Source organism: Pogoniulus pusillus, chromosome 42, assembly GCF_015220805.1.
Source record: "Pogoniulus pusillus isolate bPogPus1 chromosome 42, bPogPus1.pri, whole genome shotgun sequence".
NCBI lineage: Eukaryota > Metazoa > Chordata > Aves > Piciformes > Lybiidae > Pogoniulus > Pogoniulus pusillus.
The window spans coordinates 3,647,510-3,708,457 of NC_087305.1; the positions used below are offsets into that span (position 1 = coordinate 3,647,510).

The window sequence follows — 60,948 nt, forward strand, 5'->3', positions numbered from 1 at the left end:
TAGCCGTGAAAATTTCTGCTTTCAAGCCCATCTCACCTCGCAGCACTGCTGGCAACGCTGGGCTGGGCTGGGGCTGCATCTTCCCAGCGAAGTTTAGAGCCACTAAAACCGAGGAGAGTTTTGTTTGCAACAAACCCAGCCCGGGGCAAAGGAGCTGCCGTGGGGAGCAGGATGTTTGCTGGCTCCTTGGGTACGTGCTCAGTGTGGTCACAGCACAGATTGATCAACCTCTGGTGCAGCATTTCCAGGGCTCAGCAGGACCTTTGATTGCAGCTTTTAAGTAAACAGAGGAAATCTGAAGGCTAAAAGCAAGCAGCAGGGCTGCAATAAAGGAAATTATAAGAGAGGAATGGATTTCTGTCACACAGAGCAAAGCTTCCTGGAAAGGGAGTGGGTTTTCCCCTGGCTCCAAACATGGCATTTTCTGTGGTCACTCAAGACAGGCCCAGCAGAGACAAGACTCTGTGGTTCACTGTAAAAGGGCAGCTGCAGCAGCATTCATTCCACCTCGTGGTGTGGTATGGATCAAGAACTGGCTGGAGAGGTGGGCCCAGAGAGTGGTGGGGAATGGTGGCATCCCTGGAGGTGCTCAAGCTGAGCCTGGATAGGGCACTTAGTGCCATGGTTTGGTTGATTGGCCAGGGCTGGGTGCTAGGTTGGGCTGGCTGAGCTTGGAGGTCTCTTTACTGAGTGTGTGGTCAGGCACTGCCCAGGGAGGTGGTGGAGTTGCCATCCCTGGAGGTGTTGAAAACAGGAGTGGGTAGCTTAAGGCTGTGGTCTGGTGATGAAGGCTGCTGGGATGCAGGTTGGACTGGATGGTCCTGGTGGTCCTCTGCAACCACAGCAATTCCTAGTGCTGAGATGCTGTGCTGAGGGCCTTGGGTTAGTCAAGGACTTGTCAGTGTGGAACTAATGATTGGACTGGAGGAGCTTGAAGGACTTCTCCAAACTAAGACATTCTGTGACTCTGCTTCTGTGCTTCTGCTCTTCCAACCTGGCTGATTCTGTGCTTCTGTGGTCAGCATCACTGCGCTCTGCAGCAGCTGCTCCCTGCTGCATCCACAGCAGCTTCATGGTGAGGGGATGCTGACAGCAGCTTCATGGTGAGGGGATGCTGGCAGCAGCTCCAGAGCTTCCCCAGCCAGAGTCCTTCAGCTCCGTGCTGCTGAGGCTCTCCAGGCTGTGAGCCCTGGCTGGTGTTGAAAAGATAGGTGTGAAGTTAAGTGAGCAGGTTTAAATACAGGGTGGTCTCTGAAATCAAGTACAGTAGCTAACTAGCAACAGCAGCTAAACAACAGCCCAGCCTGCCACAGCTCCCAGCCTTATGGTGGCTTTGCTGTAGCAACTCCTTATCTCTTTGCAGATTAGAGCATTTTAGATCAGTTGTTGTGAGATTGGGTGGAATCCATTTCCTGAGCTGTCACCACTGGCTAATCAGCCAACCTCCAAATGCAAGGCTTTGGGAGAGTGGGAAAGCAGAACCTGTTGTCCTGCAGCCCTGGGTCTGCTCTGGTTGCTGTTCTCCTTACCAGCTTCTAGATAGATGCCAAGCTCAGGACTCTGACACAGCCTGAAACACAGCAGCTGAGCCATGAGCAGAGCAAGCCTCTCACTGGAGGAAAAATGAGCTGTGCACCCCTGCTACTAGCACTGAACCACAGAATCAGGCAGGGGTGGAAGGGACCACAAGGAGCAGCCAGTGCCAATCCCCTGCCATGGGCATGGACACCCTACCCTAGAGCAGGCTGCATACAGCCTCAGCCAGCCTGGCCTGAAACACCTCCTTAAGGAGAAGCCTCAAGCTGGTAGCTGACAAAACCCTTCACCAGCTACTACTTAGTGTGCTTGGTCTTCACAGGCTCACAGGATGCCAAGGGCTGGAAGGGACCCAAGGAGATCATCCAGTCCAAGCCCCCTGCCACAGCAGGACCACACAATCCAGCTCAGGGCACTCAGGAACACATCCAGACAGGCCTGGAAAGGCTCCACACAAGGAAACTCCACAGCCCCTCTGGGCAGCCTGTGCCAGGCTCTGGGAACTAGATCATCTTCAAGGTCCCTTCCAACCCAAACCATTCCCTAAGTCTGTGATTAGCAGAGGTTGGGGTTCAGCACTCCCAGGTCTGTGTCTGGCTCTGCTTCATATGTGCTCTGCAGACATTTGCAAAGGCTTTGCTGCTCCTGTGTTGACTTTTGGAAAGCAAAACCATGTGTGGCCTCTCTGGCTGGCCTTGCAGCAGGTCAGCAGCAAGCTTAGTTTGGCTGGGGTGGTGAGTGCCAAGCAAACTCCTTTGCCAGGCCTGGCCAAGGCACCACAAGGCTTGCACTGGTGCAGGCTCCCCTCTGTGGGCAGTAGGCTCCTTGCTGGCTGCTGTTGAAGCTGAGAGAGGATGGGGATGAGGAGGCAAAACATGCTCACAGGTCAAGCAAAGATCACTCTCCCCATCTGAGCTCTCCATCACTGTCCTGGATGCAGGTAAAACATGCTCACAGGTCAAGCAAGGATCACTCTCCCCATCTGAGCCCCCCAGCAGTGTCCTGGATGCAGGTAAAACATGCTCACAGGTCAAGCAAGGATCACTCTCCCCATCTGAGCTCTCCAGCAGTGTCCTGGATGCAGGTAAAACATGCTCACAGGTCAAGCAAAGATCACTCTCCTCATCTGAGCCCCCCAGCAGTGTCCTGGATGCAGGTAAAACATGCTCACAGGTCAAGCAAGGATCACTCTCCCCATCTGAGCTCTCCAGCAGTGTCCTGGATGCAGGTAAAACATGCTCACAGGTCAAGCAAAGATCACTCTCCCCATCTGAGCCCTCCAGCAGTGTCCTGGTAAGCCACTGTGGATGCCAACCACATTAAAGCTCCATGCCCCCATTGTGGTGGGGCCCTGGAGTGCTTTGCTGGGGCTCCTGCATCTCCTAACAGCCTCACAAAGTGGAAGGGAGGCTCTGCCAGCCTTTTATTTTTAAAAGCTGCCCTGCCTGCCATTATCAGGCAGCATTTGCTGGGGTGAGCAGCAGCAGAGTGGCTGACAGCAATTTAATCTGCTGATGCTCCTCCCTGGCTTCTTTTGTGCTATCCTTGACCCTAAGCCAGCTGGGGGAAAGAGCCAGCCTGAGCTAATGAGCTTCTAAACATGCACCCCTGCTCCCCTGCAGCTGAGAATGGGATTGATCTCCCTTGCAGGCTTCTTTACACGGGACAGGAGGGAGGTAGTGATGGAGCAGGACGTTCCCTCTCCCCCAGTGGAACATCCCCTCCCAGGGTGTGACAGCACCCAGCTCCCAGTGCCTGTTTGACCTCTCATTGGGCTGTTTCCAGTGGGCATTTGACCTTGGTGCTGCCTGTAGTTGTGCTGGGAACAACTGTCCTTGGGCTGACCTCCTGACTCCTTTTGGACTGGCATCTCCATCAGGTTCAGTGCTTGAAAGCAGCATTGGGTTTTTAGTGGCATCAGGAATGTGGAGAAGGCCTGGAACCAGGAAAACCATGGAATGGGTTAGGTTGGAAGGGAGCTCAAAGCTCAGCCAGTTCCAGCCCCCCAGCAAGGTCAGGGACACCTCCCACTAGAACAGATTGCTCAAGGACTCATCCAACCTGGTCCTGAACACCTCCAGGGAGGTTGTGGAGTATAGAAGCACAGAATGGGATCAAAGATCAAAGATCCCATTCTGTGCTTCTGTGCTCCACAAACTCCCTGGGAAACCTGTGCCAGGGTCTCACCACCCTCAACCTGTGCCAGTCTCTCATCACTCTCCCTGCAAAGAACTTCTTCCTAACATCTAGTTTCAGTCTCTCCTCTGCCACTTCAAACCCAATCCTCCTCCTCCTGTCATTCCCAGACCTTGTCAATAGTCTCTTCCCAGCCCTCCTGGAGCCCCCTTCAGATCCTGCAAGGCCACTCCAAGGTCCCCTCAAAGCCTTCTCCTTTCCAGGCTGGAGAGCTCCAACTCTCTCAGCCTGTGCTCAGAGCAGAGCTGCTGCAGCCCTCTGAGCATCTTGGTGGCCTCTTCTGCACTGCCTCCAACACTTCCATGTCCTGCTTGTGCTGGGGGCTCCAGGACTGCAGGTGGTGTCTGAGGAGAGCAGAGCCAAGGGGCAGAATCCCCTCCCTTGCCCTGTGCCCACACTGTTCTGGCTGCAGCCCAGCACAGGGTTGTGTCTGGGCTGCACTCACACTGCAGGCTCCTGTGGAGCTTTTCACCACCCCAGACCCCCAGGTCCTGCTCCTCAGGGCTGCTCTCAGCCATTCCCCACCCAGCCTGGAGCTGTGCTTGGGATTCCATCCTCTGGGCCTCAGGAAGAGAAAAGATGACACTGAAAAGATTCAGAGCCTGGGGAATCGAGTGAGAATCATAGGATCATAGAATCAAGCAGGTTGGCAGAGAGCTCAAGCTCAGCCAGCCCAACCTAGCACCCAGCCCTGCCCAACCAACCAGACTATGGCACTCAGTGCCCCAGCCAGGCTTGGCTGCAACACCTCCAGGGATGGCAACTCCACCACCTCCCTGGGCAGCCCATTCCAGTGCCAATCACTCTCTCAGGGATCTCCTCCAGAGCCTGCAGAGCACATTGATAGCCTCTCCAGCTGGGTGGCAGCCTGTGCTGGTCCTTGTCAGGGGCTGAGGAGAGAAACAAGGCAGAGGAACATTTGCCTCTCCCATGGGCAGAGAGCAGGTACCAAGCTCCTCGTCCCTTTGCCAGGTGGTCAAATCCTGGTCCCTGCCTCCTTGACTGTTTTCAAAGCTGGTTTGTAAATAGCTCCCTGGGTGCAGCAGGCAGCATTTTGGCCAGCTGATGAGTGGGGAGGGAGGTGCCCCTGTGCCCAGCACCTCTTATCAGGACACTGTGTCAAGAGAGAGCAAATCTCCCAGCCTGGTTTTACGCCTGATAAAGCAAATCCTCACAGCGCAGCAGCGGCTGCTGGCAGTGCTGGGAGCATCCTGCCCTCTGCTGCCAGGGCTCACCCGGGCAGGCTGGGCATGACAGAGCTTTGGGACAGGGAGAGGGCTGAAAAGTGAAGGGCTTCTTGTGGAGCTTCCTCCCACAGTAGGCTCAAGGAGTGAACAGGAGGTTTCCTTCACACTGAGCTCTCTGCTTGGTGAATCCAAGCTCGGTGGGGTTGGAAGAGACCATCTGGAGATCATCCAGGCCAAGCTCCCTGCTCCAGAGCAACCACAGCACAGTGCCCAGGGGGGGTTGGCAGCTCTGCACACAAGGAGGCTCCACAGCCTCTCTGGGCAGCCTGCTCCACGCCTCAGCACCCTCACAACAAACAACTTTCTCCTCCTCTTCAGATGCAACCTCCTGGGGTCCACTCTGTGCCCATTGCCCCTTGTCCTGGCACTGGGCACCACTGAGCAGAGCCTGGCCCCAGCCTCTTGTCCTCCAGACATGAGCTCCTGCTGAGCATTGCTCTGACCCCCTCTGGGGCTGCTCTTCTCCAGTTTATTCTTCTCTTCAGCAGTTCCCTGCCTCTCTTGAACTGGACCCAGGACTCCAAATGTGACCTCACCAGGACAGAGTAGAAGGGGAAGAAGGACCCTTGCCCTGCTGGCCACACCCTCCTTATAGAACCATAGAATGGGTTAGGTTGGAAGGAACCTCAAAGCTGAGCCAGTTCCAACCCCCCAGCATAGGCAGGGACACCTCCCAGTAGAACAGGTCACTCAAAGCCTCATCCAACCTGGTCCTGAACATCTCCAGGGAGGTCGTGGAGCACAGAAGCACAGAATGTGATCAAAGATCACATTCTGTGCTTCTGTGCTCCACGACCTCCCTGGGCAATCTGTGCCAGGGTCTCACCACCCTCAACCTGTGCCACTCTCTCACCACCCTCACTGCAAACAACTTCCTAACATCCAGTTTCAGTCTCCCCTCTGCCACTTCAAACCCACTCCTCCTCTTCCTGACATCCTTCATGCCCCCCCCCCCCCAGGGTACCATTGGAGCCTTCTTGTCTCAGAGGGCACATTGCTGGCTCATGGGCACCTTCTTGCCCCCACCCAGCACTCCCAGGCCCTTCCCAGCAGGTCCTCCCTCACCTGTGCATGAGGGTTGTTGCTCCCAAGGTGCAGGAGCCAACACCTGCCCTTGTTGAACTTCCTGAGGCTCCTCTCCACCATAAGGAAGTTCAGCAAGGACAAAAGTGTTGACTCTCTGATGCTTGCTAAGGGCTGAGCCACAGCCAGTGGCAGCACCACTAAGGTCTGGGCTCAGCCCCACAGCCTTACAGTGGTGAAAATCCCACCCCAAGCTCCTCTCCCTCACCTGCCTGCTGCCTTCAGCTGAGGCTCTAAGCTTTATTTCTCAAGTCATCAAGTCCCCAGTTAAGTGCAGAGCACTTCCATGCCTGGGAGTTACCTACTGAGAGCACTTCTGTGGAGAGCAACAGCTGGAGCTGGGTTTGGTGGAGACCAGGATGTGGTGAGCTGCTGGAAACAGGAATTATCCATGTGCAGCACTCTCTAGGGAGTCACTCAGGGCAGTTACCTGCTGCAGTAACTCAGAATCCCCAAGCTTGCAGCCTTTTGTGCTCCAACAGATGAGCATTTTCTCCACAGCATTGCTTCTCCAGACAGCTCCTGCTGCTGCTCCCCCCTGCCCTCATGCTGGTCCCCATTTGCTCAGGATGCTTCGTTTTAACCAGTTTCTTTTCCCTCTAGATCAGTCTGATGCTCTGGCTTGGTAACATCCCTGCGCTGCAGCAAGGTGGCAGGAAAGCACAAGGAAAGCAGGACGCTGGCACCGTCCAGGGAGGCTTAGGCTGCAAACCTGGCACCGTCCAGGGAGGCTTAGGCTGCAAGCTTGAGACCTTCCAGGGAGGCTTAGGCTGTAAGCTTGGGACCTTACAGGAAGGCTGAGGCTGCAAGCCTGGCACCTTCCAGAGAGGCTTAGGCTGCAAGCCTGGCACCTTCCAGGGGGGCTTAGGCTACAAGCTTGGCACCTTCAAGGGAGGCTGAAGCTGCAAACCTGGCACCTTCCAGGGAGGCTGAAGCTGCAAACCTGGCACCTTCCAGGGAGGCTGAAGCTGCAAGTCTGGCACCTTCCAGGGAGGCTGAAGCTGCAAACCTGGCACCTTCCAGGGAGGCTGAAGCTGCAAGCCTGGCACCTTCCAGGGAGGCTGAAGCTGCAAACCTGGCACTTTCCAGGGAGGCTGAAGCTGCAAACCTGGCACCTTCCAGGGAGGCTGAAGCTGCAAACCTGGCACTTTCCAGGGAGGCTGAAGCTGCAAGCCTGGGGCCTCTTTTCTTTCCCCACCTTGGTGCCCAACCCCTCAGGCACAAAGCTTCCATCTGGCAGCCTTTTCTTCTTCAAAGCTGCCTGCTCCAGGAGGCATCTCCCAGCTCCCACGTAGAGGAAGGCTGGGCTGCATCTGGGGAGCAGCTGCATTCCTGGGGAGGACAGCATGTCCCTGCTGCTCCTCTGCTCTGTGTGGAGCCATCCCACAGAGGGGCTGGACACTTCTCCTGCACGTCCACCTCGCCTCCCTCCACAACTTGCTGCTTGCTGCAGCGGCCAGGCTAAAAAAGGAAAGTTCCTATCGTGCCAGAAGTGCAACTTTGATAAAGCAGGAGGGGGTAAGTCAGCAGGAGTGTGACTGCCTTGGGATCCAAAGGCAATAAAACAGGAAGGACAATTTGGCTTTCTTGCCTCTCACAGCCACCAAACGCTTGGAGAGGGTGAAGTGAACTCCTACTGGCTGCAGGGAATGGCTAAGGATGGCTAAGGGGAACAAACCAAAGTGGGTTTCTCTGATGCAAAGAGGGCCAGGCAGCAAGAGCAGGGCTGAAACCGTGTCCCAGGAGGTGTCCTGTTGTCACCCTGCGATGCCTTGGTCAGTGCTTTTGGATGCAGTCAGAGCTGAGGGCTCCATTGCTCTAACTTGGAGGACACCTGAGGAGAATCCTCAGTGTGCTCTGGGACTCCTCCTCACTCCCAGAGCTGCTCATGCCCTCTGGCTGTGCAGTCTGACAACTAACAGGGCTCACAACCTGCCTTTGGGGCAGCTCCCAAACCTGCAGAGTCCCTCAGTGTGCTCTGGGACTTCTCCTCACTCCCAGAGCTGCTCATGCCCTCTGGCTGTGCACTCTGAGGGCTAACAGGGCTCACAACCTGCCTTTGGGGCAGCTCCCAAACCTGCAGAGCCCAGAACAGGGTTAAAAAGGCTCTTTCTGGAGGCTTTCTTCTCTGCTCCCTGTGGCAGGCAGGCTGCTGTGCAGCTGTATGGTATGGCCCCAGGGTCCCCATGAGCTGCCCACTGGACTCAGCTCCCAGGGGAAGCAGAGGAGTCCTCTACACTGGGGGCTCAGCTGGGCAGGGTGCTGGGCCAGGCTCTGTTTAACTCCACCACCACCTGGCAGTGCTGGGTCAAGGGTTGGACTTGGTGCTCTTAAAGGTCTTCTCCAGCCTGGGCAATTCCCTGACTCTCTTTGCAGAGGTCTGGCTGGGCACAGCTGTGTGCTTGTCTCTGGAAAAGAAGCTCACTTCTAAAGGCAGGAGAAACCCCTCCCTGTGCCACAGCAGCCAGCAGCAAGCCCCTCTCCTGCCAACTGTCATTCCCCTGAGGCTCTTGGGCACTTCCAGCCCATCTGACCTCTATTGGCAGGTCTCTCTTTCACACACGACCCAGTGTTCACGGGTGGAAGAGCTCCAAAGCCACGAGCCTGGTGTGCAGCAGCAGTGATGGCCTGGCAGAGGCTGCTGTGCAGTGGAAGGGGAGGGATGCAGAGTTTGTCCTGGGGTAATGTCCACTTGTCCTCATCACAGCCACCCCTGAACCTCAGCCAAAGCCTTCCCACGTCACTGCAGTCTGCTGGGAGCTCTGGAGGAGTTATTTGCCTCTTCACACTTCTGATCTTCCCAGGAAGGAGGAGAATGGCATTCACAGCCCAGATGTTCACAAGCTTTCTCTTAGACCCAACTGGAGAAGTTTCTCCTGAAAGGACTCCTGAGCCTCACGCTCAGATTAACAGTGAGTGCCCTGGAAAGGTGAAGAGCTCCAAACACAGGCAGCTGGCTTTGAAAGTCTGCAGAGAAGGAGACTCCACAACCTCTCTGGGCAGCCTGCTCCAGGGCTCTGGCACCATCACAATAAAGAAGTTTCTCCTGGGCTCCATTTCGTGTCCATTGTTCATTGTCCTGCTACCAGGTGCCACTGAGCACAGCCTGGCCCCTTCCTCTCAGCACCCACCCCTCAGATACTTACAGCCATTGATCAGGTCCCCTCTCAGCCTTCTCTCCTCCAGACTAAGCAGCCCCAGGGCTCTCAGTCCTTCTCCACAGCAGAGATGTTCCAGTCCTTTCATCATCCCTGAGTGTAGCCAGGTGGGGTTGGGTTCTTCTCCCAGGCACCCAGGGGTAGAACAAGAGGACACAGCCTCAAGCTGTGCCAGGGCAGGTTCAGGCTGGATGTTAGGAGGGAGTTGTTGTCAGAGAGAGTGATTGGCATTGGAATGGGCTGCCCAGGGAGGTGGTGGAGTGCCCATCCCTGGAGGTGTTTAGGAAGAGGCTGCATGAGGCACTTAGTGCCATGAGTTAGTTCAGCAGAAGGGTTAGGTGCTAGGTTGGACTCCATGATCCTGGAGGTCTTTTCCCACCTGCTTCGTTCTGTGATTCATCCTCACAGCCTCCCCTGGACTCTCTCCAGCAGGTCTCTGTCTCTCTTCAACTGGGGAGCCCCACACTGGACACAGGATCGCAGCTGTGGTCTCAGCTGGGCAGAGTAGAAGGGGACGAGAAGATCCCTAGCCCTGGTGGCCACATGTTACCGAGGTAGCCCAGGACGCCATTGGCTCTCTTGGCCACCAGGGCACATCCCTGTGCCACGCAGAACTTGTTGTCCGCCAGGAGAAGGCAGAAGCCTCATTTCTGTGCTGGGCAGAGCTGCTGACAGGCTGCACAAAGTGGGGATGTGTGAAGGTGGTCTCCAAAGCTTCTCCAGCAGCTGGAAGGAGCAGTGACTCCAGATGCCTGAGCAGCCACTGCACTGCAGGGGGGGTTGGGGTAGTGTCATTTTGTACCTTGGTATCCACGAGTCAGGCACAGCACAGCCTGGGCTGCTGTAGCTGACCCCTTCTCAGCACACCTGGCAGGCTGTGTGGGCTTCTCTGGCTCTCTAAGAGCAGCGACCACCTGGATGTGCCAAGGCGAACACCTCTGCCGCGGTGCCAGGCAGCGTTTGCCACCCACCAGCCAGGCACACAGCACGATGCCAGCCCAGACCTTGGGGCTCTTCTGTCTCCCCAGATCCAGAAGGTTTTGTTCCACTCAGAAGCAGTGTTGGTGTCTCCAGCAGGCTGGCAGGAGTTTTGCAGAGGCATAAGACCTCCTTAACCTGCCCTGCTGAGGGCAAGGGGCTCTGACTGAGCAGCAACAATTGGTGGCCTGTGCCACAGGCACTCTGAGCAGCTAAAAGAAGAGATGGGGAAAAAACAGAGACAAAATACCCCAAAAAAGAGCCAAATAATAGTTGTGACTGTTCCAGTCTCAGAGCACAAACCAGCCCCAAGCTTCTGGGCTTCTTCCTTCAAGCCAGCCTGCAGTCAGCAGCAGAAGGCTGCACAGCTCAAGCCTCTGAACCTGCTTGGCAGTTCCTTTGGATGCCTGCAGCTGCATTTTCTCTCTGGGGAGAGCTGGCTGCCTTCTCCTAGTTGCTTTTGGCATCAGCTTTGCTCATGGGTTTAGAGAGTTTTTGAACCTCCTCCTCAAGCCTCTTGTTTGTCCTCTCCATGTCCTCCCGTGAGCGCTCCAGGTCCAGTAACCTCAGCTCCAGCTCCTCAGACTTCTTCTTCTCCTTCTCTAGCTCCTGATTCAGTTTCACCACTTTGGCCCAAACTTCATAGTTCTCCTTCTCGAGACTGCAAAGAGAAACAGAAGGTGAAAGGATTGGACCAGAGGAGTGCCAGGAAGTCACCACTTGGCTTTTGAGGAGCCAACTGCATCCTCTGTGCTGTAAGGCAACAATAGAAGCTGGAGCTGCTGTCTGATGCCCTGACCTTCGATGGGCACCTCCAGGGATGGGGACTCCACCACCTCCCTGGGCAGCCTGTGCCAATCCCTGACCACTCTTGCAGCAAAGAAATTGTTCCTCAGCTCTCAACCTGAGCCTCCCTTGGCACAATCTCAGGACATTTCCTTTCCTTCTCTCACCTGATGCTAGAGAGAAGAGGCCAACCCTCACCTTTCTCAAAGCAAAGCCCATGGCAGGGGGCTTGGAATTAGATGATCTTCAATCTTCCACCTGCCCTCATCCAGCCTGGCCTTGAACACCTCCCTGAGCAACCTGTGCCAGTGTCTCCCCACCCTCAACCTGTGCCAGTCTCTCCCCACCCTCACTGCAAAGAATTTCTCCCTGATCTCCAGTCTCAATCTGCCCTCCCTGAGCTCCAACTCCTTTCCCCTCATCCCAGCACTACAAGCCCTTGTCAAAAGTCCCTTCCCAGGCAGTTCCCCTCCAGCAAGCTGCACCCTGCTGTGTTGTACCTTTTCATTTGCTCCTCGTAGTCATTTTTCTGTGCCTCCATTTCTTTTTCCAGCTTCTTGATGATGCTTTGCAGGAACTCTTTGCTCTCCTGGTCAGTGGGGCTGCTGGTGGGACTGGGCATTTCCTTTGGCTGATGTGTGGGGCTGGGGCAGGGGAGAAATTCCTTGTCAAAGCTGGAAGGGCTGGGGCTGGAGCTGCTGCCCTCTGCGCTCTCTGCCTGGGGGCTACTGTCGTGGCTTGAAGTCCTGTGAAGGTCCAGCAGCTTGAAAAGATCATGAGACAAAGTTCTCTTGTGCCCCTCAGGCACCACAGAGTGCACACTGCTCCCGGGACAGCTTTTCCAGCTGTCACTCTTGGCACTGCTGCCCTGCTCCCCTGCAGGAGCAGCTGCCAGGAGAGTTCTCCTGTTAGGCAAAGTCTGAGTTCTTTTCCTGGGCTGCATTTTCCACAGTCCCAGGGTGTCTTTGGACCTGTTCTCTTCTCCAGGTGCATTTGAGCTCACAGCTGGTCCTGGGACACTTCTGGAGCTTGGGTCACCTCTCTGGAAAGCAAAGCCATGGCATTAGGACAGCTCAGGGCTGCTTTGTGAGCAGAGGCAGATTGCAGAGGCTGCTGTGGCAGTGCCATCCACGACCAGCAGGTTCTGATGTGCCCACGGCAAAGGCCACACAATTCCCAGCAAACATTTGGCTTCTGCTCTGATCTGCGTTGGAAAGAGCTTGTTGCAGAGAGCAGAGACTCACAGACTGGCTTGAGTTTGGAAAGGACCTTAAAGGCCATCCAGGTCCAATCCCCTGCCATGGGCAGGGACACCTCCCACCAGCCCAGGTTGCTCAAAGCCTCATCCAGCCTGGGCTTCCAGGGGTGAGATGTCCACAACCTCTCTGTGCAACCCATCCCAGTGTCTCCCCACCCTCACAGCAAAAAATTTCTTCCTAATCTAATCTTCCTGCACCCTGCTCCAGTTTAAAGCCATTGCCCTCACCCTGGCACTGCTTGCCTTTGGCACAAGTCCCTCCCCAGCTCTCCTCACCGTTTGCCTCTGGATGGAGCTCTCTGCCCTGGGCACCGCAGGGTCCTCTGCCGCGCCCCAGCCCACGGAGCTGCGTGGCACAGGAGCTCTCTTGTCATGCTGGGGGGCAGGTGGGGAGAGTGGCACATCTTTGGATGGGGGAAAGAGCTCTGCATGGTCACTTATCATCACAGTCATCACTTTCTGGATCCGTGGCGTGCCTGGGAGGGAGCAGAGAGCTGTCAGCAGTGAGCCCAACGCAAGGAGCTTCCTCCCACCCACACCTGCATGCTCGGGTTGGGTTCCTGCTGTCCCCCATGAGATGCATGCAGAGATGAGGGTGAAGGGCAAGGAGCAGGATCATAAACCAAGCACTCTGCCCTGGTGAGACCTCATCTTGTGTACCGCCCTCAGTTTGGGGCTCCCCAGTTTGGGAGGGACAGGGATGGAGGGACAGATGCTGGAGAGAGTCCAAGGGAGGGCTGTGAGGATGAGGAGGGGAGTGGAGCACTACTTGGTGAGGAGAGGCTGAGGGCCCTGGGGCTGCTTAGTCTGCAGAAGAGAAGACTGAGAGGGGATTGAATCAATGTCTGGAACTCTCTGAGGGCTGGGGGTCAGGAGGGGGGGACAGGCTCTGCTCACTGCTCCCTGGGACAGGAGCAGCAGCAGTGGATGGAAGATGCAGCACAGGAGGTTGCAGGTCAGCACAAGGGCAACTTCTTGGCTGGAAGGGTCCCAGAGCCCTGGCACAGGCTGCCCAGAGAGGTTGTGGAGTCTCCTTGTGTGGAGCCTTCCCAGGCCTGTCTGGATGTGTTCTGTGTGCCCTGAGCTGCATTGTGTGGCCCTGCAGTGGCAGGGGGCTTGGACTCAATGATCCCTCTGGGTCCCTTCCAACCCCTGACACCTGAGAGCCTGTGAGCCCCTGACACCTGGGTGTGTTTTAAGGGCAGGACTTCTACATCACCTCAGAAGAGCAGGAGGGAACAGCCAAGGCAGGAAGGAGTCTGCTCAGCTGCACCAAGCCCTGGATTGTGTCTTTGGCTTGACCAGCAAACTGCAGGGCTCAGTTACCACATGGCCAAGGCCATGGCCACTTGCTTGTGGTGTTTGTAGAGCAAAGCAGCCTTTGGCCTTCAGCTCCTTCTTCTGTTAGCCCTGCTCTGGCCTTGCCCAGGGGCTTGCAGCCTGGATCAACTAAACAGCCTTTTCCTGGAGTTTTCCTTTGTTTCTCCAAGACTTTGACACCTTCCTGCTCCAAGCAAAGAGAGATGACTGCACCTAATTCCTGATCTGATTGAAATCTATGGAGAGAACACACAGGGCAAGCCCTTGGGGCTTTCTCTTTGCCACCCTAAACACACTTCCAGCCAGACCAACACCTGGCTGTACTCTGCTGTGCTTCCTCTGCCCATGCCTGGCTTAGCCTCATGGGTTGGAATGCCAAGCTTGTGGATGCAGCTGAACATTTCAAGTGCTCCTATGCCAATTAGTCCAGGAGTCCCTTTTACCTCTCATGATAATTGCAGGATCCTCTATCTGGGGTCTGATGAGGTTCACTCCAATCACTGTTGCCAGGTTATCCACACTCATCTTGTTGACACTGGAGTTCAACTGTATTTCATGTAGAAACCTGCCAGGACCCAAGGGCAAAGACTTCAAGTTAGAGAAGGGAAGCAGAACAAATCCTCACACAGCCTCTAGCAGCAATTCCTGGTTAATCCTTCCAGCTTTTCCTCCAGCAGCTGAGGATAGAAACATGGAATTGCCTTGTAAGGGTGAGCTGGGTCTCAGTGCTATGAGTAGCAAAGCTCCCATGTGCTGAGCTGCTCACCCAGTGAAAAAGGAAGGGGAAAATCCCAATCCAAGCTCTCAGCACAGGAAAAAACAGCAGGATTGGGAGAGTGGGATAATGGTTGGGTTCAAGGGCAATGGCTTGGAGTTGGGAGAAGGGAGATTGAGACTGGAGATGAGGAAGGGTTGCCCAGGGAGGTTGTGGAGCACAGAAGCACCCAATGTGATCTTTGATCACATTGGGTGCTTCTGTGCTCCACAACCTCCCTGGAGGTGTTCAGGACCAGGCTGAATGAGACCCTGAGCACCCTGTGCTGATGGGAGGTATCCCTGCCCATAGCAGAGAGGTTGGCACTGCATGAGCTTTAAGATCCTTTCCAACCTAAACCCTTCATGAAATCTCAAAGGTCTTTTCCACTCAAAGCCTTTCTGGTTTCTTCTGTTCTAAACCTGCCAAGTTTGCTGCACAAAGGTTTGTCCAGGAGGAAAAAAAAACTACACAGGATTTTAATCCTCAGAGATTTGCTCCTGGATTTTAGGTTTGTTTTTAATGCCCAGGAGCTGTCAAGATGTTTATCCTAGTGTGTGAAGTTCTCCTGTTGTGAAAGCTGGGATCTGATGTCTTCAGGGGAACCAAAACACAGCATTAAGAGATCAGCATTGGCCTTCAGGTGGATATTTTTCCTCCCCAGCACCAAATCTCAGCTGTTTGTACCTTGTGCAGAGGACTGACCTGCAGATGTAGCTGAGGAGGTTGTAGTTGTCTCTGGGAAGGAGAGAGAGTTGCTTGAGGAGCTCCTGATGGCCCTGAGTGCAAGTAAGTAGAAGAAGTAGCTCTGTGAAGATTCACAGATATATATATGCATGCAAGAATGGTTCTTGGGCACTGTGCATCCATGCATGCATCCTTCCAACCACTTATCCACCCAATCACACATCCATGCATGCATCCATCCACCCACCCATCCACCCACCTATCAATCACACATCCACCCACCCATCAATCACCCATCAATCACCCATCCACCCACCCATCAATCACTTATCCATCCATCCATCCACCCACCCATCAATCACCCATCAATCACCCATCCACCCACCCATCAATCACCCATCAATCACCCATCCACCCACCCATCAATCACCCATCAATCACACATCCATCCACCCATCAATCACCCATCAATCACCCATACACCTACCCATCAATCACCTATCCATCCATCCACCCATCCAATCACCCACCTACCTATCCAATCACCCATCCAGCATCCATCTACCCACCTATCCAATCACCCATCCATCTATTCAATCACCTATGCATCCATCCATCCACCCACTCACCCACCCATCCACCCATCTAATCACCCATCCACCCACCCACCCATCCACTCATCCATCCATCCATCCATCCACCCATCCACCCAAACACCCATCCACCCAAACACCCATCCAATCACCCATCCATCCATCCACCCATCCACTCATCCATCCATCCATCCATCCATCCACCCATCCACCCATCTAATCACCCATCCACCCATCCACTCATCCATCTATCCATCCATCCATCCACCCATCCACCCAAACACCCATCCAATCACCCATCCATCCATCCACCCACCCACCCATCCACTCATCCATCCATCCATCCATCCATCCATCCATCCACCCATCCACCCAAACACCCATCCAATCACCCATCCATCCATCCACCCACCCACCCATCCACTCATCCAATCACCCAATCACCCATCCAAGATCTCAACTCTTAGTCTGGAAATTGTTTTTCTTCAGAAGACCAAACATAGACATGGAGAAGTTTTTGGGCAGTGCTCAGCAAGAGGAGAGGCCAATTGCTCAGCACCTCTCTTGTTGAGTGCCAGCAGCAGAGGAATGAACTCATCTGTACCTTGCTCTCGTCTGCATCCAGCGCCTGCCCGCACAGCAGGAACTCCTCATACTGCAGCCAGGGCACCACGGGCTCGGGCAGCTCCCGCAGGTAGAGCTTGAGCAGAGAGGCCACAGTGTGCACGTCTGTGTCCCTGCAGGGGGCAGGCAGCAGCAGGTGAGCCAGTGGGCAGCAAGCAGCTGCTGCAAGGGCAGGCAGGGCACGGGCAGGATGTACCACCTGGACAGGGCAGCTGAGAGGGGAAGCAGCTCCAAGGAGAAGGACTTGAGAGTGCTGGGGGACAAAGTGCTCATGAGCCAGCAGTGTGCCCTCAGAGACAAGAAAGCTCTTGGGGGGCAGCAGGGCATGAGAGGTTCTCCTCCTACTCTGCTCTGCCCTGGTGAGGCCACAGCTGGAGTCCTGGGACCAGTTCTGGGCTCCCAGCTCAGGAAGGGCAGGGAGCTGCTGGAGAGAGTCCAGTGAGGGCTATGGAGACACTAAGAGGCCTGGAGCAGCTCTGTGAGGAAAGTCCTGGGGCTGAGAGCCTGCAGGAGAGCAGCCCCAGAGGGCATCTGAGCTAAAGGAGCTGTGGGGGGCAAGAGCCTGGGGCCAGACCCTGCTCAGTGGTGCCCAGTGCCAGGCCAAGGGGCAGTGGGCACAGACTGGACCCCAGGAGGTTGCATGTGAAGAGGAGGAGAAAGTTGTTTGTTGTGAGGGTGCTGAGGCCTGGAGCAGGCTGCCCAGAGAGGCTGTGGAGCCTCCTTGTGTGCAGAGCTGCCAACCCCCCCTGGGCACTGTGCTGCTGGGCAAGCTGCTGGGGGTGCCCTGCTGGGGCAGGGGGGGCTTGGCCTGGCTGCTCTGCAGAGCTCCCTTCCCACCCCCTCCAGGCTGGGCTTCTGTTAAGCCCTGCTCCTGGCAGCATGAGTTGTGCTTTAGCTGTGCATAGATGCAGGAGATGGAGAGATAGAAGTGGGGAGGACAAAGCAAGCCGGGGGCGGGGGGGGAGGATTTACAGCGCCCCCCAAGGCAGTGTCTGGTGGGCACAGGACGGCAGGACCTGGGTGCTCACAGCAGGGCTGAGCCTTCCCAGCCTGCGTTTGGCTCCTGAGGCTCCTGGGGCAGCTCCTTCTGCTGCTCACATGTTTGGCAGCACTCCCCAGGCTGGAAGCTGCTGGGGGCTGTGCAGAGGCAGAGCAATTCCTGGGGCTGCTCTGCTGGGACAGCTGCCTGCAGCTTTGCCCCCCAGCTACTTTACATGATGTCAGGAGGACACAGTCAAGACCCTGAGCCTCTGCTCTGACCTACCTTGAAGTGGCTAAACTGTTATGAACTTGGAGCAGATCCTTCCCCAGGGCAGCTATTTTTAGGCTTTTGGGGTTGGCTGTTAGCAAATGCACACAACCAGGGAGGGGTTTTGTCAGAGCTGTGCTTTTGTAGGGCCTACCAATACTCAAGAGGTGCCTCAAGGAGAAGGCTTTGGGGTGTCAGTTGGTGACAAACCCCCCAGTAGCCAGCACTGGTCCCTGCAGCCCAGTGGCAGCTGTGTGCTGGCTGCAGCCAGAGCAGGGAGGGCAGCAGCACAGGGAGGGGATTCTGCCCCTCTGCTGAGACCCCACCTGCAGCACTGCCTCCAGTTCTGGTGACCTCAGCACAAGAAGGACCTGGAGCTGCTGGAGAGGCTCCACAAAGATGATCAGAGGGCAGCCTGTAGGGACAGGCTGGGAGGTTTGGGGCTGCTCAGCCTGGGGAAGAGAAGGCTCCAGGGAGCCCTTAGAATAGTTTACAGGAAAGCCAGGAAGGGACTTTTGACAAGGGCTTGATGTGGCAGGATGAGAGGGAATGGATTGAAGTCTGAGGGAGACTGAGTGGAGATGAGGAAGAAATTCTTGAGAGGTAGGGTGGAGAGACACTGGCACAGGTTGCCCAGAGAGGCTGTGGAGCACAGAAGCACAGAATGGGATCTTTGATCTGTGCTCCACAACCTCCCTGGAGGTGTTCAAGACCAGGCTGGATCAGGCCTCAAGCAACTTGGGCTGGTGGAAGATTGAAGATCATCTAGTTCCAAGACCCCTGCCGTGGGCTTTGCCTTCCAACCCAACTAGATGATCTTCAGGGTCCCTTCCAACCCAACTAAATGATCTTCAGGATCCCTTCCAACCCAACTAGATGATCTTCAGGGTCCCTTCCAACCCAACTAAATGATCTTCAAGGTCCCTTCCAACCCAACTAGATGATCTTCAGGGTCCCTTCCAACCCAACTAGATGATCTTCAGGGTCCCTTCCAACCCAACTAGATGATCTTCAAGGTCCCTTCCAACCCAACTAGATGATCTTCAGGGTCCCTTCCAACCCAACTAGATGATCTTCAAGGTCCCTTCCAACCCAACTAGATGATCTTCAGGGTCCCTTCCAACCCAACTAGATGATCTTCAGGGTCCCTTCCAACCCAACTAGATGATCTTCAGGGTCCCTTTCAACCCAATTAAATGATCTTCAGGGTCCCTTCCAACCCAACTAGATGATCTTCAGGGTCCCTTCCAACCCAACTAAATGATCTTCAGGGTCCCTTCCAACCCAACTAAATGATCTTCAGGGTCCCTTTCAACCCAATTAAATGATCTTCAAGGTCCCTTCCAACCCAACTAGATGATCTTCAAGGTCCCTTCCAACCCAACTAGATGATCTTCAGGGTCTCTTCCAACCCAATTAAATGATCTTCAAGGTCCCTTCCAACCCAACTAGATGATCTTCAAGGTCCCTTCCAACCCAACTAGATGATCTTCAGGGTCCCTTCCAACCCAACTCATTCTATGAGTGCCTTGAGCAACCTGCTCTAGTGGGAGACATCCCCTCCCATGGCAGGGGGTTTGGAACTGGATGACCTTTGTGGTCCCTTCCATCCCATGCCATGCCACGCCATGCCAGGGGTGTGTGGCTGAGCTGGGCAGGGCAGGGGGAGCAGCAGTACCTGTCAAAGGAAGGCCTTTGGCCGGCGTCGAAGGCGTCCCTCAGCTGCTTCACCAGGGTGTCCTGCCCGGGCAGGCGGAAGATGCCCTCCTCCCCCAGCCCATGCTCCAGGATGAACTCAGCACACTTCTGCACCAGGATGGGCACCACCTGCTGCTGCCCAAACTTCTGCTCCTGTGCCATGGTCTCTGCCAAGTGCTGCCCGAACACCGCTAGGGAAAGGACAGGGAGGTCAGAGGAGCCCTTGCTGAAGGCACTTCACCTGCCAGAGGGCAGCAGGTGCCAAGCTCCAGCACTGCCTGCTTCTGACAGCACAGGAGAGAAGAGCAATCTGCAGGCTAGGGGAAAGCACAACTTCGTAGGGTCACAGAGCAGCTCAGGGTGGAAGGCACCTCAGAGATCATCTCCAATCTCCCCACCATGCCCAGGGGCAGCTCTCAACTATCCTCAGCTCATCCAGGCCTCATCCAACCTGGCCTTCAACATCCCCAGGGAGGAGGCAGCCACAGCCTCCCTGTGCAGCCTGTTCCAGACTCTCACCATAGAATCGTAGAACCAAATCATAGAATCAAGCAGGCTGGAAGAGAGCTCCAAGCTCAGCCAGCCCAACCTAGCACCCAGCCCTGCCCAACCAACCACACCATGGCACTCAGTGCCCCAGCCAGGCTTGGCTCCAACACCTCCAGCCACAGCCACTCCACCACCTCCCTGGGCAGCCCATTCCAATGCCAATCACTCTCTCTGACAACAACTTCCTAACAACATCCAGCCTAGACCTGCCCTGCCACAGCTTCAGCCTGTGTCCCCTTGTTCTGTTGCTGGCTGCCTGGCAGCAGAGCCCAACCCCACCTGGCTACAGCCTCCCTGCAGGCAGCTGCAGGCAGCAATCAGCTCTGCCCTGAGCCTCCTCTGCTGCAGGCTGCACCCCCCCAGCTCCCTCAGCCTCTCCTCACAGGGCTGTGCTCCAGGCCCCTCCCCAGCCTTGCTGCCCTTCTCTCAACACCTTCCAGCACCTCAACATCTGGGCAGGACATGGCAGGGCAGGGGGTGCAGCAGTACCTGCCAAACGAAGATGCCAGAAGCCACAGCCACAACACAGCTCTGCTTGCCAGTTTGAAGGACTGCTGAGCCCAGCTTAGAAACCCTCCCACCCGGGTACAGCAGAGCAGGAGGCAGTGAGGAATCACCTCCCTGAGAGCTGCCCCCTGCTGCCCTTTACCTCCCGAGGAGGAGCCCAGCGCTCTCCGGATGGATTTAACCCATTCCTCCATCTCCGCCTGGGTGTTCGCCATCAGCACGCAGCTGTCCTGCCCTGCCCAGCTGTGCTCCCCAGAGGCTCCTGCAAAGAAACCATTCTGGAGTCAGCCGTGGAGAGGACTGCAGGGAGGGAAAGCCACAACCTTCTTGTTTTCTCTGTTAAATGCCCTTGGCTCCACAGGTGCCCCTTCCTGGCTGGCTGAGAAGCAGAGCAACACTCACACAGTTCACCCCCGCAGACCTCTGAAGGGGGCTGCAAGAAAGGAGCAGCAGCTGCTGAATGTTGGCACCGTGGCAAAGCTTCTCCAGGTGGGATGTGGAATGTGGAATGCTGAGAGCAGGACATTCATTTGCTGCAGGGACCTTGACAAGAAGTGGGAGCAAAAGGACATCCCACCCCCACCCCAAAAATGTCTTTGCCTAAATGATTTGGGGTGCAGAGTCCAGCCCAAAAGCGTGCAACAAGGGAGCCTCACCTGGGATGATCTCGAAGATGAATTTCCCTCCTTCCTCAGGGCTGCTGACCACCTCCTTGATGGTGCTTCCCTGGAGAGACAGGCAGCCCTAGGAGGAAGCAGAGCAGGAGCTGCACTCACCCATGTGCCACTGCTGTGAAGCCAACACTGCCATGAGGAGCAAAGGACATGTAGGTGTGCTAAAAATGCCTCTCCAGAGAGTGAGGGACACCTCTTCAGGGCCACTTTTCCAGGGGAGGTGAATCTGTAGCTTTGCTCTTCCCTTCTTATCCTCCCTTCTCATGTTTTGTTAACTCCTAGTGGGAGTGGGAGAAGAAAGCACAAAGCAGAAGGGGCTTGGCAGGAAAAGTTTAACACAGCATCACTCACACCCAGAAACCAACCCCAGAGTTGGCAGGAGAGGAGCAGAGGAAAAGGGGAGGGAAACAAAAAAGCCAAGTGGGAAACAGCCATTTCCCTTTGGACCTTCCTTTGCCTTCTGGTGAGGTGAACACAGGCAGCTGGGGCCCTGCTGGCAGGAGCCAGGGGAGCTGAGCAGGCAGGGAGAGCTGGGCAGGCAGGGGGGAGCTGAGCAGGCAGGGGGGGAGCTGAGCAGGCAGGGGCAGCTGAGCAGGCAGGGGGGGAGCTGAGCAGGCAGGGGCAGCTGAGCAGGCAGGGGGAGCTGAGCAGGCAGGGGGGAGCTGAGCAGGCAGGGGGGGAGCTGAGCAGGCAGGGGGAGCTGAGCAGGCAGGGGGGAGCTGAGCAGGCAGGGGGGCAGCTGAGCAGGCAGGGGGGCAGCTGAGCAGGCAGGGGGAGTTGAGCAGGCAGGGGGGGAGCTGAGCAGGCAGGGGGAGCTGAGCAGGCAGGGGGGAGCTGAGCAGGCAGGGGGGAGCTGAGCAGGCAGTGGTGAATCAGCACCGAGGGCCTCTGGGGGCAGGAAATGAGGAAATGCCACCAAGCCCTGGCCCTCAGCACCACATCTCCACAGCCTCAAAAGCTCTCCAGGGCTGGGGCAGAAATTGTTTCTCATGTCCAACCCAAAACTCCCCTGGGGCAACTTAAGGCCATCTCTCATCCTATTGCTTATTCCTGAGAGGAGGAGACCAACCTCCACCTCAGGTGCCCAGAGGCAGAAAACTTCTGATGCCCTACTCCAGACCCATCCCAACCATCCCAACCCATCGCTCAGCCAAGCAAGGTGCAAGGAGGGGAGGCTGAGGACCAGCAGAGCCCAGCGGCCTCATCCTACCTGCGGTTTGACCTCGTCCTCATCCTTGTAATAGTACAGCTGCTGGCCCCTGAGCACGAAGTACCTCTGCTGCCAGTTCTTGACGATGGAGCGCTGCTTCTTCAGCCAGCCCAGCTTCAGCGCCCGCTCCGGCGGGCCGGGGGACGCCGCCCGCGCCCCGGCAGCCTCGGCGCTCATCACGCTCCGGGAGCGAGCTGCGGGCACGGACAGGGCACGGGAGGGTGAGAGCCTGGCCCCGGGGGCTGGCTTAGGCTGTGCTGCTCCCTGCCCCTCTGCTGCCCTGCTCCCTGCCCCTCTGCCCCTCTGCTGCCAGGCTCCTTGCTCCTCTGCTGCCCTGCCCCTCTGCTGCCCTGCCCCTCTGCTGCCCTGCTTCCTTCCCCTCTGCTGCCCTGCTCCCTGCCCCTCTGCTGCCAGGCTCCTTGCTCATCTACTGCCCTGCCCCTCTGCTGCCCTGCTCCCTGCCCCTCTGCTGCCAGGCTCCTTGCTCCTCCGCTGCCCTGCCCCTCTGCTTCCCTGCCCCTCTGCTGCCAGGCTCCTTGCTCCTCTGCTGCCCTGCCCCTCTGCTTCCCTACTCCTCTGCCCCTCTGCTGCCAGGCTCCCTGTCCCTCTGCTGCCCTGCCCCTCTGCTTCCCTGCCCCTCTGCTGCCAGGCTCCCTGCCCCTCTGCCCCTCTGCTGCCCTGCTCCCTGCCTCTCTGCTGCACCGGGCAGAGCGGCGAAAGCCTGGCGGGGAAGTGGCCGCAGTATCTGTCACTGTGTGCTTCCTTTTTCCTGCGTGGGAGTCGTTGCCTTGCAAGTGAGAAGAAAACCATCAGCTCGGTGTGGTTGGTTTTTCATGCAGGCTGTGTTTTCAGGCCCAGCCCAAGCAGCCTGCAGCAGAGATAGCAGCGACCCAGGCTGCCTTGGAAAACAGAGTTGGCAATGGGAGGGCTGCCCCGGCAGGGCGTTCTCTGGTGCTTCCAGCGGAGCAGCTCTCACACAATGGGGCTGGAAAGTCTCCAAGGGGAAGGAACAGTGCCAGTGTGGACTGAGCAGCTGGGCAGTGCAGTGTCCCCTGTCCCCTCTTTGCATCAGAGAAGTGTTTGGGTTGGAAAAGCTCTCTGAGGTCCTCCAGTCCCACAGCACCACCATGGCCATCAAACCGTGGCCCCAAGTGCCATGGCCACACCTTTCTTGCACACCTCAGGGAACGAGGACTCCACCACCTCCCTGGGCAGCCTGTGCTGATTCCTGACTGCTCTTGCAGCAAAGAAATTTCTCTTAACATCCATGACTTTCCAGAGGGATTCACCAGCCAGCTGCAAGATGCTGCCACTGGGGATTACCCTGCTGGGAAGACCAAAGTGGAGTTTCCAAGCTCAGGCTCTGGGCAGCTGCTCTGCCCTTTGCCAAAGCTTCTGCATCCCTCAGCTCTCACTGAGCCTCAGCAGAGTGCTGCCCAGCAGCGCTTTGGGTCTTGTTCCTTCACATCTGCTGGCTGCTGCCAGTTCCTCGGGGGGGAGAGTCCCTGGAGAATGAGCTGCAGGAGTGAAGCAGCCCCCAGGAGCATGCAGGGTGCTGAGGCAGGGTGCTGGGGCAGGGTGCTGAGTGTGGGATGCTGAGTGCAGGATGCTGAGTGAGGGGTGCTGAGTGCAGGGTGCTGAGTGAGGGGTGCTGAGTGCAGGGTGCTGAGTGCAGGGTGCTGAGTGAGGGATGCTGAGTGCAGGGTGCTGAGTGTGGGGTGCTGAGTGAGGGGTGCTGAGTGAGGGGTGCTGAGTGCAGGGTGCTGAGTGAGGGGTGCTGAGTGTGGGGTGCTGAGTGAGGGGTGCTGAGTGAGGGGTGCTGAGTGCAGGGTGCTGAGTGAGGGGTGCTGAGTGCAGGGTGCTGCCTACCTACCGTGCACTGCTACCTTGAGGGAGCCGCAGAGAGCAATGAGGTCTCCTCTCAGCCTCCTCTCTCCAGCCTGAACACCCCCAGCTGCTCCAGGCCCTTCAGGAGTCTCAGTGCCCTTCTCTGGACAGGCTCCAGCCCCTCAGTGTCCCCTCTGCAGGGTCCTCCCTCACCACCTGAGCACTCCCCAGCCCCTGTCCCCACGGCAGGGCTCTTGTGGGGGCGTGGGGAGGGAGCTGTGTGGGCAGTTTGGCTTTGCAGGCAGCTGAGCTATTTTTGCCCCGTGGAAAGCTCTCTGCCCTCACACACCCAAAGCCACCAAGGCTGTGGCTCCTCCTTACCACTCTTCCAAGCTTCCACCTTCAGCGGCCAGTGGCAGGTCCAGCTCCTGTGCAGTGACCAACTGAACATTTTAGGTGAGGTGAGAGTGAAGCTTTGTCTTTGACTCTCCCCAGGGTGGTCCAGGCCCTTGCAACCACCTCCTTCACCAACACATCCCTGCCACGCTCAGCCTGCTCCTCCTTGCTGCCCTCAGAGGGCAGGAAAGAGCCACTGAGAGCAGCTGCGGTGCCCTCCGAAGCGTTTCCTGCAGCAACTGCCTCTGAAGCTGCTTCCTCCAAAACATCCTCACTCTTCCCCCGGCCCTGGGGACCACACCAGGGTACCTGAGTCCTGCTGCCTGCCCCCCCCCCCCCCAGGAGGAGCCCTGGCAAGAAGTGACCTGCAGGAGGGGTTGTGTTGGGTTCCACTGTGGTGCCCACATCCACACAGGCTCCTGCCCCAAATCTTTGTCCTAAGCAAGAGCCCTCCCTGGCAGCCCCCATGTCTGGGGCTGCACCCAGAGCAGGAGAGCAGCAGCACAGGGAAGGGATTCTGCCCTGCCCTGCTCTGCTGAGACCACACCTGCAGCACTGCCTCCAGTTCTGGTGCCCCCAGCACAAGGACCTGAAGCTGCTGGAGAAGGTCCAGAGGAGTCCAATCCCTGACTCCTTCCCAGAGCTGTTCTCAAGCACTTTCCATGCTGGAGATGGATCCTGTGGCAGAGGAGAGCTGGGCAGAGGCAGGAGCTAAGCCAGGAAACCAGAGAGCAAACCCAGAGCCCGGCAGGGGTGCCAGGAGGCTCTTCAGCACTGGTGGGAGGAAGCCAATGACGTTGGGGTGGGTGAAGAAACCTGAGTGAGATTGCTTCCTCCAGCCTGCACTGCCTGCTCCGTCCAGCTCTTGGCCTGCACTCCACCTCCTGCAAGGCTGGCCCCAGCAGAACGAACCCCTGGGGCCTTAAACCCTCCCCCCAGAGCTGCATTTGGGGTGAGCAGCAGCCCCAGACCCCCCATTCCCCACGCCAGGGATGCAGCTGCAGCTCCTGCTCCCGCAGCATCCCCGGGCAGCCTCTCAGCCCTGCTCCTAAAAGTCGTCTGCAAAGCATCTGACGGCTGACAGCGGAACGTGAGCTGCCCCCGGGTGCCCCCAGCCAGGCCAGGAGCGGGTTTGGGGCTGTAGCTGAAATCAGAGCTGGGCTCTGGCATGCCCAGCAGAGCCAGGGGGCGGCTGCCAGGCTGCAGCCGGGGCAGAGGGGCGCAGGGGAGGGGCGCAGGGGAGGGGCGCAGGGGAGGGGCGCAGGGGAGGGGCGCAGGGGAGGGGCGCAGGGGAGGGGCGCAGGGGAGGGGCGCAGGGGAGGGGCGCAGGGGAGGGGCGCAGGGGAGGGTCGCAGTACCTATTTTCGCAGCATCCATTCTCAGGTTGAAATCCCAGTTCCGGGGCAGCTTGAGGGACATTTTGGATCAGGAAGGCCTTGGCTGCTTTCTTTCCAAGCTCACTCAGAGCTGGCAAGAAGCTCTGATGGTGCCGTGGGGCTCCCACGCCTGGGGCTCGATCCCCCCAGCCAAGAGTGACAGCTTGGTGAGGGTTGAGTTGCCAACGTACTTCCTCCTCCTCCTCCTCCTCCTCTGAGAGCAGCTGTGAGCAACCCCATAAAAGTACTTTCCTGCTCTGCCTTGCTGCAAAGCTCTCCTCTTGCTGTCCCCCACCGCAGCGAGGTGATGCTGCCTGCTTTGGCCCCTCTTGGCTGCCCTCCGTGGGGGGTGAGCAGCTGCAGCAGCCTGGCCCCAGCCTGCAGCCGTGCCAGGGCTGCTGCCTGCACTGCTGGGTGCTTTGAGGAAGTGGGTGCCTGGCCCTGGGGCCCCTGGGTGCTGGGAAATCACTGACTGAGGGACACAGCCCAGCACTTGCTTGCAGGAAATGTTTTGCTCAGCAGCAGAGCTCTGGTGGCCCAAGGGCTCCAGGGGTGTCTGTGCATCTGCCAATGCAGAGCCCTGGTGGCCCCAAGGGCTGCAGGAGGTGTCTGTGGGTCTGCCAGTGCAGAGCTGTGGTGGCCCCAAGGGCTGCAGGAGGTGTCTGTGGGTCTGCCAGTGCAGAGCTCTGGTGGCCCCAAGGGCTGCAGGAGGTGTCTGTGGGTCTGCCAGTGCAGAGCTCTGGTGGCCCCAAGGGCTCCAGGAGGTGTCTGTGGGTCTGCCAGTGCAGAGCTCTGGTGGCCCCAAGGGCTCCAGGGGTGTCTGTGGGTCTGCCAGTGCAGAGCTCTGGTGGCCCCAAGGGCTCCAGGAGGTGTCTGTGCATCTGCCAGTGCAGACATGGGGACATGAGGGTGGTTACTGAAGCTGCTAAATGGTCCCCAGGGCTGCTGGAAGGTTTATACACCCACCTTGTAACAGCAAGGAAGTGGGGATGGAATGAGGCTGCTCTTAGAGGAAAGGGAGACAGGGAAGTGCTGGGCAGATGCTGAGGGGCCTGGAGCAGCTCTGGGGCTGAGAGCCTGCAGGAGAGCAGCCCCAGAGGGCATCTGAGCAGTGCTGAGCAAGAGCTGAAGGAGCTGTGGGGGGCAAGAGCCTGGGGCCAGGCTCTGCTCAGTGGTGCCCAGTGCCAGGCCAAGGGGCAAAGGACACAGAGTGGACCCCAGGAGGTTGCATGTGAAGAGGAGGAGAAAGTTGTTTGTTGTGAGTGTGCTGAGGCCTGGAGCAGGCTGCCCAGAGAGGCTGTGGAGCCTCCTTGTGTGCAGAGCTGCCAACCCCCCCTGGGCACTGTGCTGCTGGGCAAGCTGCTGGGGGTGCCCTGCTGGGGCAGGAAGCTTGGCCTGGCTGCCCTCCAGAGCTCCCTTCCCACCCTCACCATGCTGGGATTCAGGAATTTTCTGATTCAGGCAGTCTGGATTTGGAGCTGGGCACTGGAGCTGGGCACTGGAGCTGCTCTCTCACTGCTGGGTAGGTGCTGGGCTGCCCTGTGGCCATACCTCTGCTTTCCATCCCTGTCACATTCTCTGGGCTCAGAGTGGTGGAATTTGTGAGCTGAGGATGTCTGAGCTGGCTCCAGTCACTGCCTGAAGTGACAAACCCATTTCTCAGCTGTGATTAACCCCTGCCAGCCTGCCAGTGTCTGCCCTGGCAGCCAGCACAGGCTCCAGCTCCTTTGCCCAGAGGCACATCCTCAGCTGAGGATGGCACCAAAAAGCTTTAGCAAGCAGCTTGGTGCATCCTGGGCTGAAACAATGGAACGAGTTGGAAAGGACCTCAAAGAGCATCCAGTTCCACCCCCCTGCCTCAGCAGGGACACCTCCCACCAACACAGGTTGCTAAAGGCCTCATCCAACCTGGCCTGGGACACCTCCAGGGAGGTTGTGGAGCACAGAAGAGGGAGGTTGTGGAGCACAGAAGCACAGAATGTGATCAAAGATCACATTCTGTGCTTCTGTGCTCCACAACCTCCCTGGGCAACCTGTGCCAGTGTCTCCTCATCCTCACTCTCAACAATTTCTTCCTCCTCTCCACTCTCCATCTCCCCTCTCCCAGCTCAAAGCCACTGTCCCTTGTCCTGTCACTCCCATCCCTTGCCAAAAGTCCCTCCCAGCTCTCCTGCAGCCCACTTCGGGCACTGGAAGGCTGCTCTAAGGTCTCCCTGGAGGCTTCTCTTCTCCAGGCTGAGCATCCCCAGATCAATGGTTTCAAATACCCCACAGGGTGGGGGCCAAGAGGCAGGGGCCAGGCTCTGCTCAGCAGTGTCCTATGGTAGGGCAAGGAGTGATGCACACAAACTGCAACCCAGGAGGTTCCACCTCAAGGTAAGGAGAAACTTGTGTGGTGTGAGGGTGCAGGAGGCCTGGAGCAGGCTGCCCAGAGAGGTTGTGGAGTCTCCTTGTGTGGAGTCCTTCCAAACCCACCTGGATGTGTTCCTGTGTGCCCTGCCCTGGGTGACCCTGCAGAGGTCCCCTCCAACCCCTCACCATTCTGATCAGAGTTTTAACCAGCCTGAGCTGCTCCACAGAGCAGGGAAAAGTTTCCAGCACCTCCCCCACTTGCCAACAGTGCACACCAAAACTCCAGCAGGGCTAATGGAACTTATATTTATTTACCAGTAACATGTAGTATATAAATAGGGTAGATACCTTAAAATATACAATATATCACAGTCAGACACTCAGTCAAAGAGAGGCAGCTCTACCTGGGCAGCTAAAACATGAACCAACAGAAGAGTGCACAGAGAAAGAAGCAGATGGCAGGAACACATCAGGTCTGGAGAAGAGGAGCAGACCAAGAGTGCAAGAGGACAAACTGCAACCCCAGGGTGCTACAGAAGGCAGGAACCACAGCAGCTCTCACCTGATGCTTTCTGGCACAAACATCTGCCCCCAGGAGGCTCTGGGTGGGCTCCAGGGATGCTTTCCATACAGCTGTGCCCTCCTCTGACCACACAGAGGTGGTCAGAGGAGGCAGGGGAAGAGAGAGGGCAGGATCTCAGCGCAGCCGTGCTTGGGGGGACCTGCTGCATGCATCAGAAGCAGGAGACAACTCTTAGAGTGGAAGGTGCCAGCCTGCTGCCAGCCTGCTGCCAGGCATGAGCTGGTACTACAGGACTTCCAGCTTCAGGAGCCACAGGGTGCCCAGGCAATGGCTGCCCCTTCAGACCAGCCCCATCCCTTCTGGAGTCTCTCCATGACAGGAGCTGATCAGCACAGGACATTGTCCTCTCTACAGAGCAGCTTCTGATGTCTCACTGAGCACTGCAGGCCTAAGCCTGAAACCTGCTCCGGGCTACAACCAGACCTGGAGAAGCAAATCCCTCTTGAGTCATCCCAGGTGCTCACCTACACAGCCCTAGCCCAGCCAAGCCTGCCCAGGCTGTGCCCAGAGCACCTCATCACCCACCAGCAGAGCTCCTGCAGCTTCCCTGGCACCTCACAGGGACAGCTTCTCCCCCAGGCAGCTGTCCAGCCACATGCCACTGCCCTGCTCATGACACACACATCCCTCCCTGGCTGCTCCCAGGGCAAAAGCAGAGAGCACTCCTCAGGAGCTGGATCCCACAGCAGCCTGTCCCCTGCCAGGCTGCAGCAGCACTCCCTCAGGCTTCACCCTGGCTGCTTTTCTCTTCCTTCCATGCCAAGCACACGCAGCAGCTGACACAGTTCCTCACCCTTGCTGCTCTGATCTGTTCTTTCCCTCTTGCTGGGCAAAAGCTGGAGGAACTTCTCCAGTCATGGAGCCCACTGCAAACAAAAGCCATTGTGCAATGCTGAGCTCCAGCTCTGCAGCTGGAGAAGCTTCCTGCGAGCATCCCCTCATGGCCTTACCTTGACATCTCTGCTGCCCTCCACCAAACCTGAATCCTTGCTGAATTTGAGGGCTGCAGCACACCAAGGTCCTGTGAGGCTTCAAGCTATGAAAGGAGCTGCAGTGTGTCCTGCTACATGTCCCTTGGCATCACTGACAACTCCTTTAAGCACAGCCAAAGCCACTAATAACAGCTTTTCAGTTTCTCTTACCTTTCTAAGTCTAACTTAACATATCTACAGCAAAGAAAAGCCACTCAGAGGCTGAGCTGATGGAGCAGACCCACGAAATGCTCCCAGACAGCAGCCACTGTGACCAAGAGCTGAGCTGTCACAGTCCTTCAGCCCAGAACAGCAGAAGTGAGTTTGTCACCCACAGCCCAAGAGAGGAAGTGCCACAGTGCTCACCAGCCTCAGCTCTCCAGCTCACAACCAACCTTCACATCCCTCATCTCCCTCCCTTCCTCCTCCCTCTCTCAGCTGGAAGCTCTCTTCCCATCCAGTCTGCAGGATGCTGAACTTTCTCTACGTAGCTTTACCCTTCAGGATCAAACCCGGTGTGGAAGTCCACCCTTTAACTGCTCTGCTGGGAGGGAGGGAAGAGTACAGCTGCGAGCAGCTCGGCAAAGCACCACCCACAGGAGCTGCTGCGATGCTGCTGCTGCTGCGATGCTGCTGCTGCGATGCTGCTGCTGCGATGCTGCTGCTGCGATGCTGCTGCTGCTCTGAGCCAGCCCCAGGCGGCCGCGAAGCGCTGCTGCTGCCCCCCAGTGTCCAAACCCAGCACTGCACCTCCCAAAGGGCCCCAATGCACCTCCAAAGCCTGCAGCAAAGCTTCCAGCTGGGTTTTATGCCATTCCAACTACAACTCAAGAGGTACAAAAGGCATAAAGCAGAAGGCTCAAGGGCCACACGTGAAAAATGTTTCACTACAGAGCGCAGGACGCTTGTGTGAAGCTCCTCAGCTGCTCCTGCTGACTGCCTCAGGACCCAGCAATGCACTGCAAGGGACTTGGGCATCAGCTGTTGGAAATGGGCAGAGAGAATCCATCAGAGCACCAGCTGGTCTGACCCCACAGGGCAAACTATTCTTCAGGGGCTACCCAAACCGCTGGCACTTCCACACCCATGGAACACAGACTAAACATTTTCCAAGCAAGACAGAAGCAGCTTCCTTCTCCCCTTCAGCTTTCAAATTAGGGGCTTGGACAAATATCCTCTAAAGCAGCAGAAAACAAATCCCTTCTCAATCTAACTTGGAGGGTAGCAGCCCCCACAGCTAGCCCAGGAAAGCCTCCACCTACACCACAGGCATGAACTCACTGCAATCCTCTGCTGTGGCATCCCAGCTCCTGCCAGCTGCCAGCCACTTCACCAGCTGAGAACACATGGTGGAAAGGGAACCTTCTTCTCCACAACCTCTGCAATTTGCATCAGCAGCTCCATACTTCAGCCCTGTGGTTCCTGTTTGGGGGGGAGGTGAAGCAGAACTTACTGCAGAGAGTCCTGCAGACACAGGGGAGAGAGGCTAAGGACTGCCAAGGGAGGCTTGCTTGGGGTGAACGAAGCAGTGGCAGGGGCAGAACCTGGAGCATGGCTTTCAGGTGGTCTATTCTCCATCAATGCTTAGCCTGCAGCATGTCCCCACGTGGGGGGGTGCCTGTGTGCAAGGTTAATGCCAGCAAGTGGTTGGAAACAGCAAAGCATTGCTGTAATTCTGTGGTACCTTTTCCCTGTCACTTGTTCCCCAGGTTAAAATGAAGCTTTTCTCTCTCTCTCTCTCTCATGCACAAACTATGGAAAGAAGCAAACTCAGAGTCAATTTTGTGTTGGGGAACATGGGAACTTCTTCACTACCTGATCACAAAAAGAAGAGAGGAAAAGCTTTACAATCTTGAGGGCTCTCATCCTTAAATAATACAAAAGTAAGACAAAATAAAGGGAAAGACTCAGAAGGGGGGGGGGGGAAATTGCAACTCTTAAGTACAAACTATTCCTGACAAGATTGAGTAAGCAGAGCAGGACAGAAGCCTGCAGGTAAATGAAGCCAGAGTGAAATGCAACACAGACCATGACAAACTCAGCAGCACAACATCTGGAACTCAAGTAACAAACAAGGTGACAGATGTGATCCCTGAAAGAAAACCAAAACACCCAGCTGGGGGGTGGGGGGTTGGAAGGGGCTGGAGCCCCAACCAGCAACCTTCAGAAAAGAAACCAAGTTGGAAACTGCTTTCTGCAAGGGTGGGGGGAGGGGAAGAAAAGGAGCCAGGTTACTTCAAGGGTTGTTCTTACTCAAGGAACCTTCCACGTCCTCTAAAACCGCTTCGCTTGATTCGGTCCTGAAGCAATCTGAACCTCTCACATCCTCACCACTTCCCTCAACTCCTTGTCCCCAAACCTGTTTCTGGTTTCATTGGTTGATCAAGATCTTATTTGCCAAAACATCAGCTGCAAAGGGTGGGGAATGTGAGAGGCACTGCAAGAGCCAGCGAGTGACTGTGGCTGCACCGGGACCAGATCCTCTTCCAAACAGAGCCTCTGCAAGCAGGCTGCACACAGGCACCAGTGTGGCTGCCTGGCAGCAGGAGCAGCTCATTCACAGCTACCAGGGCAGAAAATGATGGTCCCCAGAGTTGCCCTGGTGCACACAGCCTGGCACCATGGCCAGGGCAGCTGCACAGCTGGCTCCCAGGCAAAGGTGGTGGCACCGCTGGTACCCTGCACACCTCCTGCATCCAGGCACCACCAAGGAACCTTCAGCTCTGCCCATGTGCACCCAAGCTTAAGAACAGCCCAGGAGGACACTTGCAGCCTCCTACTTCACCCAAGAAGCCTTCCAAACCTCACCTCCTTGCCAGCTGCAAAGCTCAGATCTGCTCATTTGAACCAAAGCTCTATAAATAGATTACTTAAAAAAAACAACACAAATGCAAACATTTACCAAGAGTGGAAGAAAGGTTACAGTGAAATGAGGCCTTGTTATTGTCTTAAACCAGGCAAGCCTGGAGGTTGCCCCAGGAGGCTTGTCTGGCTGCAGTCCTGCTCCATCCCCCAGCTCTCTATGCCTCCTCCAGGCTGCCCAACATGCCCTTGTCCACCAGGTGTGCTTTGAGCGTGTTGAAGATGTGCAGCTGCTGGTCTGGCCGCAGGGTGAGGAACTGCTGGATCAGCTTGCTTGGGTTAGGACCTCTGGAAGACAAAAATCATCATGATCAGAGGGGCTGGAGAAGCTTCACAGGCTCACAGGATGTCAGGGGTTGGAAGGGATCCAAAGAGCTCACCCAGTCCAAGCCCCCTGCCATAGCAGGACCATCCAATCTAGCTCAGGGCACACAGAACACATCCAGACAGGCCTGGAGAGGCTCCACACAAGGAGACTCCACAACCTCTCTGGGCAGCCTGTGCCAGGCTCTGGGACCCTTCCAGACAAGAAGTTGCCCTTGTGCTGAGCTGCAACCTCCTGTGCTGCAGCTTCCATCCACTGCTGCTGCTCCTGTCCCAGGCAGCAGTGAGCAGAGCCTGTCCCCCCCTCCTGACCCCCAGCCCTCAGAGAGTTCCAAACATTGATTCAATCCCCTCTCAGTCTTCTCTTCTGCAGACTAAGCAGCCCCAGGGCCCTCAGCCTCTCCTCCCCAGGCACTGCTCCACTCCCCTCCTCATCCTCACAGCCCTCCCTTGGACTCTCTCCAGCAGTTCCTGTCCCTCTTCACCTGGGGAGCCCCAAACTGAAGGCAGCTCTCAAGATGAGGTCTCCTCAGGGCAGAGTAGGAGGGCAGGAGAACCTCCACTGATCTGCTGGACACACTCTGCTTAATGCCCCCCAGGACTCCATTGTCCCTCCTGGCCACAAGGGAACATTGCTGTGCCTTGGATGTTCTCCCCCAGTACTCTCAGGTGGGACATGGAGGAGTTTCAGAGGGGCTGGAATGAAGGAGGACTGGGAATGGAGGGCAGCTGTGCTTCCAGCTCTGCAGGACCCTGCTCAAAGATGCTTCACTTCCCCCAGGCACTGATGGAGGCCACACCTCAAATCCTGGGGTCAGTTTTGGGTCCCTCACTCCAGAAAAGACATTGAAGAGATGGAGCAGGTGCAGAGAAGGGCAACAAAGCTGGGGAAGGGTCTGGAGAACAGAGCTGAGGAGCAGCAGCTGAGGGAGCTGGGGGTGTGTAGCCTGGAGCAGAGGAGGCTGAGGGGAGACCTCATTGCTCTCTACAGCTCCCTGAAAGGAGGCTGAAGGAAGGTGGGGGTTGGGCTGTGCTCCCTAGGATCAAGTGATAGAAGGAGAGGAAAAGGCCTGAAATTGTGCTAGGAGAGGTTTAGGTTTGAGATGAGGGAAAAATCGTTTGCTGCAAGAGTGGTCAGGGATTGGCACAGGCTGCCCAGGGAGGTGGTGGAGTCCCCAGCCCTGGAGGTGTTCAAGAACCCTGTGGCACTTGGGGACAGGGTTTAGTGTCCCTGGTGAGGCTGGGTTGATGTTGGCCTGGAGGATCTTAGATGCTCTTAGAGAGCTTTTCCAACCCAAACAACTCTGATTCTTCAAGCTTCCATCTCCAGTCCCTTGGTATTTCCAGAGATCACTCTGAGGGGTTAACAACTGCTCCTTGTTGCAGCCTGCACAGCCCTGGAGTCTGGCAGAGCCCCCCCAGCTGCCCCCAGCAGCAGTACCTGATGAAGCTTGCAATGTAGACGTTCACAAAGGTGGCCATCAGGTACTGGCAGTCGAAGCGGTCCATGATGCCTCCATGCCCTGGGATGGTGTTGGCAAAGTCCTGTGCAGAGCAGAAGGAGCTGCACTGAGCAGGTTCAAACATCCACTACCTGCTCCTGCTCCTGCCCCTCTGTGCTCAGTACTCACAGCCTTGCTCTAACTTTTGCCAGCAGGCAAACATCAAGGCTAAGGAGACACTGACTCTACCTGGGCTCACCTTCAGAAGGCTACCAGTGCCTGAGGGACATCAGTTCAGGCACTGGCTCTGATGTCTGCACTCAGATCTGTCACTCAAGGGTCACTCAAAGCTAATGCTGATCTCCTGCAGCCATCCCTTGCCTTCCAGGGCACCTAAGTGAAGTCTATAGCTCAGGCCAGCCTGCGAGGCAGCAAGGGAAGCCTCAGATTGCAAAACTTCCTGCCTGGGTTTTCCCTCCTCTGCCTCAAGTTCTGCAGCAAAGCAGCACTCAGAACATCACAGCTGACACTTCGTGGTCCCTCCCCAGTCAATCAAAGCCACCAGAACCTGCTCCAGCATTTGATCTGGGACCAGCCCCAGCTCCCCTCCCTTCCCAAAGCGCCGCTCCCTGGAGCACAGAGACTGCCAGGAGTGGCACCAACCACTTGGGCTTGGCTTTCTAAGGTGCAAATGACCTTCCCCATCCTTACCTTGATTTTGAAGGCCCTTTTGAATCCACTGGCAAAGAAGCCTCCAAAGGGCCCAATGAGGGAGGCAAAGGTGGAGAGGGCAATGCTGTGGATCTGGAAGGGATACATCCGGACAGTCTTCTGCAGGAGGGAACACAGGGAAGGGTTTGAGCAGAGCCATGTCCACTGCCTGCCTCCTCCTCTGCTCTCCAGGCTTTAGGTCAGGAGGTTTTCACAGATTCATATGTTCACAGAAGGCATCAGGGCAGAAGGGACCCTCCAAGAGCATCCTGTCCAGCCCCCTGCGCTCAGCAGGGACAGCTCCAACTGGAGCAGGCTGCACAGGGACACAGAAAGTGTCTCCAGGGATGAGGCTTCAACCCAGGGATGAGGCTTCAACCACCTCTCTGGGCAGCCTGTTCCAGTGTCTCAGCACCCTCATGGTGCAGAACTTGCTCCTGATATCTAACCTAACTGTCCTGCTCCCCTTTCAAACCATTGCCCCCATCCTACCCCCACAGGTCCTTCTGAGCAGCCTCTCCTCAGCCTGCCTGGAAGTGCCCTGCAGATACTGAAATGCAGCTCTAAGGTCTCCCTGGAGCCTTCTCTTCTCTTTGCCTCAACTCTCTCAGTCTGGCCCCACAGCAGAGGTTCTTCAGCCCTCTGATCATCTTTGTGATCTCATCTGGACCTGCTGGAGCAGGTCCATGTCCCTCCAGGAGCAGGTCCATGTCCCTCCTGCACTGCCCATTGCTGGACGCAGCATTGCAGGTGAGGTCTCAGAGCAGAGACCTCCTCAGAGCAGAGAAGCAGAATCCACTCTCCACCTGCTGGCTACCCTGCTTCTGATGGAGGCCTGGATGCCAGTGGCCTTCAAGCCAGCTAATATCTCACCAGACCTGGGGACAACTCCTTTAGACCTTCAACCAACATGGAGCACCACCAAAGTCCTCTCTTTCAATAGATCTTCATTGTGTTCCTCCAAAGCCATCAAATTAAAGCTCTGTTCTTAGCTTTCCCATCCCAACAAATAAGATCCAAGAGCCAAGGAGAGTCCTACCCAGCCCACCACGGACTGCAGCACCAGAGGGATGTTGTACTCCTGCAGCTGGAAGAGCTCAGAGGGCTCACAGTCCACGGTGAAGCTGTTGGTGTCGTTGTTGAACTCCACGGGGCAGGTGAAGCAGCGGTACCCAGACATGATGTAGGACAGCTGCAAGGAGAGCAGAGGAGAGGCAGCAGGAGGCAGCAGGGTTAATTGTTCCTGAGCACTGCAGCAGAGCCTATCTGAAGGGAAAAGGCCACTCAAGGAGACAGCAGCCACCTCCCAAGCCTCATTAAGAAGATTACTCTCCTGAGCAGCAGTAATTGGCTAAAGGCAAAGGAAGCATTTTCCTGCAGTGAGAGCATCTGCTCAGCAGGCAGGCAGCAGAGCCCCACGGGGACAGGCTGGGACTGGCTGCACCACTGGGCTGAGAGCATGGAAGCAACCTGCCAGAGAGATCAGCCCAGACACAGAGGAGTACTGCAAGAGGGAACTGGAATGACAGAATCATTTGGGTGGAAGAGCCCTTTAAGATCACTGAGTCCAACCCTTCTCTAACTCTACCAAGGCTGGAGCTAAACCATGGCCCCCAGCACCACATCTCAGTGACTCTGAAACCCCTCCCTGGGCAGCCTGGGACAGTCTTTGAGAACCCTTTCAGTGAAGAAGTTTCTCCTAATGTCCAACCTAAATCTCCCCAGGTGCAACCTGAGGCCATTTCACAGAATCATAGAATGGTTTAAGGTTGGAAGGACCTCAAAGATCATCCAGTTCCAACCCCCTGCCACAGGCAGGGACAGCTCCCACATTTCTGCACACAGCCCCTGCAGTGGTGCACAGCATTCAGCCAGCAGCAGCAGCAAGAACATTTCAGGGCTGGTTGCTGTAATGACTCAGCCACAGCAGCTAAAGGGGACTCAAAACCTCCTCCAGAAGTCTGCTCCAGCTCCAGCCCTACACACAGAACACAGCCACAGAGCAGCCCAGCTCCTGCTCAGTGAGGAAAGTCTGAAGTCTCTGATAAGAGCTGGGAGAGCTGAAAGCTTGACTGCATTTCTGAGTCCCAAACCTGTCAGCCTAGGAAGGGGAAGGCTCAGGGAAAGCAGCACTCTGCTGCCACTCACCAACAGTCCAAAGAGAACAGTGGCAAAGAATCCTCCGATAAACCCCTCCCAGGTCTTCTTCGGGGAGAGCTGCCAGAGGAGACAGAAGTGCTGCTCACAAACCATGCCCCCTCCACACACCCACAGGGCCCTGCCCCACTTGGGAGCTGCTGAGGCAAACACAAACTGGTGCCACCAAGCAAGAGCTGGGGCAGCAGCTGGCACTGGCATCTCAGTGTGGAAGGGTTTGCTGGGCTCACAGCCTCCAGGACTGGGAGGCACCAACCTGAGTGTGGAAGTTTGCTTCAGACCCACCACAACCCACAGAACTGCAGGTGAGGGAACAGAGGACTGGGACCCAAAGAAGCCAACCTGGGTGTTACAAACCTTGATGAGAGGTGTGCGGCCAAAGAAGAAGCCAAACATGTAGGCCATGATGTCATTGCAGATGACACAGGAGATTGGGACAATGAACCTAGGAGGGAGAAGAACCAAACCCTTGCAAAGTGCCAGCATCAGACAACTCCAAGACTCCACAGAGTCCCCAAATCCCAGCATGGTGAGGGTGGGAAGGGAGCTCTGGAGAGCAGCCAGGCCAAACCCACCCTGCCCCAGCAGGGCACCCCCAGCAGCCTGCCCAGCAGCACAGTGCCCAGGGGGGGTTGGCAGCTCTGCACACAAGGAGGCTCCACAGCCTCTCTGGGCAGCCTGCTCCAGGCCTCAGCACCCTCACAACAAACAACTTTCTCCTCCTCTTCACATGCAACCTCCTGGGGTCCAGTCTGTGCCCTTTGCCCTTTGCCTCTTAGCCTGAGACTGGGCACCACTGAGCAGAGCCTGGCCCCAGCCTCTTGCCCCCCACAGCTCCTTCAGCTCTTGCTCAGCACTGCTCAGATGCCCTCTGGGGGCTGCTCTCCTGCAGGATCTCAGCCCCAGGGCTCTCAACCTTTGCTGCTGTCAGAGCTGCTCCAGGCCCCTCAGCATCTTCCCAGCCTGCCCTGGACTCTCTCCAGCTCTTCCCTGTCCCTCTGCACTTTGGGAGCCCAGAACTGGTCCCAAGACTCCAGCTGTGGCCTCACCAGGGCAGAGTAGAGGACATCTTAATACACCTCCAGGGATGAGGTGCAACCTGTTCCAGTGTCTCAGCACCCTCCTAGTGATGATCTTCTTCCTAATGTCTAACCTAAACCTTCGATGGGCCTGGCACTGCCTGACAGGTCCCTGCCCCCACAGCAGGACCCAGGAGCTCCTTCACAGCAACTCTGCACTGCTCCAGGAGCACAGAGCAAGTCCTAAGCTGCACTCAGGCATCAGTGCTTTGATCTTCTGAAGAGGTTGCTCTGCCTCTGGAAGCATCTTCTCCTGGGCCATTTGGGTTGTTGCAAGAGCAGCTGCAGCTGCAAGCCCAGGCTGCAGAAAGCAAAGCCCCCGAGGTGCAGGAGGGCACTCACCAGATCATTCCCTCAAAGAGGTTGTGGATGATGAGGTGGGACTGGGTGACAACGATCAGCAGCGTCACGTGGGTCCAGCCAAACTGCAAGAGAAGACAGGATGCAGCCCAACCTGCCCCCAGACACTGCCACAGCCAGCCCTGGCAGCAGCCAGCAGCTGGCAGCTCCCCCTCAGCCCCAGGAGGGCTCATGCCCACGGGCACTGCCAGCAAGCACCTTCATGGTGACACAGAGAGAGGCAGGAAGGGCAGGGAAGAGTCAGCAGCAGTCACTTAGGAGCTTGCTCTGCTCCAGCCCAGAGGTGACCTCCACTGGGAAGACTTAGACATAGGAATCACAGAATGGAAGTGGCTGGAAAGGACCTCTGGAGATCTTTGAGTCCAACCCCCTGCCAGAGTAGGGTCACCAAGGACAGGTCACACAGGAATGCACCCAGGAGGGTTTGGAATCTCTAGAGGAGACTCCACAACCTCTCTGGGCAGCCTGCTCCAGGCCTCCAGCACCCTCACAAGCTTCTCCTCATGTCAATGTGGAACCTCCTGGGTTCCATTCTCAGTGTGGCTCCAACTACTGCTCTTCAGCCCAGCCCTACCCCCCCCACCTGCAATATTCACACCCACAGAATGGCTTGGGATGGGTTGGAAGAGACCTCAAAGCTCATCCAGCTCCAACCACAGGCAGGGACACCTCTCACCAGCACAGGCTGCTCAAGGCCTCATGCACCTCCAGGGAGGAGGCATTCACAACCTCCCTGGGCAACCTGTGCCAATGTCTCCTCATCCTCACTGCAAAGTTTTACATACATCCCCCTCAGCCTTCTGCCTGTGTAAGGAGCAGGCTGGGAGCTGCCCAGGCTGGAAAACTCAAACACCAGCAAATGTCTTATTGGCATCTGGCAACAGAGCCAGCCTGGGGGTGATCTACCCTCAGAACAAAGGTGAAATGGCTTTGAGCTCTCCTCTCAGCTTGCAGACAGCTTCTGAAGAGCATCCACAAGTGCAGGGAGCAGAGAATCCTTCCCTGCAGGGGAGCTCAGGCAGAGCCAGCTCGCTAAGAACCCACTCTGCCCACAGGGACTTTGCTCCTGCAGCATGGCCACACACACCCTGCTCTACACAACGCTCCCAAGCAGCCTTGACTCTTCCTCCTCCTGCCTCCAGGTGGGGCAGCCAGGCCCTGCAGCTCACCTACCATGTAGAACTGGAGGCGGTAGTGCTTCTTCACCAGGCTCAGGACGAACATGCAGAAACCTGAGGAGAGACCAAGGAGAAGGAACTGGTGGGGATAGATCTGCAGCAGCCAGAAATGCTGCACAGCTCCTCGGGACCTCACCTGAGTAAAGCAGCAATGCAGAGTGAGAAAACACTGCTGGTGGAGCCACAAACTACCACTGCCTGCAGGGAATACCTGGACAAGGATCTGAGAATGGCTCAGGCTGGAAGGGATCTTAGAGATCATCTACTGCAGCCCAGGCCAGGAGCAGGGACACCTCTCCACTGGATCAGCTGCTCAAGGCCACATCCAACCTGGCCTTCAGCATCTCCAGTGAGGGCACATCCACAGCCTCCCTGGGCAGCCTGTGCCAGAGTCTCAGCACCCTCACACAGCACTTCCTCAGCTCCACTCTAACCCTGCTCTGCCTCAGCCTCAAACCATTCCCCCTTGGCCTGGCTCTGGACACCCTCAGCAAAAGTCTCTCTGCAGCCTCCCTGCAGGATCCCTTCAGCTCTTGGCAGCAGGTCTAAGGTCCCCTCGGAGTCTTCTCTCCAGGCTGCACTCCCCCAGCTCCCTCAGCCTGTGCTCACAGCAGAGCTGCTCCAGCTCTTGGATCACCTTTGTGACCTCCTCTGGCCTCACTCCAGCAGCTCTGCTCCCTCCTGCTGGGGACAGCAATGCTGGAGGTAGTATTCAAGGTGCTGAACCACCAAGTCTGGCTGTCCTGTACACACTGTGGAGTCTTCTTCTGCAGGGCCTCACCTAAGAGATTTGCCACCACTCCTCAATGCAATCTGCTATGGATAATGCTTTGGACACAAGACTCAGAAGAAGAGGAGCTGAAGGAGATCCCTTCCCTCCAGCCCAGCCAAGATTACCCAGGATGGCCTCTACCTGTCAAGTAGAGAGCAAAGGAAATGAAGCGATGATATTTGCTGAGGATTCTCAGGGGCTCCTCTCTCTGAACCAGGGTGAAGAAATAATCTGTCACAGTCTCTCCATAGAAGAAGTAGTTGACACAGAGCAGGAAGTACCTGTGGAGGATGCAGATGCTCATTAGCAGGAACCCTGAAAGGCTTCTGCAGAAACACAGCAAGTGACTTGCACCTTGAATCCTGCCTTCGGTTTTGGGCTCCACACCCCAAGGAGGACATTGAGGAGCTGGAGCAGGTCCAGAGAAGGGCAATAAAGCTGGGAAAGGGTCTGCAGAACAGGGCTGGGGAGGAGCAGCTGAGGCAGCTGGGGGTGTTGAGTTGAGCCTGAAGAAAAGGAGGCTGGGGGGAGACCTCACTGCTCTCAACAGCAGCTGAAAGGAGCTTGGAGGGAGGTGAGGGTTGGCTTCGGTTGGAAAGGACCTTAAAGATCTCACTCTAAAGAATTTCTTCCTCCTCCCCAGTCTCAATCTCCCCTCTCCCAGCTCAAAGCCATTGCCTCTTATTCTGTCACTCCCAGCCCTTCTCAAAGATCCCTCCCCAGCTCTCCTGCAGCTCCTTTCAGGTACTGGAAGGCTGCTCTAAGCTCTCCCCAGAGAGTTCTCTTCTCCACATCAGTCAGCACAGAGCAGCCCCAGGCTGTGTGGCCTGGAGGCACCAGCTGAGCCCCTTTGCTGCCCGTGTGCAATGGGTAGAAGCATGCCTGGGGCACAGCTGGCTGGGCAGAGCAGCAGCTCCTCACTCACCAGCTGAGCGTCCTGAACCAGGGCAGGTCGTAGGAGTGGTAGACATTGTAGCCAATGGTGATGATCTCGTGGAAGCATTTGATCTGGACACACATCACCTGCACAGACACACAGGCAGCAGCTGCAGCACAGCTTGGCTAAAGCTCTCTTTCCTCCAGCAGGCACAGAACGTGCACCTGCACAGCAGAAGGTTCCTCAGCAGTCGCTGGCAGCCTGGCAGCAGCCTCCTGCTCCAACATGGGAAGCTCATCCTGTTCTTTTCCCTTCCTCTTTCCCTGCAGGGAGTTTCTAAGCCACCCCTTGTAGTAGTTTCAACTACAGCCAGATGCTGACCACCAAGGCTGCTGGTCACAGATTCCTTCCAGGCTTCCTCCATGGAAGTAACCTCTGAGCTGCCCACTCCAGCAACAGCCTCAGGAACCTTCCTTCCCTTCTACCACCAGGAACACTGGGGGCACTTCACTTACTATTGTCATTAAGACCATGGGTCCCAAGTAGATGATGATGAAGAAGAAAGTAATCATTGCCAGCGTGAGGATGCCTCTCACCCACCAATTCTTCCATCTAGAAGGAAAAACGTTGGAGACAGTCAAAGCAGTGGCAGGGAGCAGGACAGCACTGCCATGGCCCCAGCAGCACAGGCAGGAGCTGAGCTCTGCCAGCTCCAAGAGCTGCAGAGAGATCTTGCTCCACTGATGAAGGTCTGGCTGGCAGGAGCTGCAATGCTGCAGCTCAGCTCAGCCTGTCCTGCTGGCAGAAATGCTGCCCTCTGCTCTGCCACGGGCAGAGCATCTCCAAGGGCACTGGAAGGGGACAGGAGGGCATCTGCTGCTGTTCTGCCACCCCTTGGACCAGCTGCATGGCAAGGTCACATAGAATGGGGACCTCTTTCCAAGAGGGGCCATGGGCCCTGCTGTGTTGTACAGATCTGCCCTCAGCCTCTCCCAGCCCCACAGCACCCAGCAGAGCTCTCTGCTCCCACGGACCGCAGAAGATCCTCAGTTTGCTCTTTGATCTCCACATCACCACACCTGCCTTGAGCACTGCTGCAGAAGTCAAAGCAGGGCTTACAGAGCACAGCTGAGGGCTGCTGCCAGAGCTAAAGCCAACTGCCTGCTGCCCCACCCAGAGCCTCTCTTCAGCTGCCAAGCCCCTGCCCGCAGTGCTCCTCTGCCACACGGCCGGAGCGGGAGCGCTGCAGGCTGCTGCCCTCACCACCATCGCCCTCACCTCTGCCTCCTGTGGCCTCAGGGCCACCTTCCTGTGCCACCCCAGCGAGGGAGAGCTCCCAGGAGCTGCTCTGTCAGCTCCCAGCACCCACTGCCAGGGCCAGGAGAGCCACAGTGGGGATGCAAACGATGCCCAGTGGGTGCTACCTTGAGGACAGGTTGGAGAGAGCTCTGTTCAGGACCTCTGGAGTGTCATCTGATGTTGGCACTGGGGCTGAGCCTCCAAAGTCAGATTTGCTTTCACTGTCTGATGCTGTCTCTCCATCCAGCCTGTTCTCAGACTCTGACTCCTGCAAGTTGAAGACAAAGACCTTTAGCAGACACAGCACTGGCACTCTGAACTCAGACCAGGCCACTGGGCCTGGCCCCTGCCACCAGTCTGCTTCTGCAGGAGAGGAGAAGAAAACATTCATAGAATCAGAGAATCACCAAAGGGTTTGGGTTAGCAGGGACCCTAAAGATCATCCAGCTCCAACCCCCCTGACATGGGCAGGGACATCTCCTACTAGACCAGGCTGCTCCAGACCCCATCCAACCTGGCCTTGGACACTTCCAGGCTTGGAGCCTCCACAGCTTCTCTGGGCAACCTGTTTCAGCTTCTCACCACTCTCACAGGGAGGAATGGCAAATCTAACCCCAGCTTCTGCCAGCCTGCAGCCATCATCTCTTGTCCTGTCACTTCATGTCTTTGCAACAAGTCCTTCCCCAGCTCTCCTGCAGCCCCTTCAGGCACTGGAAGGCTGCTCTGAGGTCTCCCTGGAGCCTTCTCTTCTCCAGGCTGAACTCTCCCTGCCTGTCCCCATAGCAGCAGCTCTCCAGCTCTCTGATCAGAGCCTCCTCTGAACCCACTCCTGTATATTCTGGCTGGTACAGGGAGTTACTCCTAAGGCAACCAACCTGAAGTGGTTTAAGTGACCCACAGGCTGGCTTTGACTCTCCACCAGCCTCAGCAGCAGGCACAGCAAAGGCTCTGCTCCCTCTGCACTGCTAACGAGGCCTCACAGTGGATGAGTTAGGAGCTCCAAGTGCAGCAAGTGCCTGAGGGACACAGCCTTGTTAGCAGGAATTTTCACAAGGTCTCCAGTCCCCAGGCACAGCTCCAAGTATGCAACACTGCCCAAATTAGACAGGAAGAAAGGCCTCCAAGTGGACAGGCTCAGGGCTTCCAGACAGGCTTTTCAAGTGCTGACTTCACTCTCAGGCACCAAAGCCACCTCCTCAGACAGCTGAAGAGGAAGAGCAGAGCTTATCACCCAGCCCCAGCCATCCTCCTTGGCCACAGGACAAGCCTGATCTTCTGGAAGGGAACAGCAGTGCCCTCCCCACCCCTTGGACTGCTCCAGCAGAGGGCTCAGAGTCCTGTCCTTAGGGGCCAGCAAGGACTGGCCAGGCAGGAGGTGACTGAAGGCCAGGAAAAGGACTGCAGGTGACCTCCTGGCTCCCAGGCACTGCCACACCTTCTGCCCACTCCAGTTGTCCTCTGGGCCAGCTCCTGGATAGAGGAAGAACCCACACTTCACAGAACCCCCAAGTCCCAGCATGGTGAAGGTGGGAAGGGAGGCTCTGGAGAGCAGCCAGGCCAAGCCCAGCCTGCTCCAGCAGGGCACCCACAGCACCTTGCCCAGCAGCACAGTGCCCAGGGGGGGTTGGCAGCTCTGCACAGCCTCTCTGGGCAGCCTGCTCCAGGCCTCCTGCACCCTCACACCAAACAAGTTTCTCTGCCTGTTCAGGTGGCACCTCCTGGCTTCCAGTTTGTGCCCACTGCCTCTTGTACCCTTCACATTTTGCCCCTCACTTCAGCAGCAGAGCTGCATCCTGCTCCCCAGTCCCTGCAGCAAGGACAGGGAAGGCTGTTCCCTGGGGAGCACTCCTGCAGCAGAGCCCTGCAGAGGGACCTGGCCAGGCTGCATGGGTGGGCAGAGGCCAAGGGGATGAGACTGAACAAGGCCAAGTGCAGGGTTCTACACTTTGGCCACAGCAACCCCAAGCAGCTCCAGGCTGGGGCCAGAGTGGCTGAGAGCAGGCAGGCAGAGAGGGCCCTGGGGGTGTTGGCAGAGAGGAGCTGCAGAGGAGGCAGCAGTGCCCAGGTGGGCAGCAGAGCCAATGGCATCCTGGGCTGGCTGAGGAGCAGTGTGGGCAGCAGGACAAGGGAGCTGCTTCTGCCCCTGTGCTCAGCACTGCTCAGGCCACCCCTGCAGTGCTGTGTCCAGCTCTGGGCTCCTCCACTGCAGAGAGCTGCTGAGGTGCTGGAAGGTGTTGAGAGAAGGGCAGCAAGGCTGGGGAGGGGCCTGGAGCACAGCCCTGTGAGGAGAGGCTGAGGGAGCTGGGGGGGTGCAGCCTGCAGCAGAGGAGGCTCAGGGCAGAGCTCATTGCTGCCTGCAGCTGCCTGCAGGGAGGCTGTAGCCAGGTGGGGTTGGGCTCTGCTGCCAGGCAGGCAGCAACAGAACAAGGGGACACAGCCTCAAGCTGTGCCAGGGCAGGTTGAGGCTGGATGTGAGGAGGAAGTTGTTGTCAGAGAGAGTGATTGGCACTGGAATGGGCTGCCCAGGGAGGTGGTGCAGTGCCCATGGCTGGAGGTGTTGCAGCCAAGGCTGGCTGGGGCACTCAGTGCCATGGTCTGGTTGGTTGGGCAGGGCTGGGTGCTAGGCTGGGCTGGCTGAGCTTGGAGCTCTCTTCCAGCCTGCTTGATTCGATGATTCTATGAAAACACTTTCCCTGATGGAAGAAATTGCAGGTTCCAAGCCAGGGCTGGGGTACATCAATACCCTGCTCTGGAAACAAGTGAGCAGCACCAAGAGCCAGCTCTGCTCTCTGCAGCAGAGCCTGGAGATGATGTAGGACATTGTGCCAGATATAGGCTGTGGAAGGGACTCAGGAACTGACACTATTTTTATACCTTGCATGCAAACTGCACCCAGCAGCCTACAAACCACCACTTTAAGCAGCTGAGTGGGGTGCTAAATAACTTGGTTAAGCCTGAGCGTGATGCACCCTGATCTGGGCTCCTTAATCCAGCTGTGGCATCGCCTTGGCAACAGCCTCCTGGCACCTCCCCACTGCAGGGCAGGGCCAGGCAGGAGCAGAGCAGCACAGAGCGCAGGGAGCGATGCTCGCCGAGGGCTATCGGCGGTGAGAACTGAGACTTGCAGAGGGCTCCTGCCTGCCATGGGCTGGGCTGGGCTCTGCCAAGCCTGCCAGGACTGCTGGGCTGGGCTGTGCTAAGCCACAGGCTGCAAACAGTCCCCCAGTGCCAGCACGAGAACTCCTTCCTCATCTCCACTTTCGATTTCCCCTCTCCCAGCTCCAAGTTCCTCTAATTCCCAGCTCAAAGGCACTGTCCCTCTCCTGTCACTCCCAGCTCAAAGGCACTGTCCCTCTCCTGTCACTCCCAGCTCAAAGCCACTGTCCCTCTCCTGTCACTCCCAGCCTTTCTCCAGAAGTCCCTCTCCAGCTCTCCTGAAGCCCCTTCAGGTACTGGAAAGTTACTCTGAGGTCTCCCTGGAGTCTTTTCCAGGCTGAACAAGCCCAAACTGGCCCAGCCTGTCCCCACAAGGGAGGTTCTCCATCTCTCTGATCATCTTTGTGGCCTTCCCTGGACCTGCTCCAGCAGTTCCACATCCTTCTTGTGCTGGGGGCAGGATAACTTAGAATCAGATAATCAGTTAGGGCTGGAAGGGACCACAAGGATCAGCCAGTTCCAACTCCCCTGCCATGTCCAGGGACACCTCACACTAGATCAGGCTGCACACAGCCTCAGCCAGCCTGGCCTCAAACACCTCCAGGCATGAGGCTTCCACCACCTCCCTGGGCAACCCATTCCAGCCTCTCACCACTCTCCTGCTGGAGAACTTCTTCCTCACCTCCAGGCTGACCCTCCCCATTTCCAGCTTTGCTCCATTCCCCTCAGTCCTATCCCTACCTGACAGCCTCAAAAGTCCCTCCCCAGCTTTCTTGCAGCCCCTTTCAGACACTGCAAGGCCACAATAAGGTCACCTGGGAGCCTTCTCCTCTCCAGACTGAGCAGCCCCAGCTCCCTCAGCCTGTGCTCACAGCAGAGCAGCTCCAGCCCTCTGCTCATCCTCGTGGCCCTTCCTGCTGTACCTATGAAACCAGGAGGTCTACAGAACCTTTGTGAGCAAAGATGCTGCTCCTCTAGAAGAAGGCAGAGGCAGATTGTGCCTCAGCTTTCTGCAGCCTCCTTCACCCCTGCAGGCATGTGGCAAGGGATGGCTGCTCACAGCTCTCACAGTGCAAGCTGTGAGCACTCAGGCTTGAGGGGTTTTGTTGCCCCAGTATCCATGCCACGATCTCAGTTGCCATAGGAACAAGTCAGCTACCTCCCTGTCAGAAACCTTCCACCCAATCCACAGCCAGGGGCAACACATTCAATGCTGGGAGATTAAATTAGTCCAAGGAACTCTTTGTGCACCTCTGCTGCTGCAAGGTGCTGGTTTGTTCAGCCTTGCTGCTGGAGTTCAACGAGAAGCTGGGCCAGAAAATGCCAACACACTGCTGGAGAGAAGAACTGAGCTGCTGCTTCAGGCAGTAAAACTGAGAGCCACTGGGTGGAGGGATCCATCCAGAGGGGCTTGGACAGGCTGCAGAGGTGGACCTAAGGCAACCTCATCAAGCTCAATAAGGCCCAGGGCAAGGTTCCTGCCCTGGGTCAGGGCAATGCCAAGCACAGATCCAGGCTGGGTGAGGAGTGGTTCCACAGCAGCCTTGAGGAGAAGGCCTTGGGGGGTGTCAGATGGTGACAAACTCCCCAGGAGCCAGCACTGGTCACTGGCAGCACAGAGGCAGCTGTGTGCTGGCTGCAGCCAGAGCAGGGAGGGCAGCAGCACAGGGAGGGGATTCTGCCCCTCTGCTCTGACCTCACCTGCAGCACTGCCTCCAGCTCTGGGGCTCCAGCACAAGTAGGATCTGGGGCTGCTGGATAGGGTCCAGAGGAGGCCATGAAGATGATCAGACGTCTGGAGAACCTCCCCTGTGGGGACAGGCTGGGAGAGCTGGGGCTGTTCAACCTGGAGAAGGCTCCAGGGAGACCTCAGAACAGACACCCTCAGGAAAAGTCCCTCTGCAGCCTTCCTGCAGGATCCCTTCAGCTACTGGGAGGCAGCTCTGAGGTCTCCCAAGTCTTTTTCCCCAGAGCTGCTCTCAACCCACTCTGCCCCCAGCCTGGAGTTATGCCTGGGGTTGGCCTGACCCAGCTGCAGGACCTTGCACTGTGACCTGTTGAACCTCTCATGGCTGGCACTGGCTCACTTCTCAAGCTTGTCAAGATCCTTCTGGATGGATCCTGCCCTCAGGTGAGTCCAGAGAATCACAGAATCAGGCAGGTTGGAAGAGAGCTCCAAGCTCAGCCAGCACAACCTAGCACCCAGCCCTGCCCAACCAACCAGACCATGGCACTCAGTGCCCCAGCCAGGCTTGGCTGCAACACCTCCAGCCACAGCAACTCCACCACCTCCCTGGGCAGCCCATTCCAGTGCCAATCACTCTCTCTGACAACAACTTCCTCCTAGCATCCAGCCTGAACCTGCCCTGGCACAGCTTAAGACTCTGTCCCCTTGTTCTGTTGCTGGCTGCCTGGCAGCAGAGCCCAACCCCACCTGGCTACAGCCTCCCTGCAGGTAGTTGGAGCCTACCACACAGCCTGGTGCCATCAGCAAACCTGCTGAGGGTGCCTGGGTGCCAAACACCAGGCAGTAGGAGCAGCCAGCTGGGCTCAGCAGAGCTGTGCTCAACCTGCATCGAGCAGCACAACAGTTTGAGACCAAAGCCTGACCTCAATGTCAGCAGATCTGATTCAGGCCAAGTCCAGCACCCCTGTGACTCACCCAGCACCCACTTAATCCTCTGTCCCCCAGCACAGCACCCACTCTGGGCTCTGTTTATTCCAGCAGATCAAGAAGGGAAAGGCATCAGGCTGCAAGCCCTTTCCAGAAGCTATTGTATACAAAAGAGCACAAAAATAGGCTGCTGGCTCTGGCACTCCCCCAGAACTTCCTACTGCTAATAACAGGACTCTGCCTCCCACTGAGCCACGGCACAGAGCTGGTCTGAGACAGGCCCCAGTGCTGGGTTCTCCTGGGTCTAACTGGCACCCTGCTACAGTGGCACTTACCAAAGTGGCAGAGCATTGCTCAGGTGAGAAAAGCCCTCTGAGCTCATCCAATCCAACCAGCAACCCAGCACCACCGTGGCCACTAAGCCATGGCCCCATGTGGCCACAGGTTTCCTGAGCACCTCCAGGGATGGGCACTCCACCACCTCCCTGGGCAGCCTCTGCCAACCCCTCCCCACTCTTTGCAGCAACCAAATTTTGCCTCACCTCCAACCTAACCCTCCCCTGGCACAACTTCAGGCCACTTCCTCTGGTTCCATCACCTGATCCTAGGGAGCAGAGCCCAACCTCCACCTCACTGCAGCCTCCTCTCAGGGAGCAATGAGCTCTCTCCTCAGCCTCCTCTGCTCCAGGGTCAACAACCCAGGTCCCAGCCCTGTGCAGAGAGCTCTCAGCGTGGTAAAGGAGAGCTGAAAGGAGATGTAAACATCAAGGCAGGTTTTGAGATCAGACCTGGAGGGTTCAGCTCTCTTGGCAGAAGGTGAGAAGCTGCTTTCACTTTCTGCTCCTCCAAGCCTTGCACAACCCTCGCAGCTTTGATCTTCTCCTGCCTGCTGGCACAGGGCAGAGGTAAGAGCTGCCCCTGGGCTGCCTCAGCTGGGCTGTGGTGCCAGGGCGTTTGAAAAGTGATTTGTGTTTACACTGTTGTGCAACAGACTCTGCTCTCAGAGGGGACAAGTGTGTGAGAGATGTGTGCCCAGGGCACCCAGGGCCAAGGCTGAGTGGCTGGGCTGGGGTGGGGTTAGGTTGTTGGTCAGACTGGATGATCTGAGAGGGCTTTTTCCACCATGGTTGTATGGCAGCAGAACTTCTGGAGCTCACAGAAGGCACTGATGGGTTCTTCCTTTGGCCAAGCTCAGGGGATGATGAAGTAGAAATGGGAATCATAGAATCAGCCAGGTTGGAAGAGAGCTCCAAGCTCACCAAGCACAACCTAGCACCCAGCCCTGCCCAACCAACCAGACCATGGCACTCAGTGCCCCAGCCAGGCTTGGCTGCAACACCTCCAGCCATGGGCACTGCACCACCTCCCTGGGCAGCCCATTCCAGTGCCAATCACTCTCTCTGACAACAACTTCCTCCTCACAGCCAGCCTCAACCTGCCCTGACACAGCTTCAGCCTCTGGCCCCTTCTGCTGGCCCTGCCTGCCTGGCAGCAGAGCCCAACCCCACCTGGCTACAGCCTCCCTGCAGGCAGCTGCAGGCAGCAATGAGCTCTGCCCTGAGCCTCCTCTGCTGCAGGCTGCACCCCCCCAGCTCCCTCAGCCTCTCTTCACAGGGCTGTGCTCCAGGCCCCTCCCCAGCCTTGCTGCCCTTCTCCAAACACCTTCCAGCACCTCAACATCTCTCTGCAATTCAGCAGCCCAGAACTGGACACAGCACTGCAGGGGTGGCCTGAGCAGTGCTGAGCACAGGGGCAGAAGCAGCTCCCTTGTCCTGCTGCCCACACTGCTCCTCAGCCAGCCCAGGATGCCATTGGCTCTGCTGCCCACCTGGGCACTGCTGCCTCCTCTGCAGCTCCTCTCTGCCAGCACCCCCAGCTCCTTCTCTGCCTGGCTGCTCTCAGCCACTCTGGCCCCAGCCTGTAGCACTGCTTGGGGTTGCTGTGGCCAAAGTGCAGAACCTGCCCTTGGTCTTGTTCTGTCTCCTGCCCTTGGCCTCTGCCCACCCATGCAGCCTGCCCAGTTCCCTCTGCAGGGCTCTGCTACCCTCCAACTGCTCCACAGCTGCTCCTAGCTTGGTGTCATCTGCAGACTGCCTGCTGCTGGACTCCATCCCCTGCTCCAGCTCATCAATAAAGAGGCTGAACAGGAATCTCCCACCCTGAGCCCAATACCTGCAGGGACACACTGGCCAGACTGCTAGCACCAACAAGCAGGCTGTGCAGGAGCAGTTCTGCTGCCTTGGTTTCATCCTGTTGTTATTTCCCAGGCTCTGCCAGGCAGTTCTCAAGCACTGCAAACACAATGTGTGGATCTCTCAGGGGAGGACAGAATCATCTGCTGCTGAGAAATGCTGCCAGGGCAAGCACGACAGTGCTGGGATTTGCTAATGGCAGGATGATTGTTACCAGGTAACCTCCTCCCAGGCTTGATTTGAGCAGTTTGGGGAAATTCTCTGCCTCCCATCACTGCTTTCTGTTCTTCCAGAGCCATTCAGCACCTCAGAGGAGCTTTTCTCCACTGTTTGGAAACCTCTTCTGCCTTTTTTTTTGGGCTCTTGCAATTCATTTGAGCAGCTTTAGGCTCTGAGCAGCACACCATAAACCTTCCCTCTCTCGAGTAAAGCCACTTCAAGTCATTGACCTAAAGGTTAAGATGAGAGGAGCCCTTCAGAAGGCTCTTTCTGTGCAAAAAGGCACCTGCAGGTATCAGGATTGCACTCCAAAGAGAGGCCCTCTGACCTTCCCTAGGAATGCATCACAGGCAGCTAAAGCAAGACCACAGCTTGGCCCAGGGAGTTTGTTTGCTTACTGGTGAAGCAGCACTGCTCCTTCCAGGCTGCTGAGGGACATCTTCCAACTCCCACAGCTCTGGAACAGAAAAGTCCCTCAAGGTTGTCTGCTGCAAAGTCAATTCCAGCTGAGGTTATCCAGGTGCTAACAGCTCTGCCCTTTGCACACCCACGACAAAACAGAACTGGGTGGGAAACAGCTTCAGCTGAGCTGTGGAGAACACAAACCTCACACCTGCACCAAGGCAGCCCCTGCCACTCGTGGGCAATCCACAGATTGCATCAGGTTGGAAGGGATACTCCAAGGGCATCTTGTCCAACCCCTCTGCACTCTGCAGGGACACCTCCAGCTGGAGTAGGCTGAACAGGGACACAGCAAGGCTGAGGTCGGATGGCTGCAGGAATGAGGCCTCAACCACGTCCCTGGGCAGCCTGTTCCATGTCTCACCGTGTCCTCCTGATGTCTGCCCTGCCCTCCTAACTCTGCCCTGCTCTGGTTCCAAACCACTGCCCTCATCCTACCCCCACAGGCCCTTCTGAACAGTGCCTCCCCAGCCTGCCTGCAGCCCCTTCAGACACTGAAGTGCAGCTCCCAGAGCCTTCTCTTCTCCACTCTGAACCGCCCCAACTCTCTCAGCCCATCCCCACAGCAGAGCTTCTCCAGCCCTCCCATCATCTTTATGGCCTCATCTGGACCTGCTCCAGCAGGTCTGTGTCCCTCCTCTGCTGAGGATCTCACAGCTGGACACAGCACTGCGGGTGGGGTCTCCCCAGAGCAGGGCAGAGAAGCAGAACCACCTCCCTTTGTCCCACTGCTCCTGGTGCAGCCCAGGCTGTGATTTGTAATCTCACAGCAATGCCCAACTCGGGGATCTTAAAAGGTGTTTTCCAACCAGAACGATTCTGTGCTTCTCAGCACTGTCAGCACTTTCTGTCCCAGCTCCCTCTCTAGTCACAGCAGAACAACAAAGCTTCCTCCCACCTTGCTGCACAGCCCCGGGCAGCTGTTAAATTGCCATTCAGAGCAGCCTGAAGTGTGCCATTTAGATGGCAAAGGACTTCTTGCCTGATGACTTCACTCTTCTCCAAACTGTACCTCATGCACCAGCAGAGGAAACATCACTGGGATCACAGAAGGGAAGAATCAGAATCATTATGGAGTCACCGTCCCTGGAGGGGTTGCAGCCAAGCCTGGCTGGGGCTCTGAGTGCCATGGTCTGGTTGGTGGGATAGGGCTGGGTGCTAGGTTGGGCTGGCTGAGCTTGGAGCTCTCTTCCAGCCTCATAGGATCACCCAGGGCAGGTCACACAGAACATATCCAGGTGGGTTTTGAAAGTCTCCAGAGAAAGAGACTTCACAACCTCCCTGAGCAGCCTGCCCCAGGCCTCCAGCACCCTCAAAGTGACAAAGTTTTCCCTTCTGTGCCTGTGATTTGTCTCCACTCCCATATTCTCAGTGGAGAGAGATGTGGAGGTGCTGGAAGGTGCCCAGAGAAGGGCAGCAAGGCTGGGGAGGGGCCTGGAGCACAGCCCTGTGAGGAGAGGCTGAGGGAGCTGGGGGGGTGCAGCCTGCAGCAGAGGAGGCTCAGGGCAGAGCTCATTGCTGCCTGCAGCTGCCTGCAGGGAGGCTGTAGCCAGGTGGGGTTGGGCTCTGCTGCCAGGCAGGCAGCATCAGAAGGGGCCAGAGGCTGAAGCTGTGGCAGGGCAGGTTGAGGCTGGAGGTGAGGAGGAAGTTGTTGTCAGAGAGAGTGATTGGCACTGGAATGGGCTGCCCAGGGAGGTGGTGCAGTGCCCATGGCTGGAGGGGCTGCAGCCAAGCCTGGCTGGGGCACTCAGTGCCATGGTCTGGTTGGTTGGGCAGGGCTGGGGGCTAGGTTTCAGCTGGCTGAGCTTGGAGCTTTCTTCCAACCTGCTTGATTCTGTGATTAAGGCTGGAAAACAGCTCTAAGAGCAAATCCAACCACTGTGGCCACTAAACCATGGCCCCAAGTGCCATGGCCACACCTTTCCTGAACACCTCCAGCCATGGGGACTCCACCACCTCCCTGGGCAGCCTGTGCCAATCCCTGACCCTTCTTGCAGCAAAGAAATTTCTCCTAATACCCAACCTAAGCCTTCCCTGGTGCAGTTTGAGGCCATCTCTATCACCTCTTACTTGAGAGCTGCCCACAAGGCTGCTGCCAAGGGCAGTGACTTGGGGGTCACTCCCGAGGCAGGAGCACTGAACACCAACACGGTGAGGTCCCACATTGCCTTCCAGCTCTTCCCCACCTGCAGCCCTGCAGATGCTGTGTCCCAAGTTCTCCTGGGCTGCTTCCTCCCCTCGCTGCTTCCCCTTTGGGAAGTGCAGGAGTGACGATGACAAGGGTGAGGACAGGACCCATGGAGCAACTGCCCAGCTCGGAGCATCCAGGCGGGACTGGGTTCGGACGTGGCACAGGGAAGCAGGGGCAGGTTCTCTTCTCTTCTCCGGAGCAACGGAACCGTTTAACCTCGATTAACTCCCAGCGACGGCCCCGGGCACCGCCGCAGGGAGGGGCAGGGACTGAGGGATGACTTAGGCGACACCAAACTCTTCCCTAACGATTCTGTGATCCCACCTGGGGTACCCCACAGAAAGGCTGTGTGCCCCCGGACCCCCGCGCTCCTGCAAGCCGGCATCCGGGAGCGGCTGTCCAGCCACCGACACCGACTGCCCCCGGCGCCGTCATCGGCCCGCTCACGGCCGGATGGGGGCTGTCGGGAGGCTGTGCATAGAAGCCAAGCGACTAACCCCGCAGGCGCTGCAAAAGCATGGGCAGACGCGCACGGAACGGAGTACCCCGGGGGGGTCGCAACCCCGGTGGGAGATGCGGCGGCTGAGTACCCCCGGGGTCAGCAGGCCGCGCAGTCAGCCACAGCCACAGCCGCAGGCCTCGCACCCTGCCGCCCGTCCCCGCAGCCCCGCTCGTCGGCCGGCCCCATCCGCTGCCCCGGCCCGCTCCTCACCTTCTCCTCGGGCTCCCGCGCCCCGCCGGGCTCCCGGCCGAGCCGCTGCCGCAGCTCGCTCATGCCGGCCCCGCACCGCCGCCGCTCCGGCCGCGCCAGCGCTCCTGCGCTACACACGGCGGCCGCCGCCAGGGGGCGGCAGAGGGCAGGGCGAGGCAGCTGGCCAATCAGCGGCCAGAACGGGCCCGGGGGCGGGGCGAGCGCGGCGCTGGTCCCGCCCAGGTGTACCCGGATGTGCGCCGCCGGCGCCATAAGGGGTGGGCGCCGTAGGGGTGGGCGCCGCTGCGCAGCTGTGCTCGGGGCGCGGAAGGAGGCGGCCGCGGAGCCACCGGGAGAGGCCCGAGCGCGGGCGAGGCTTACGGGCGCTGGAGAACCGTAACGAGTTTGTTGTAGTTGTCGGTGGTGTTCACTCTGGTCTGGAGTTCCGTCCGGGAGCGGGTGTCTGAGGGGAGGCGTCATGAGCTGCGATGTTCTGCCGCCCGTGACACGCTCGCAGGGAAGCCGCTTAGGAAGCGTGCGTGGACTAGGGAGGCGGGTGGGGAACCGGCCGAACGGGAGAGCTCGGAGGGTTAGGATCGGACAAATGAAGTCTAGCTGGGGGCTCCTGGTGATGCTCCGGTCATCGCTGAGTTCAGTGAGGCACTTAGTGCCGTGATGTAGATGGTTGGGTAGGACTGGGTGAGAGGTTGGACTAGATGAGCTCGGAGGTCTCTTCGAACCTGGTTGATTCTGGCACGCAAAGACGTGGATGAAGGGATACAGTGAGCCCTCAGGCTGCTGCTGGTACACCCCGGGAGCAGTGGCTGACAGCCCATGGGGCTGCGCTGTCATTCAGTGAGACCTGGCCAGGCTGGAGAGTTGGGGGAGAGAAACCTCATGAAGTTCAACCAGGGCAAGGGCAGGCTCCTGCCCCTGGGGAGGAGCAATCTCCTGCAGGAGTCCATGTGAGGGGGGACCTGCTGGGAGGCAGCTCCACAGAGAAGGACCTGGGAGTGCTGGAGAAGTTGCCCCTGAACCAGCAATGTGCCCTGGTGGCCAAGAATGCTCCAGTGTGTCACAGGGGGTGTGAACCAGTCAAGGGAAGTGCTTCTCCCCATCTGCTCTGCCCTAGAGAGGCCTCAGCTGGAGTGGCCCCAGGCTCTTGCCAGTGGTGCCCGGTGCCAGGACAAGGGGCAATGGGCACAAACTGGAGATGCCACCTAAACAGGAGAAACTCCTCTGGTATGAAAGTGCTGGAGGCCTGGAGCATGCCACCCAGAGAGGTTGTGGAGACTCCTTATCTGGAGAGCTCCCAACGTCACCTGGGCACTGTGCTGCTGGGCAAGCTGCTGTGGGTGCCCCTGTTGGAGCAGGGGAACTGGACTGGAGGATCTCCAGGGGAGCTTTCCAACCTCCGCCATGCTACGACTCTATGACAGGCTCGCCGAGCTGTCCCTATGCGCAGGCCCCGCGATGCTGGCGGCGGGCGGACAGAAGGGACCTGCCGTGCCCGGGCCCATCGCGGTTCCCATCGTCGGCGACCCGGTCCGGGCCCCGCCGGCCACCCCCGCGGATCCGGAGCGCGCCACAGTCCGGATGTGATCTGCATGGTGATTTGCTGCCGCCGGGAGGAGAGGCGGGATCAAGGGAAAGAGCTGCGCTGGGATTGGCTGGAACTTGGTGTGGGAGCTGTCATATGTACGTGGGTAGGTTTCGCAGGGGAAGAGGAATGCCGCTGGCGATTGGCTGAGGCGCGGCAGTGGGCGGGGCGGGGAGGCTATATAAGGGCGGTTTCGCGGGCAGCCGCTGTCGGCCGCCAGTCCTGCGCTCGGCTTGGTTGTGTGTTGCTGCTGCTGCCGCCGGTCCCGCGCCTGGGCTGCCTCTGTGTTGCTGCTGCTGCTGCTGCTGCCAGGATGTTCGAGGCGCGGCTGGTGCAGGGCTCGGTGCTCAAGCGGGTGCTGGAGGCCCTTAAGGATCTCATCACCGAGGCCTGCTGGGACTTGGGCTCAGGCGGCATCAGCCTGCAGAGCATGGATTCCTCTCACGTCTCTCTGGTGCAGCTCACGCTGCGCTCCGAGGGTTTCGACACCTACCGCTGCGACCGCAACATCGCCATGGGCGTCAACCTCTCCAGGTGAGGCCGGCCGCGGCTCCCCTCTGCGGGCGCTGGGACGAGGGTGGAGTAGCGGGCCGGGAGCCGAAGCGCTGAGCGGAGTGGGGCCCGCCGGGCCCAGGGGAAGATGTGGGGCGAGTGTCCGCCTTTGCCCTCGCCGTGCCCGGGAGGCGCCGGGAGCCTTTTTTGGGCCCTTCCCCCACTTTGCCCGGCGCTCTCGCGCCGTTTTTCGCGGCGCGCGCGGGGCGTGACGTCACTGGCGGCGCCGAGCGCGCGGCTCGGCGTGGCGGGAAAGGGCGGCGGGGAGCGGTGGGCGCCGGACGCTGCCCGCCACGGCGGGGCCCGGCCCCGGCCCTCGTCCCGCCGCCTGGGGACGGCGATGCGGCGGGGAAACGAGCCCGGGAGCTGCGGCTGAGCACCCTCCCGCTGCCCGCCGGCTCACTGCCGCCAGCGCGGGCGTCTGCCGCCGCTCGCTCATGCCGGCCCCGTACCCGCCGCCGCTGCGGCCGCGCCAATGCTTCTGCGCTACACACGGCCACGGCCGCTGCCGCCGCTCCGGGGCTGACCTGCGCTTTTCCCGCCAGCATGTCCAAAATCCTCAAGTGCGCTGGGAACGAGGACATCATAACGCTGCGAGCAGAGGACAACGCCGATACCTTGGCCCTCGTGTTCGAAGCGCCAAGTGAGTGGCGGATTTGGGAGCCGCTGTCCAACCCTGACGGTTTTAGGCAGATCTCCTAAGCTGCTCATAGGCAGGAGGGAGAAAGGAAGGGAAGGACTCTAAAGGCTTCAGGAAAGGGAGGGGCTGCCTGGTACTTGAGCTCTTGAAACAGGCTGGAGGTGTCAGCACAAGAAGGACATAGATGTGTTGTAGTGAGTCCACAAAAACCATCCAAGGGCTCTAACGTCTCTGTTGTGAGGCCAGGCTGAGGGACCTGGGGTTGTCCAGCCTGGAGAAGGCTCCAGAGAGACCTTCTTGTTCTTACAGGGGATGATCAGAAAGCTGGAGATGGACATTTGAACAGGGCCTCTTGTGACAGGCCAAGGGGGGAGGTTGAACTGAAGAGGGAGCTTCAAACTGGAGAGGAGGGCAAAATGTTTGACACTGAGGGTGCTGAGAGCCTGGCCCAGGCTGCTCAGAGAGGTGGGAGCTGCCCCATGCCTGGCACACCACTGCAGGTCAGGTTGTTGGGAGCTGTGAGTAACCAGCTCTGGTTGGGGATGTCCCTGCTGACTGCAGGGGTTGGACTGGATGATCTTTAAAGGTCTCTTGAACCCAGACCAATCTGGGGTTCTGTGTAACCTTAGTCAACTTCATTTCTACAAGAGACACTTCTTTAGACTATATAAGGATGCCCTTGGTGGGGTTTAATGTCCTCTTAGAGCCTACAAAGTGCTGTTTGGGTCACTTTGAGGCTTATAACTCTAGACAAGGGTTTTATTGTCATGGAATCATAAAATGGTTTGGGTCAGAAGGGGCCTCCCATGGCTTATTTGTACTGGGGGAAGAGAAAAACCTTAAATTCAGAGCAGTAACATCTTTGAAACCCTTGGTTTATTTCTTCAGATCAGGAAAAGGTTTCTGACTATGAGATGAAGCTGATGGATCTTGATGTGGAGCAGCTTGGAATTCCAGTAAGTAGTGGCCCAAAGGACTGATGATGCTCTCTTGGAATGGATGTTTCCCCATGTTCACATCAGACTTAGGGTCTGAGTGTGTGGCAGAGCTTCCCTTGGTGCTCTGGTGAGACCTTACCTGGAGCCCAGCTCTTGTCCTATCCCAGGGAATTCCAGAATCCCCAGAATTAACCATGTTGGAGAGCATCAGGTCCAACCTATCACCCAGCACCATCCAGTCAGCTAACCATGGCACTAAGGGCCCCGGGACAGATACAGGAGCTACTGCCAGAAGAAGTGAGCAGAGCCTGTGCCCCACTCCTGACCTGCAGCCCTCAGATACTTATAGGCATTGATTAAATCCTCTCTGGAGCCCTGAACACAGGAAGGACATGGACCTGCTGAAATGGGTCCAGATGAGGGCCATGAAAATGATCAGGGGACTGGAACACCTCTGCCACAGGACAGGCTGAGGGAGTTGGGGTTGTTCAGCCTGGAAAAGGCTCCAGGGAAACCTAATAATGGCCTTACAGTGGCTAAAGAGTTGCAAGAAGTCTGCAGAGAGACCATTTGCAAAGGCCTGCAGGGACGGAACAGGGGCAATGGCTTCAGGCTAGAGCAGAGCAGATGTAGGTTGGATGTTAAGAGCAAGTTCTCCATCATGAAGGTGCTGGAACACTGCAGTAGGTTGCCCAGGGAGGGAGGTGGTTGGGACTTATCCCTGGAGATACTCAAGGTGAGGCTCAACAAAGGCTCTGGAAAACCCGAGGCTGTCCCTGCTGACTGCAGGGGAATTGCACTGGATGAGCTCTGGAGGTCCCTTCCATCCCATCCTGTGACTCTAAGAGCCAGACAAGCAGAGGTGTGGTGCCTGCAGGAAGCCTGCTGGTAGATGCTGACTGGTGGCACCTCCCTGGCAGGAGCAGGAGTACAGCTGCGTGGTGAAGATGCCCTCTGCGGAGTTCGCGCGCATCTGCCGGGACCTGAGCCACATCGGGGACGCTGTCGTCATCTCCTGTGCCAAGGATGGGGTCAAGTTCTCTGCCAATGGGGAGCTGGGCAATGGCAACATCAAGCTGTCACAGACCAGTAATGTGGACAAGGAGGAAGAAGCTGTAAGTTCCATGTCCACAGTTGCTGAAGTCTTTAGTGGGAAGCTTCTGCTCACAGGATTATTCCTCTGACCTGCCGGAGGCTGAAGCTGGCTGATGTGGACAGGGGCATTGAGGCTCCCTCAGGCAGTTTGCAGATGACACTAAATTGGGTGGCAGTGTTGAGCCTTCTGGAGGGTCAGAGGCTCTGCAGAGGGACCTGGCCAGCCTGGATTGATGAGCCAAGGCCAATGGGATGAGGTTCAATGAGGCCAAGGGCTGTATCCTGCCCTTGGGTCACTGTAAGCCCATGAAGGCTCCAGACTGCAGTAAAATGGCTGCAAACTGCCCAGTGGAAAAGGACCTGGGAGTGCTGGTTGATGCCAGCAGTGCCCAGGTGGCCAAGAAGGTCACCAGCATCCTGGCTTGAATCACCAATGGTGTGGGCAGCATGAACAGGGCAGGGATTGTCCCTCTGGACTGGGCACTGCTGAGGCCACTCCTCAAATCCTGGGTTTAGTTTTTGGCCCCTCACTCCCAGAAGGACATTGAGGAGCTGGAGCAGGTCCAGAGAAGGGCAGCAAAGCTGGGGAAGGGTCTGGAGAACAGGGCTGGGGAGGAGCAGCTGAGAGGGAGGCCTGGCTGCCTGGGGAGGTGGTTGAATCCCCACTCCTGGAGTGTTTCAAAGCCAGAGATGTGCTGAGGGTCAGGGGTTGGTAGAGTTACAGAATGGTTGGGCTGAATCTTAAAGGCTTCTCTGGTCTATGGATCAGGGTCCACAAATCATTGCCAGCTTCAGGCCTGCAGTGCTCAGCAGGGCAGAGTGAGCAATGCCCCTGGCTGCCTGTGCTTGAGATGCCTCAGTTACTTGAGGCAGCTTTCAACCTTGGCTGCCCTTAAGTTGGCTGCTGCCTTCCTAGGTCACAATAGAGATGAATGAGCCAGTCCAGCTGACCTTTGCCCTGAGGTACTTGAACTTCTTCACCAAAGCCACCCCCCTGTCACCTACAGTAACACTCAGCATGTCTGCAGATGTCCCTCTTGGTAAGTAGAAGCAGCTCTTGGGCAACCTGGCAGGAAGCTGCCACCTTGGAGCTGCCTTACAGCTGCTCCTGACTGAACACCTGCTCTGCAGCCCCTTCTCAACACTGTTTCCTCTCTTTCCAGTGGTGGAGTACAAGATTGCTGACATGGGACACTTAAAGTACTACCTGGCTCCAAAGATTGAAGACCAACAAGAAGGCTCTTAACTGGAGGAGGACTGAGGGGCAGATGTGGTCAGCTCTTGTTTGAGAAGGAAATGGTGGTGGTAGCAAGTCCAGTGCCTTGCAGCAGCATCCTTCCAGCACTGCCAGGCCTGCTCTGTAGATAGCTTTGTAAATACTTTGCCACTTCCTCTTTTCCTATACTCTGGAAATTCTGTTGTGTTTTGGGGTTAGCTTTTCTTCTGTAGTTATCTCTGTACTTCCAATCCTCTCTTAGATGCTGTCTGGAGGTGGAGCATCTTAACTCCCTTCATCCTGTCTTAGAGAAAGGGATGTGATACTGAACTCAAGGTGAGGGTCACCCAAAGCTGTCTGGGGGCTGCTGTTTAATTCTGCTGCCAGTTTATATCACCTGACTCCATCTCTTTGTTCCTGAGGCTGATAATTCTGACTGAGACTTGGAAAGTGGAAATAAAAAATGCAGTTTGGGTTTTATCCTGGGGAAAGGTGGGAAAGATGTGTCCTGACCCCATCACAAGAGGGACATGGAGCTGCTGGAGCTCCAGAGAAGGCCAAGAAGAGGATCACGAAGCTGCAGAACTTCCACTATGGGGACAGGCTGGGAGAGTTGGGGCTGCTCAGCCTGGAGAAGTAAAGGCTCCAGGGAGACCTTAGAGCAGCCTTCCAGTACCTGAAGGGGCTCCAGGAGAGCTGGGGGAGGGAC

At 57.3% G+C, this 60,948-nt stretch overlaps 3 protein-coding genes across 3 annotated transcripts; 1 reads left to right on the forward strand and 2 right to left on the reverse strand.

Moving 5' to 3' along the window:
* Positions 1-10,198: 10,198 nt before the first annotated feature.
* Positions 10,199-22,331, reverse strand: ARHGAP25 (Rho GTPase activating protein 25). Its single transcript, XM_064175761.1, has 10 exons — positions 22,108-22,331; positions 20,880-20,967; positions 20,366-20,485; positions 19,148-19,358; positions 16,201-16,333; positions 15,022-15,095; positions 14,006-14,127; positions 12,519-12,718; positions 11,485-12,026; positions 10,199-10,859 (listed from the first exon to the last, which is right to left on the reverse strand). Exons 1-10 carry the CDS (start codon positions 22,282-22,284, stop codon positions 10,649-10,651), a joined length of 1,878 nt encoding a protein of 625 aa, XP_064031831.1. The 5' UTR covers positions 22,285-22,331; the 3' UTR covers positions 10,199-10,648.
* A 6,019-nt stretch (positions 22,332-28,350) lies between these two features.
* On the reverse strand, positions 28,351-54,330 carry CDS2 (CDP-diacylglycerol synthase 2). Its single transcript, XM_064175724.1, has 13 exons — positions 54,220-54,330; positions 42,799-42,941; positions 41,890-41,986; positions 41,423-41,520; positions 40,639-40,778; positions 39,721-39,779; positions 38,530-38,612; positions 37,466-37,553; positions 37,100-37,168; positions 35,991-36,143; positions 34,952-35,071; positions 34,240-34,343; positions 28,351-32,762 (listed from the first exon to the last, which is right to left on the reverse strand). The coding sequence occupies exons 1-13, from the start codon at positions 54,280-54,282 to the stop codon at positions 32,633-32,635; spliced, it is 1,347 nt and encodes a 448-aa protein (XP_064031794.1). The 5' UTR covers positions 54,283-54,330; the 3' UTR covers positions 28,351-32,632.
* A 1,714-nt stretch (positions 54,331-56,044) lies between these two features.
* PCNA (proliferating cell nuclear antigen) lies at positions 56,045-60,719 on the forward strand. The gene is made up of 6 exons (XM_064175730.1): positions 56,045-56,332; positions 56,896-56,993; positions 57,879-57,946; positions 58,849-59,043; positions 59,940-60,063; positions 60,187-60,719. Exons 1-6 carry the CDS (start codon positions 56,112-56,114, stop codon positions 60,267-60,269), a joined length of 789 nt encoding a protein of 262 aa, XP_064031800.1. The 5' UTR covers positions 56,045-56,111; the 3' UTR covers positions 60,270-60,719.
* Positions 60,720-60,948: the final 229 nt, after the last annotated feature.

Excerpts from the sequence above, each read along its gene's own strand:
- PCNA (XM_064175730.1), top strand. The coding sequence starts at position 56,112 with ATGTTCGAGGCGCGGCTGGTGCAGGGCTCGGTGCTCAAGCGGGTGCTG. Across the intron at positions 56,333-56,895 it reads ATGGGCGTCAACCTCTCCAG|CATGTCCAAAATCCTCAAGT; the intron begins GTGAGGCCGGCC and ends TTTTCCCGCCAG. Across the intron at positions 60,064-60,186 it reads GTCTGCAGATGTCCCTCTTG|TGGTGGAGTACAAGATTGCT; the intron begins GTAAGTAGAAGC and ends CTCTCTTTCCAG.
- ARHGAP25 (XM_064175761.1), bottom strand. The coding sequence starts at position 22,284 with ATGAGCGCCGAGGCTGCCGGGGCGCGGGCGGCGTCCCCCGGCCCGCCG. Across the intron at positions 20,486-20,879 it reads CATCTTCGAGATCATCCCAG|GAGCCTCTGGGGAGCACAGC; the intron begins GTGAGGCTCCCT and ends GTTTCTTTGCAG. Across the intron at positions 15,096-16,200 it reads TGGATGCAGACGAGAGCAAG|GGCCATCAGGAGCTCCTCAA; the intron begins GTACAGATGAGT and ends ACTTGCACTCAG.
- CDS2 (XM_064175724.1), bottom strand. The coding sequence starts at position 54,282 with ATGAGCGAGCTGCGGCAGCGGCTCGGCCGGGAGCCCGGCGGGGCGCGG. Across the intron at positions 39,780-40,638 it reads CTTTGCTCTCTACTTGACAG|GTTTCTGCATGTTCGTCCTG; the intron begins GTAGAGGCCATC and ends GTCTCTCCTCAG. Across the intron at positions 38,613-39,720 it reads ACCGCCTCCAGTTCTACATG|TTTGGCTGGACCCACGTGAC; the intron begins GTAGGTGAGCTG and ends CTTCTCTTGCAG.